We start from the raw sequence: 72,089 nt of genomic DNA, 5'->3' as shown, positions 1-72,089 counted from the left end.
AACTTCATAGTATTGAGTACCACCTCCATACTCCCCATGACCCGCTAACAAATCTCTCCATAAAAATCAAGGTTCGAAACTTCCTCCCGTAGAGAATCTCAATTAGAGGTCGATTAATGTTGGCGTGGTAGTTGTTGTTGTATGAGAACTCAGCCAATGGAAGGTATGTATCCTAGATCCCACCAAAATCTAGCATGCATGCCCGAAGCATATCCTCCAATGTCTAGATAGTCATCTTGCTTTGTCCATCAATCTCTAGGTGAAAAGCCATGTTGACGTGTAGATGATTAGCCAACTCCTCATTAAATCTTTTCTAGGATCTGGAAGTGAAGCTCACATCCCAGTCTGAAACCACTAATACATGGACTTCATGACATGCAACTATCTCACGGATATAGATGTCTGCTAACTTCTCTGTCGAGATGATCTTTTGAATAGGGATATAATGCACGCTCTTAGTCAATCAGTCCACGGTGACCCCAATCGAATCTACCCCTCACACTGTCCGTGGTAACTTTTTGATGAAATTCATCGTGATCTCTTCCTATTTCCAAATGGGAATACCCAACGGCTCCTTCTTGTCGTGAGGTCACTAATGCTCAACCTTGACTTTCCTACAAGTCAATCACCTCTCCACATACCTGGTCATATCCCGCTTCATGCGGGGCCACCAATAATCTTGTCTGAGATATATGTACATCTTTATTTCACCAGGGTGGATAGTGAACCTTGACTTTGGTGCTTCATCCATCAGTACTTGTACACCACACCACTATAGAACCCAAACCTTCCGATGTAAGGTCAACTGTCTTTTACTGTCATAGTCAAAGAGGACAGCTGCCCCTATAATGCGCTTAGTCTTGTGGTGCTCCTCTTTCATGGCTTCAACCTGAGCCTCTCGAATCTGCTCCAAGAGTGGGGTAATCATTTTCATCCTTAAACAAAAATCTCAGATAATAGCCCTAGTCTTCTTGAGGCTAAGAGTATTTGCCACCACATTTTCCTTTCTGGGGTCATAATGGATATCACAATCATAATCCTTCACCACGTCGAGCCACCAGCACTGTCTCATGTTCAGATTCGGCTGATCCATCAGATATCTCAAACTCTTGTGGTCGGTGTAAACGATACAATGAAACCCATACAAATATTGACACCAAATATTAATGGAAAAAACCATAGACCCAACTCCAAATCATGAGTAGGATAAATTGACTCATGATGCTCCAGCTGCTTCGAAGCCTAAGCAATCACATGTCCCCTCTACATAAGTACAACACCCAACCATGTGACCGAAGCATCATAATAAACCATATAATCCTCCATACCCTCAAGTAGGGCCAAAATCGTAGCCTCGTATAAATGTTGCCTCAAAGTCTCAAATGTCGCCTGCTACTCAGGTCCCCAATGAAAAGTGACAATCTTTTTCCTTAGTTTGGTCAACGGAACTACAATCTTAGAGAAGTTCTTGATGAACCTCCGATAATACCATGTTAACCCAAGGAAACTATGAATGTATGATGGAAACCTTGGAACCTCCCATTGCACCTCACGCAAACAAAAATCACACTTAGAGAATTTGGCAGAAAGATTCTCCCTCCTTAGAGTCTCCAGAACCTCTCCTAGATGATCCGTATGTTACTCCTTGGTCTTAGAATAGACCAAAATATTGTCAATAAATACAATGAAAGATCGATCCAACATCGGTCTCCACACGTAGTTCATGAGATCCATGAATGTGGCGGGAGCATTGGTGAGCCGGAAAGGCATCACTACGAACTCATAATGACTATACCGAGTTTTGAAAGAAGTTTTCTGCATGACCTCCTCTCTGACCCTCATCTGAACATATCCGACCGTAGATCTATCTTAGAGAACCAAGAGGTGCCTTAAAGTTGATTGAATAAATCGTTGATCCTCGGGAGTGGGTAATAATTCTTCACTGTTAAGTTTTTCAACTCCCAGTAAGTCAATCCACATCATGTGGTACCCATCCTTCTTCTCCACAAACAATATCAGTACTACCCATGGTGAAAAACTCGGCCTGATAAATCCTTTGTCTAACAACTCCTGTAGTTGTGTAATCAACTCCTTCATCTCAGGTGGTCCTAGTCGATAAGATGCCTTCGCTGTTAGAGCCGTACCTGGTACCAAATCAATTTGAAACTCAACTTGTCTCTCTAGAAGCAACCTTTATAGATCCCCAGGGAAAAAACTGGATACTCTTAGACGATCGGTGCATCCTCAAGCGCCTCTTCCCCTCCTCTCTAACATCCATCACATGGGCCATGAAACTAGAACAACCTTGTTGTAGGTATATCTAGCTCTCGTGGATAAATAGGGAACTGGTCCACACTAAGCAGCGACACCATGAATAATTAGTTCTTCTCCTCTTAGGGTTTAAACCAGCACCAACTGGTGTTCACAGTCAATTCTTTCCTCGCTGTTTCTCAACCAATCCATACCAACAATGACCTTGCTCTCATGCAATGGAATACGAACTAAATCGATCAGGTATCTCTCTCGAAACAGATGGAGAGTACAACCCCGATGAAACCTTGATACTCTCCCTGGACGATCGTTAGTGATCTCCACCTCCAATAGATAATAAAGATCCTAAATGGCATCACCAAACCTCTTGCTGAGAGAAAGAGATACAAACGATCGGGTGTTACCCGAATCAAAGAGAACCAAGGCCGAAACAGCGTTCGCTAAGAACTTCCCTATACAACCACAAATACATTAAGCAAAACAAATAAACAATAAAATATGATAGGGATAAGATGCATTCCAGGAACCACATCTGGCATTGCACGAGCCTCTTTGTCTGTCAACTGGAAAGCTCGACTCCTCACGAACGGTGCCTTCGCCTTTCCTTGGCGACCATCAGTGATCCTTAATGTTATTGGAGTGGGTGCTACAACTACTCCTACTACCAAACTCAAACAATTCATATTCTTATGGCCCCTTTGATTGCAATGAAAACAAATCAGACTCGATACATGGGTGGTGTTGGTGGTGGTGGTACAGTCTCTGCCGAAGTGACCAGTCTTTCCGCACTTATAGCAGCCTGAACCTCCCTCCCTACATATCCTATCGTGTATGTTGCCACACTTGCCACAACGACTCTAACCCTTCTACCCCTCGATCTATAATCAAAAGTCTCAGGGATCTTTGTTGAATACCCGTCATTCTGCACCTACTCTTTCATCCTCTTTCCAAGGTGCTCTAAATTGATCTCCCGTTCAAGCGATCTAGCTATCATATCCTCCAATATCCAGAAATTTGAAAAGATAAAAAACTCTCTGATGTCTGGTCTCAGCATGTCATGGTACCACGTCTTCTTCATCTCCTTGTTTGTGACATACTCTCTTTCGGAATATGGCGGTGATCTCTGCCACAGTCTCAGTCGTCTGGCGTTGGTCCTGGAATTCCCTCGTTAATTGTTTCACCTCTGCAACCGGTACAAACTCTTCTTGAAATTGGGTCACAAAGTCAAGCCATGTCATGGCCTCAATACATGGTGATCCTAGAGCATATCCAACCTCCTCCTACTAATCTCGGGTTCTCTCCCTCATACAGCCTACAACGAACCTCACATTAACCCCTCAATGTAGAAGCTAGTCATTTGGGGTACTCTCCATGTTTGTTATCCACCTCCTGGCTACAATGGGGCCATTCACCCCAAGAAATTTTGGTGCCCCACATCCCCTAAATCCTTGAAGGAAAACGGAAGACCCAGTACTACCTGACAACCAACTCGGCTCTAAAAGCCTAAAAGTGCTCTTTCGTTATCCCAATGATACCCTCCTTGATCGTCCAAAACATCACCGGGGTCACATCAAGGATATCTCGCATAATCTCAAATGCGATGAACTCGCATAGTCCCTTGTCAATTATTTTAGTGCCCGTGCCCTAACCAGATCTAGATCTTGAACCTCCTGCTTTACCGCATGTCATCACCATGCTAAAATGCAATACATAAACAATCAGTATAGATCATGTGCTTCTAGTAGTACGAGCCCAATACTACCTTCCGAACGTATCTATACCTTCCTCAAGGACTACCTAAAATCCTCCAAGTCACTTCCCTACTATTAATCACTTCACTTGGAACTATAAAGCTCTCTATGTGCTAAAACTTCTCCTAGGCTTTCCTAGGGTTCCCTTCCCCACCACTCTCTATCATTAGTTGCAGAAGAGACCCCCTCCAATACCTTCTAGAAACCTCACGAATACAATTACATGTCATCGACACCAGATAATTATTAGACTACTAGATTCCACCCCATAACGGTTGAACTCAAACAAGAGCTACGTAATAGGTTTGAACCTAACCTTCAAAAACTATCTAATCCCCACCCACAAAATGTAATTTAACATAGTCTCTTAATAGTTAGCTGACACTAGTGAAGTACTTAAAAGCACAAAGCAAGCAACATTCAAGCATTCAATAGTCCAATCCACTACATCACCTAATCAATGCATTCTATCTAATATCCAAAATCCATGCTAGCATGCAGTTCTACAAACTAAAAAATCATAGATATAAAGGCATCTCACCTTGCATTCTATCATGAAGTTCTCATATAGTCATATTAAAACAATATCATAACACATGCCGTTCTTATATACTCATATCAAAATAATATCATAACACATGTATGGGTATTTTAGGAAATACTTACTTGAGCTTGGAGATTACACACATCACACCCCTTTTCTTTTCAGATATAATTTTACAAAAGTTGTTTTCTTTCAAAATTTTACCAATTCCTTAGTTTGAGTCAGACACACCCGAGAGTGTATACGAATCCCTCAAACCAAGGCTCTGATACCAACTTGTAATGTCCCAAAAACACGAAGTGAAAAAAAATTATTTGAAGTCAACCAAAATATTCATTCATTCATTTCAAATACCAATATCATGTGTAAGGAAATTGTATCAAATTTATCAGAGTACAAAACAAAATCATAGAATGCAGAACACTGGTGGATGTTATTGTTGGGTTTTGAGCAATCTAACACTTCCTAAGTGTGCATGCAACCCTAATAAACCTTGGATCTATGTTTGTCTAAATACACGCAAAATAATAATTTTCCAAGGTTTATAACCTAGAAGAGATTACATACCTTTTGGTGAGTTTGGTTCTAAGGAGTTTGAGGGCCAAGCACCAATAGTGTGAATGCCTCAAATGGAATCACAAACACCACAAACTCTTGGAAAACTTTGAGAGAATATACACCTTGTATAAAATCGGCCACACACATGCACACACACACTAGGTCACTAGTTTTCTCTTAGGCTCCATTTCATGCTCCATAAGCATGCTTATATAGTGTGCATGGTTAGGGTGAAACCCTAATAACCCATGTCTTTTCCTTTTCCAAGGATCCATGGGTTAAAAGCTCCATGGATCATCCATGGACTTCCACATAAGCCTAGCCCATTAACAAATGAGTATTAGCCCACACTATATAAAACAAATAGCCCATAATTTAATTAGTATTCCTTTTAATCTCTAAATTAATTCATAATTAATTTAAGACTAAAACTAATTAAATAATGTAACTTCATATTAATATATTATAACTCATAATATATTAATAAACATATGTGTATAACTCTCATAAAATTATCCATAATAGTTTGGATGAGATGCAACCCAAATGGACCATGCCGGTCGGGTCAAGTATATACCAAATAAGTTATGGACTTAGACACCTTATCCAACAGACTACCACTTGGATAAGTCTAATAACTATATTTGCCTATAACTTCAGGAACCAACCAACAATCGTAGCTCTCGAAAACTCCCTCGAACAATGAAGACTCTGTCGAACTACGAAGCGCCATTTTAGATAAGTGATCACATAATCCTCTGTTCTCATGATATCAGCCGGACAAACACATGGAACTATGTCTTGCTTATTGTCTAGCAGTTGTTTCTCGATTTTCCGATTTGTTTGACGAAGAACTTCACTGAACACATCGGTTTAGTTCTGACCAGGTCTGGTACATGGGTCAACACAAAATCATCGAGGGGCCTAGATATCGCTTCTATTTCTAGAAGGAACAGATAAACTTCGACTGATATGCTTGTTCTACTACTTATTGAATTGTACACAAAGGCACGTTTTATAACATCATGTTACTGATGCGTTTACGTGCAATCAATGCACAACCAACTCATAGGTAACAACTCATATCTCTAGGTTTAAAGATTTATATGATGTTATCGTCTCACGATCACTCGAGATAAATTCCATGAAGTGATACAAGTGAGCGTGGGTTTATACCAATACTCATAACTTATGAGTACTCATGAATGTTGCAGCAACCATTGCCATGTCTAAACACCTTTAAGGCATCTACAAACCCAATTCATGACAATCTTGATTCATACCTACTTCCGACGTATGATCGATTGTGGAGGTTTGAATAAATTAATTATTCTGGATGTCAAAACATGCAAAACTGAAACAATAGTAAATAATTGACAATGATAGTAACACTTTACTCATAAATAAATCACAAATTTTATTCATCATCAAACGTCGATTACATTTTACAAGTTTCAGGAAAACTATCTAATCTGTAAAACTAATATCCTCCCTCAGCCCGATGCGTCTCGCATGCTGAAAATGCTTAACCCTCGTCAGTCCCTTCGTAAGGGGATCTGCAGGATTCTCATCCGACGATATCCTCCTTCTCACAAGGAGTCCTTCTTCAATCTTGTGTCTTATGAAGTGATATTTTCTGTCAATGTGTCGGGATCTGCCATGATCTCTTGGTTCCTTGGCTAAGGTAACCGCACTATTGTTGTCACAGAAAATCTCTATAGGTTCCTTAATAGCTGGTACAACTCCAAGGTCTCCGATGAAGTTCTTTAGCCATATCGCCTCCTTCGCTGCTTCACTCGCTGCTATATACTCTGATTCACAAGTCGAATCAGCCACCGTCTCCTGCTTGGAACTCTTCCAAGAAATTGCCCCTCCATTTAAGGTAAAGATCCAGCCCGACTGAGAGCGGAAATTATCCCTATCAGTCTGAAAACCAGCATCACTATACCCTAATATTCTCAAGTCATCACTGCCACCAAGGGTAAGGATCCAATCCTTAGTCCTCCGCAGGTACTTGAGAATGTTCTTTACCGCGGTCCAATGAGCCTTGCCAGGGTTCCCTTGATACCTACTGACCATGCTCAAAGCAAATGCCACATCAGGATGGGTACAAGTCATAGCATACATGATCGAGCCAACTGCGGAAGCATATGGTAATTGGCTCATCTCAACTATCTCTGCCTCTGTACTCGGACTCTGAGTCTTACTCAGTTTGGTATTGCTTTGGATCGGTAAATCTCCTTTCTTGGAATTCTCCATGTTGAACCTTTTCAACACCTTATCCAAGTAGATACTCTGACTAAGTCCAATTAGTCTTCCACTCCTTTCTCTTAATATCCTTATCCCTAGGATATAGGTAGCCTCCCCTAGGTCCTTCATAGCAAAGCATTTCCCAAGCCAGGACTTAACCTCCTGCAAGGTTGGGATGTCATTTCCTATGAGTAGTATGTCATCCACATACAGTACCAAGAAGCTAACTATACTCCCACTAGCTCTGACATACACGCAAGACTCATCTTCGCTTATCAAAAAGCCAAACTCTTTTACCTTCTCATCAAAACAAAGATTCCAGCTACGAGATGCTTGTTTTAATCCATAAATGGATTTCTCAAGCTTTCATACTCTATTAGGGTACTCTGCACTGACAAAACCCTCTGGCTGATTCATGTACACATCCTCAGCCAACTTTCCATTAAGGAAAGCGGTTTTGACATCCATTTGCCATATTTCATAATCATGAAATGCTGCAATGGCTAACATAACCCTAATAGACTTAATCTTTGCTACCGGCGAAAAGGTTTCATCATAATCAACACCTTGAGTTTGAGTAAAACCCTTCGCAACCAGTCGAGCCTTATAAGTATGCACTTTCCCTCCCATGTCTGTCTTCTTCTTGAAGATCCATTTGCACCCGACTGTTTTACGGCCTGGTACATTGTCAACCAAGTTCCAAACTTGATTGTCATACATGGACTGTATCTCGCTGTCCATAGCCTCCTTCCATTTAGCAGACTCCGGGCCTGCCATGGCTTCCTTAACACTGCTAGGTTCATCCAAATTTACTAGTGTACTATCACTAATAAACGTATCACCTTCCGTAGTAATATGAAAACCATAATAAAACGAAGGTGTGTTCCTAACCCGTGTGGAACGCCTCGGAGGTACAGACTCGTCAGCTGGATCAACAGGAGTTTCCTCCTCAGGTTGATTGCTAGTGTCTGAGGTTCCTTCACCAATTGATTCTTGAATTTCTTCAAGATCAATCTGCCTCCCACTGTCTCCTTGGCTTATAAATTCTTTCTCACGAAAGATCCCTCTTCGTGCTACAAAGACCACATTCTCACTGGGTCTGCAGAAGAGGTAACCGAAGGATTTCTGTGGGTAGCTGATGAAAATACACCTTTCACTTCGGGGTTCAAGCTTATCATGAGTTTCGCGCCTCACGAAGACTTCGCAACCCCAAATTTTGATGTGGTCCAAATTGGGAACCTTCCCAGTCCACATCTCATGAGGTGTTTTGGTAACCTTCTTTGTAGGGACTAGATTAAGGATATGGGCGACAGTCTCTAAGGCATACCCCCAAAAAGAGATTCGTAACGAAACTCGACTCATCATAGAGCGAACCATGTCCAACAAGGTTCGATTACGCCTCTCAGCTACACCATTCAGCTGTGGTGTCCTGGGAGGAGTCAATTGTGAGACAATCCCACACTCCTTAAGGTAGTCAAGGAACTCGGTACTAAGATACTCACCACCTCGATCGGATCGAAGCATCTTAATGTTCATGCCCAATTGATTTTCTACTTCCTGCTTGAATTCCTTAAACCTTTCAAAGGTTTCGGACTTATTTTTGATTAAGTAGACATACCCATATCTACTAAAATCATCAATAAAAGTCACATAATACCGATTAGCATCCCTTGTGGCGGTTTTGAATGGCCCACATACATCAGTATGTATTAGGTCCAACAAACCTTCACCCCTCTCACAAGTTCCAGTGAAGGGTGATTTTGTTATTTTTCCAAGTAGACAAGATTCACAACTATCATCTGATTTGAGGTCAAATGATTCCAAGACTCCACTCTTTTGGAGTTGGCCTATGCGTTTCTTGTTTACATGTCCAAGAAGACAATGCCACAATGATGCTTTATCTAGGTTAGTAGAAGAATCAATATACAACACATTATTTCCTAAGTTGTCCACAATCGACACAGTTTCATACACACCATCACAAGGTAATGCTTTAAAATAAAACACATTATTAAAGAAAGCATTAATACCACCACATTAATTATCAAACGAAAAGGTAAAACCTTGTTTGTACAAAGCATGAAAAGAAATAATATTCCTCGCCATTTCAGACGAGTACACACATTTATTCAAATCTAATTTTAACCCATTATTAAGCAACAAAGTATAAACTCCAATCTTGGAAACAGGTGAAGCCTTCCTATTCCCCATGATTAAGTTTATCTTCCCGTGCTCCACATCCTCACTTCTTCTTAGGCCCTGCAAATCAGAACATATGTGAATACCACATCCTGTATCAAGCACCCAAGAGTTAGAATATGTTGAGTAATTAGACAATATAGTGTAAATACCTGCATAGGTGGGTTTCACTTTCCCATCCTTTAGATCCTGCAAGTACTTAGGGCAGTTTCGCTTCCAGTGTGCCTTTTCATGGCAATAAAAGCATTCAGCATCCTTGGGAATGGCAGAAGGAGTGACAGAACCGTTCTTAGTCTTTGATGAGGAGCATTCAAGAGACTTTCCCTTGGTACCCTTCGAAGGGTGCTTCCTCTTTTTCCCTTTGCCTTGCCCAATAGCTAAAACAGGGGTAGAAGTTGGAGTAGGAGTAGTAGAGGTAACAACCGCTTTACCCTTAAGACCGGTTTCAGCGGTCTTCAAGAGTCCTTGAAGCTTGCTGAGGGTAACTTCCTCCTTGTTCATATGATATGTCATTCGAAAATGATCATAACAAGAAGGCAAGGAGTGCAAAATGATGTCAATTGCCAACTCCTCAGGGATGTTAACATTCAGCTTCAGCAAACGGTCCACATACCTTTGCATCTTTTGCATATGGCCCGTGACGGATTCACCATCCTTCATGCGGGTAGTTATTATGGAGGAGATTATTTCATACCGCTCCTGACGAACACTCTGATGGAACCTTTCCATCAGGTCTTGGTGCATCTCAAAAGGGTAGAAATCTTCATACGACTTTTGGAGCTCGGCTGTCATCGTGGCCATCATGATACATGCCACCTTAGTAGCATCTCTCTCATGAGTCCTGAATTCAGCGATCTCCTCAGGAGTAGCAGTAGACTCATCAAGTTCTTTTAACTCCTTATCGAGGACATATTCCTTGTCCTCGTAACGAGTAACCATCCTGATGTTCCTAATCCAATCCATGAAGTTGGAACCATCAAAGATGACCCTCCCACAAAGATTCATGAGAGAGAAAGAACCAGTTGGGTTAGAGCCTGAAGCATTAGTGTTGGAAGACATCTAAAAGAAGAAAGTAAGTTTAGATTAGATATTTAGGATCCTTAATAAGACACCCAAATGTAATATTAAGGCTAGGATCCAATCACAATATATTACACTTAGAAGAGGGATGTCGTAATCTAAGTAATAATATATTTGAAAGGTAGGTGAATGACGATTCACCAATTTCCACCATGAAAACGAAATGATTTATTAGGTTTAATTGGATTTGAAATTCCTAGATTCTTTTGAGATTCATTGAACTTTTCAATGGCATGTTTCAATCTCGATTGTGCCCTTCAAGTTTTGTGACTGGGATGCCGAGGATCACAAAACAAGGTGTGAATAACCATGCTAATTCACTTGGTACTCTTAATATTATCACCTAATCAATGTGCCGGTTAACCACACACGCTCCATTGATCTATGACAAACATTAAGTCACCCTTCGTGATCCTTACTAGTCCTAGTTAGTGTGCCGGTTAACCACACACGCTCCACCAACGACTTGGTAAGGTACAAAGTGTGAATTCCATGGACTAGCACCATGTTCACATTTTCCTAAAATAACTAAGATTGGGAATTAAAAGAGTTTAGTTATTTTATAATATTCATTATACTTTTAATGAGGATTTAAAGTCATTGTTCTACCCGTTCGGCTAACGACCCTCCACCGATCAAGCAAGCGGTGGGTGAGAGTATACACCCATTAAGTCGCCATTTTATAGGCAACAACCTTATACCCACCTTATAGACCGGCTTCGTGAATGAGGCCTACTAACGGTAAAACGACTTATTCTTATACATATATATAATAATTAACCATTAATGTTATAAATAGTATAAGGGTTGAATTTTAACTATTAAAACTCTAAGGTTTGGAATTAAAGTTTATTAAAGTGTGTGAAACTTTACAAATTCCAAAACTTGAGGGCAAGTTTTGTAACTTTGCAAAACTCTTCATTTCATAACTTATGAATTAAAGGTTCATAAAAATGAAGACTCTTCATTTTCATGTAACTTATGTGTTTTAAGTGTGTGTTAAATGAAAGTGACCTTTGGTAATCCATAACTTGAGGACAAATTATGGACTCCATTAAAACACATAAATGATAAAGAATTAATCCTAAACAATTCAGCAAATAATTCCTATCATTTTCTAAATTCATAAGAACATGAACATGATCATCAAAAATTCAAGAATTATATGAACACATAAAATCATGGAATTTTGATATATGCTATTGCAAATGGATTAGAACAACCATTACACCAACTAAAATAAGTTTTATAACACCAAAACAGTTTAGGGTAATGTTTCTAGTCCATTTCCAGCAGCAAAAGTCGAGAATCTGCACTCTTTCGATCCTACTCGTCGAGTGCATGAACTTACTCGCCGAGTAGGTTGAAGTTTGCCTTGGACTCGTCGAGTCCCCCTAATGGACTCGGCGAGTCCACCATGCTGACAGCAACGATTTCGACTTTTTTCACTATTTTGCATCAAGTATCAAACAAGCAAGCCTAGGCTCTGATACCACTGTTGGGTTTTGAGCAATCTAACACTTCCTAAGTGTGCATGCAACCCTAATAAACCTTGGATCTATGTTTGTCTAAATACATGCAAAATAATAATTTTCCAAGGTTTATAACCTATCTAACATGGCATGGGGAACATTTCAACATAAAAGAGTTAGAAGAGATTACATACCTTTTGGTGAGTTTGGTTCTAAGGAGTTTGAGGGCCAAGCACCAATAGTGTGAATGCCTCAAATGGAATCACAAACACCACAAACTCTTGGAAAACTTTGAGAGAGTATACACCTTGTATAAAATCGGCCACACACATGCACACACACACACTAGTTCACTAGTTTTCTCTTAGGCTCCATTTCATGCTCCATAAGCATGCTTATATAGTGTGCATGGTTAGGGTGAAACCCTAATAACCCATGTCTTTTCCTTTTCCAAGGATCCATGGGTTAAAAGCTCCATGGATCATCCATGGACTTCCATATAAGTCTAGCCCATTAACAAATGAGTATTAGCCCACACTATATAAAACAAATAGCCCATAATTTAATTAGTATTCCTTTTAATCTCTAAATTAATTCATAATTAATTTAAGACTAAAACTAATTAAATAACGTAACTTCATATTAATATATTATAACTCATAATATATTAATAAACATATGTGTATAACTCTCATAAAATTATCCATAATAGTTTGGATGAGATGCAACCCAAATGGACCATGCCGGTCGGGTCAAGTATATACCAAATAAGTTATGGACTTAGACACCTTATCCAACAGTTATGTGATCATCTCGGGCCCTTCCCTTTCGAACCAGAGGTACCTGAAATCAAAACATAAACTGTAACCACAAAGCTTAGTGAGTTTCCCCTAAAATATTCCATAACAAACATACATAACAACATGAAGCTAAACAAATCCTATTTCACCCCTGAGTCTATTCCCTCTTATTTGGTATCTTTCAACCGGTATGGGTTTGTTTCACCTCCAAGTCTATTTCATTGCCTTAGGTGTCTTTCAACTGATACGAGTCTATTCCCCCCATATCTAAGCATACATTCATATCAATAAGATTCACAAAGAAAACAAGCACATACATACATATCATCAAGTGTCAAAAAGACAACTATCATCCTATGAACAAAATCCAGTGGGCCGAAATTGGTGCCTTCAACCCCTGAGTACAGTAAAGAGACTCACCTCTCAGTTGATACTCATCTATTTCTTCTCTCGCTACCATATATATATATATATATATATATATATATATATATATATATCGATGCAATGCACCACCTATACCATTACACTAGGTAATCCTTAACTCTTGTTACAAAACTAGACGTTTGACCAAAAGTCAACTCAATTCAAAAATCAACGATCAACATTAACTTTATCCAACCACACTACTATGTCCTTCATACGATCGAACAGACAAGCATTTTCCTATCATCACGTCGTGGCAACCTAGGCCCACGACATAGGAACTTGGTTTCCAACAACTTAATGGGTTAAACTTTTTCCTTGATTCCAAGAGCTCAAAATCTAATATTTGGTCTGAACCACGGTCTAGAAGTATAAAGTTTGCAACTTTATCCATTAGGACCACAAAAAATGTCAAAATCCCAAACTCTAGTTCCAAAGAATGCTAAATACCACAATGTCTTAACCATTAATCCATTAATTTGAAAATTCCTTGACCCAACCACTCTAGAAGGGTATCTAATACTAGATCCAACATAAAGGTGGGTGCTTTATAAACATGCATGTCCAATGCATGTCTTGAGGCTATAATAGGTCCAACATATGGGTTTTTGATAAAAATATCATCCATGGCTCAAAATCTTAAATATACTTCAGATCCCAACCAACAACCATTCCAAATGTCTAAAAGATTCATAAAGTTTGCATGCTTTATTAAGTCTGACCACTCCAACTAATAAGAACAGGTAGATCATGGGCTAAAATGCATGATATAGCAACCTATCATGATAAAAATCGAGTATTGGACACTTACAAAGGTCCAAAAGAGTGCTAGTGTTAAGAATGGAGGCTTGCTTGCTAGATCTTAACTCCTTTTTCTTCATTCTCTCTTCAAAACATCCACAAACACCAACAAGGGCATAAAAATGAAGGAAAGAGGTTATGGTTTGATTTAGAGTTTTAGGAGGCTGAGGGTGAGCAAACGCTATCCTCTTCATTCCTTTAAACAGGGGTCCAACCCAAAATTCTAGGGTTTCATTGAAACCACCTACCACGCCGTGGCACTTATGGCCACATCGTGGCGGGTCATTAAACCCTGCAACCATGAAATCAATTGCCACATCATTGTGAAGATCCAACACATCGTTTCCATCTATGAATAAGACTTAAAGAGTGTTTATTGGTGGTTTGTGAAGGAGAAGGAGAAGAAGACCATTTGGAGTGATGTCTTGATCTTGAAGATTCGGGGATAACTCATCATTTGCAAGCTTTTTGAGGTAAAAATCTCACATCTTGATGATCCATGATGCTACATCTAGTTATGATGTTATTTTATTCTTTTTCAGTCCTTGGAGTGATTGATGAGCTTCTTGACTCACTACAGAAGTATTGGTGTTAGATCTAGGCTTCCTTTGGTCCCCTTGTTCATAAAAATGCAAGCTTTATGGTGTATCTTGAACATGGATGTGTCAAGACCTTTTTAAGTCCTTTTTGAGCTCTTGAGCCCCATTAAGACATTCATGTATGTAAAGTTTCCAATTTTACGTGAAAAGTCACCCTAAGGAATCAGATCTGAGAGTTTGGCTTGAAGTCTCAATGGATTAAGTGCTTAATGAAGATTAGGGTCTTGTTAGGACATCAAATTTATAATTTTGGGATGATGCTATTATTTTGTACTTTTTTAGATGAAGGCCCACTAATGTATTTGGGCCCAATTTGGAATATTGGGCCATTGGGTGACAATTTTGGAATTGGGCATTTTGAGTAGTTGGTTGGGCCCTTGGCCTTGAGCCAAGTTAAGTAAAGGGTAAAATGGTCTTTTACCCTAGCGTAGACTCTTATTTATAGGCCGAGATCCAATTATTAATTGGATGTTATGTTATAGCCAAAGATTTATCTGTAAGATTCAGCAGTCTGAGGTTAGTTTCCTCATTGTGATTAGCGGGTCGAGGGCACCTATTTCGGCCATGGTTTATTATGTTAGGTTGCTAGATGTCTATGTGACTCTTTCATGTAATATGAGTTGATATGTATACCGAGCGAGGCTCGATGTCGGGTGAGGCCCAATGATTGTATTGTATGCTATTGTGTTTGTGATTATCGCATGTGTTAGTATGATTATATGTTTATACGTTTATATATGTACTAGGTGGGACCCAATGTCAGGCGGGGCCTGATGATTGACAAATCTATAAACCGAGCGGGGATCAATGTCGGGAGGGTGAGGCCCGATGAAGGGAGGGGGGCCAGTATGTGTTTATTATGTATGGTATGTGGTGTCTTGGTGAACTCACTAAGCTTTGTGCTTACATTTTTCAGTTTATGTTCAGGTACTTCTGATTCAAAAGGGAAGATCCTGAAATGATTGAAGAGCACAAACCACCTCATTCCGCATTTTGTGATTTACTCTGATATTTTATGATGTAGTGATACACTTTTATCCATCTTAGTTATATAACAACGTTTTGGATTACCGTTTTCTAAATTTAAAAATGAAATTTTTGGGTCTTATTTTTTAGGACGTTATAATGTGTTCTAGCCTAATGTTTTTTTATTTTCATAAGTTAGTTTTTGATTCATAAAGTATGCTGATATAACTAGAGAAAATTCCATAGAGTTCTAGGTTGCATGTATCCATAAGTGTTTATGTAAAAAAATCCACAGCGTAAATAATTTTGTAACCTAGAAAATCCATCAATGATATGTACTCGATCGGATGTATCGTGTCTAGGGATGAGCATCGGAACCGGCCTGGGAACCGAACTTGGTGGAAAATAGGAACCGAACTAGATCGCCGGTTCTATCGGTCCCAGTTCCGGTTCTGGTTCATGTCGAGTCTTCAATGTTGGAACCGATCCTCGAGAAATAGCAACGTATTTTGAGAAATATTTTGAGAAGTGCCTTTCTAAAACTCGGTTTCAAATTTACTTCATTGCTTGGGGTTGTGGCCCAGTCATTCATTTTCATGAGGATTAGGGTTTTGGGGAAGGAAGGATTTCGCCCATTTAGGGTGTAGTTATCATGGTATAAGTGATCCAAGTATTTGATTATGTCTTCGGAAGCCAAGGATATAATCGTAATTTAATATCTCATTCTTTTATGGATTTCAGGTTTTGTTCGGGGGTATTAAGGATTGGGTGTGTTGTTAGGAGTGTAGGTCTTCTCACCACCTTTTTGTGGATATAAGGTCTGTTGGAAATGAACCTAGGATGAAGAAGTGGTATTTGGAAGTTATTGGCAGTTTTGGTCCCTCATGGAAATAATTGGCAAGGTCGTCCCCTGCATGCAAGGATGCATGCATGTGTTTGGCTGGGTACGCCCAACATAAGTTGGCAGTACGCCCAGCTTAATGATGGATAAGTGAAACATGAGACGTATAGTTGTACGCCCAACATACAAAAACTACGCCCAACGTAGTGTGCTGAGTTCCAAAACCCTAATTTTTAGGGTTGGATCAATATTTAAGCACCTTAAGTTTCAAGTGTGAGCCTCACTTTCATCCTCCATTGTCTTAAACTCTAATTCTCGAGCTATAGATTCATCCAAGAGTGTGGTGAGCCTTGTGTGTGCATTTTTGGTGGATTCTAGTGTATTTCAAGACGTGGTGGCTTGGTACAAGGTGGTGGTTCAAGGAAAGGATTTTAGATCTAGACTCCTTGCTACATCTTCATCTCATTGAAGGTAAAAAGTTCTTAGCTTGATCATTAGAAGTTGAGATCTAATATTATGTTGGTTTTGGTTCCATTTTACCTCATGAGCAAGATCTAGTGGTTGGAGACCACTCCAGAAGCTTTGAGTTGCCACTCTTAGTAGATCTAAGGTTGTAGGTTTATAAAAATGCTTGCTTGATGATTAGATAAGGTCCATGCATGTTGGTTTTAATGGATTAAAATGGTTATTGGGTCCCATTAGGTCATGGAAATGCATAAACGTGTCGAATTTATGCATTAAGAGCTTTAGTTGGAGGTTCCCTGAAGTTTAGACGCAAAGTGCTTAATCGGTTATGTCATAAATTGAGTTTGGAGGATCTGCGGTTACACCCCCGCATAACTAGAGGTATGCCCAACGTACCTCCTCTTTGGTCGCGATCCAAGTTCCTCGAGTACGCCCAACATAGGCTAAGCATACGCCCCGTGTTTGTGCTTCTGTGGGCATTTGGGCTTGTTTCATGTTTGGATTTTGGTTTTGGGTTGGGTTTTTGTGTGGGGTTTTTGGTTAGAATAATTTAAGAGTTTTGGGACTTTTGGACATGTCTACTTGGGCCAAGATTTTATATTAGGCCTTGGTGGGCTCAATGGTTTTGGATTTTAGTGGGCCTAATGGGCTTGGACCTTTAGGCCATCGGAGGATTATTATTGGACCAGGAATCATTAGAATTTTGGGTAAGGACCATATGGGGTTGGACCTAATTTGGAAAATTGTCCATTAGTGGGCTATTGTGGATTTTGCGGTTTTGGGCTTGATTGGTTTTGGGGCTTGGGCCTTGGTTGTGAGTCTTGTTGGATCGAAGGTAAAATGGTAGATTTACCCCAAGTTTGGATTATGGATCATGGTTAGAACTCAATTGTTAATTAGGTGATATTTTGGTATTAATAGCTTGGGAAGTCGTCAGGGCGGTAGCTAAGGATTTCTTTTAGTGAGCTTTTGCATTCGTGGTGAGTCTCCCTTCATAGAATCTATGGGTCACAGGCACCAAGGTCGGCCCACTAGTAATTATATAGCTTAATGATTGTCTTTGTGATCATTATTAAGGTGGTATGTCCAGTTTGATATTTATGTGAGATATGCATGATTTTATATGGTAGTGGTAGGGGTGGGATAGACCTTGTAATCTGTTGGAATAAGACCAAAGGGTAGGCCGGGCACCGAGATATGCCTGATAAGGGTAGGTCGGGCATCCATATATGTCTGAAAATGGAAGGTCGAGCACCCAGATATGCCTGGCAAGGGTAGGTCAAGCACACAGATATGTCTGACAGTAGGTTTGCGTTATATGTAGTATTTGGGGAAATCACTAAGCTTCGTGCTTGCAATTTGTTGTTTTGGTTTCAGGTACTTCCAGTTCGGAAGTGAAGGGCCTGACTTGATCGCAACGTATACACTCATGTTTTCCGCAATATGTGATTTTGGGATTCAACTCTGATAATTGTGTTAATTATAAATGTTTTTAAATTTTGGATCAAGTTACATCTATGTTTTGATAGTAATAAAAATGAAATTTTATCCCTGAGTTTTGGAAAGTTACAAGTTGGTATCGGTGCCTTGGTTTGAGGGATTCGGGCATACTCTTGGGTGTGCCTAAACTCAAAAACTGAGGGTTGGTGAATTTTTTTTATAAAATAACATTTAATTAAAAAGGAATTTTTAAGCAAGAAAGGGGTGTGATGCATGCAGTCGGCTGAGCTCAAGTAAGTGGTTCCCAAAATACTAATACATGTTTATTATGATATATGTTATGATTATGAGAATTGCATGTTAGATTAGGGCTAAGGATCTGCTCAGTATTATGTGATAGGAGAGATGCCTTTTTATACCTGATTGTATGAGATTTAGAATTGCATGCTACTACAGATTCCTGATTAGAGGATAGAATTGCTTGATTAGAATATGTTGATTAGTTTTGCATTGTCCGCATGCTACTTGCTTTGTGCTTTGTGGGACTCTTAGCAATGTGAATTAGCTACTAAGTGAATGTGTTAAGTCACATGTGGCACAAGCTGGATAATCTCATAGTGATGGACTTGGCCCTATTGCGCAGCTCTTGTTTGAGTCCAACCATTCTAGGATTAAGTCTTTTACTCGAAGGACTATCTGATCTCTGTTGCATGTGACTATATTCATGAGGTAGTTTGTTGACATTAACGGTAATCCTTCAGCAATTGAGGGATGGATGATTTCGGGAACCTAGGAGGGCCTAGGATATGCTTCAATGGGTTTAGAAGTGCGGTTTAGTGAGTTTTGGGTGTATTAGTTTGAGGAAGTGACTTAGAGTATTTGAGAGGATTGTTGAGGAAAGTATGGATAGGTCTATAAGGTAATATTAGTCCCGTACTACTGAAAGCACAAGATCCATACTCGAATCGGTGAGAGTCTTGGAGAATCTAAGAAGCTTATAGGGGAGGATTCTTGGGGCATGTTTTGATTGTTGGCTTGTCGTATTCCGGTTTGGAGATGAGCACTCAAGGAGGTGGTTCTGGTTCCGGTTCCGGTTCAGGTGCAGGTGCTGAGCCGATTAGTGAGCAGTTGCGGGAGTTCATTGTGACATCCCCAAAATCACGGCCAGAAAAGACCGATTTCGTTTATGAATTGTTTGAAAATTAGAGTAACATTTTAAATAAAAGTGTTGCGGAATTTCTCCCAAAACAAAATATGATAAAGATTTATCAAAAGCATTTCCAAGGAAATGTATTTCATTAAAAGACTTGAGATGTTATGTTCGGTACAGATCAAAATCATAAGCAATACAATATAAGCCTTACTACATTATTCCGTATCTACAGGCCTATATCTGTAATCCCTCATCCAAAACATCACATCTATGCTCATGCGCCACTATCTGTAATGCAAGAAACTGAGTGGGTCAGGCTTGGGAGCCGGGTGAGCACATAGAGTTTTCAACCCACAATAAATAAGTTTATTAATTTCATCAATCAACAATAACCCGATTACCCGTTCTCGTTATCCTCACTTTACGTCCCTAAACACCTATCATAAGGGACCTAGCCTAAGGATCATCATCAGGATGTACACCACTGCTAAGGGGGTTCCTTAGCACTAAATGTCCTAAATTCAACCATGTGGGGGATGGAGTACACCAGTGAACATATCGTTCAAAAACACCTACAGGTTGTGAGCCTGTCAGCGTTCCACTGGACTGTCTAGAAGAGTCCGTGGTCGTCATCTATACTCCGCTAGATGACTGGATCAAAAACAACAACATCGAGGCCTCTCATCATTTTATCACACATCACCTATTACATCTACCCATGTTTTACCCCAATATTTTCGTAGATATAAAATACATATACAGTTTAAATCATTGAAAACATGTATAAAAACGTTCATCCAACATAGATAGCAAGTATTCAGATAATATGCACACATAGCACGTAATATATAAAATACTTCATATCTATGTGTAAGATGAAAGTAACTATGCACTCACTTGAAAAGTTGGTAATTCCGAACTCAGACAGCGCTTCGCTTCTTAAAAATAATTTCCTTCGACGAAACCTAGTATTATTACCGCTAGAGTTTAGTCTATTATTCATCGAGACTAATTAATAGTCTAGCTATTATTACTATTATATAAGCTTTAAAAAATACTTATATAACCCATAATAATAGCCCAAGTATTTATTATAAGTTGCTAATAATGTTACTATAATTAAATAAAAGATATATTAAAAATAGTGTAGACGTAGCTCACTTACAGTGGGTTTTATAGAAAACCAGACTTTGCTTAGAGCAGCGTTTCCGAGCCAAAAAGCTCTTCTTCTCGGAGCCGTCGAGCACTCCGGGGCTTCCGCCTCGTGCTAGGGAGGTTCCCTAGGCTTTTTGGGGGGTTTCGGGGCTAGAGAGAGGTTTTAGAGAGAGAGAGAGAGAGAGAGTAAAGAGAAGAAACAACGAGAAAGGTGTGAAGAAAATGAGGGTGGGAGAGGTGGTATTTATAGGGTGAAATGTGGCTGAACTTGGTGCCACATGTCACCATCTGGTGGCAAGCCTTGGGGAGAAAGCAATGGCCAAGATTGTGCCACATCACCCATTTTCGTAGAGCACACTTCCGACTTCTAAAATCCGTAACTTTCACATACCACCTCTGTTTTTGACGTTCTTTATATCCACGCATAGGTAATAATAAGATCTACAACTTTCATTTTGACTCCGTCAGCTAATTCTCGATCGATCTTAAATTTAACAGTACAATGAGATTATACTGTTAAACATCCGCCTAAAATTCATAACTTCTACATACGGACTCTGTTTTCGTCTGTATTTTTACAGTTGATTTCCTATTAATGAGATATTCAACTCTCATTTAGGTCGTGTAAGCCAAAAACCGCTCAAACTAAAATTCGAGTTTCGGGTCGTGCACTGCTAAGCCGAATCTTAGAAAAATCATAACTTCCTCATACGAAGTCAGATTTGGGCGTTCTTTTTTATGGATGTTCTTGGTTTAACATATAATACAACATTGTTTTAGATCACTAAGGCTAAAAAGTCCTTCATCGTAAATTCACTATTTACGTCTCCCGGTGTCGTGCTGGTTTTGTCGTAAAACTTCGGCGAGCCATAACTTCTTCGTTATAACTCGGATTTTGGCGTTCTCTATATCCCCGGAATCCTTGTTTCGACCACTACAACTTTATATAAAGATATCGGGCTTATCTCATACTTTAATTTTGACGCTTATTTTTATTCTTTATTAATTATACATTTATAATTAAATAATAAGCACATAAATACACATAATACTCAAATATTTCATCTTTATTACTTCAAAAAGAGTTACAATAGTTGATCTAGACTATTAAATTGTCAAAAATGCTTAGCCCTGAAACCTGGGCGTTACATTCATCCCATCAAAGATTTCTTGCAGTATTTCAGAGATATTGGATGAGCGCTTAGGCGTGTTCTGTGTGGAGGGTATGACTATCATTGGAGCTTTCACTCTTTATTTTTGGGAGTTAAGTGCTTGTTGAGCTCCTACGTTCCATGGGGAGAGGGATCCCATTGTCAGTAGGAGGTGGTAGCGGATATAGCTAACGCATTCAGGAAGAATTTCTGCCTCGAGGGGGAAAAGGTCAGATATGCTTCCTGCCTATTGAAAGACAGGGCACAAGATTGATGGGAGGAGATTGGTAGTGAGTTGGGTGCTGATGTGGTTGATTCTATGTCATGAGATGAATTTTCGACTAGGTTCTGAACTGAGTTTGCACCATCGAATTAGGTATCAAGTTCAGGGAGAGGGCTTTATTCATACCGCAGTATGCCACAGATGAGGAAATGAACAAGGTGAGGTATCACGATATGCTGCGGGATGACATCAGGAAGTTTGTGAGTATTTCAGGATGCGAGACCTTCAATGATATGGTTTCCAGGGCCCGAGAGTGGGAGTTCGATTTGGAGCACCTCGGGAAGAGGGGGTTAGATCGGGTGCATATAGTGGAGGGTCCTGAGAAGAGACCCGAGACTTCTTATCAGTATTTGAATGGACAGCAGGTTCGGGGTCAGTGCAGCACATGCGGAAAACTTCACGATGGAGTTTGTCGTTCCAGGGGTTAGGGTTGCTACAAGTGTGGAATGGTTGATCACGTCAGCAGAGATTATCCTCAGGGGGCAAGCCCGTTATGTTTTATCTGCAATAAGGTGGGCCATAAGAAGGCCGACTATCTGATGTTGAGAGGAGGAGCAGTGGGTGAGCCTGATCCGGCTACTTTGAGGATCACCAATGGATGAGAGGGTAGGGCAGGAGCCCCAGTGGAAAGGATTAAGGCCTTGCAGTGGCAGTCAGAGGAGGTCACGACTCCAGCAGGCAATGTTGCGGGTATGTATCTTTTGCTTCTTTTCGGTTCTATCTTTATTTTGTTGTTTGCATCGTTTGGGTAAAGCATATCCTCTGGGTTTGTTTTCTCTAATTATGTTTGGGTTATATCTTCAAGTTATGTCATATGCCATTTGCATGTCGTAAATTGTTAGTGATTAATGAAAGGTTGTTTTCCTTTTTGGCGGGTTTAGAGTGATCAATGTTATCTTGGGTTGTGGTCGAGATCAGTTCAGGGGCAATATGTAAAAGGTCTGTGGTCAGGATTCAGTGGGTTGATTGTCCAGTGTCGTTAGGAGTCGGTAATTTCAGCCATTACGCTTGGGATGGATTTTGGAAGCGCCAAGGGAAGCGGTCTGTTGAGTTTTTGGTTGGAACATCGGTTAGTTGAAATTCAAGATTCAAGCGTGGTATCATTTCAAGGCATCTGGGGTTATTAGTGTCGCTAGGATTTAGGAAGAATTCATTTGGTCTTTATAGATTGTGAGATCTTTTGGGTTTTTGGCTATTAATAGAGCGCCATTCTTGGTAAGCGCAGGCAATTTGATTATTAGAGGGTAAGAAGGATTGAGAATCCTTTAATTCTCACGAGCTGTAAGAACTTAGTCAAACCAAAGTGGGGGGTGAATCAACAAGGTATTCAGTATCAGAAGCATGTGTGGAACTAGGGTAAGTTACGCATACCCTTCATGGAGGAGGGTGGCCTAAGTAGCTGTCTGGATTGAGGATTGCTTGACTTGGGAGTTCAGGAAACTTCCGAACATTAGTTCACGTCTTCTTAGTTTCATCTAGCAGGTTTCAGGAGAGGAACCTAGGGTGGGGTTCTAGTCATGATTCAAGCTTGGTTGGGGAGTTTGGTTAAGTGTATGTTGAAATCTGGATGATATTCGGATAGATAGATTAGCGGTAAGGCATCGGGCGGCGGAAGTGGCAGTGTGGAAGTGTTGTAAGACTACAAGGTGACCCCTGTTCAGCGATGAGTCTATGGTAGATCGGTAGAATAGCTCGTTGATTTCTTTAGATGGTTTAGGCTAAAGCAGGTCTATTTGCAAGGCCGTGAGAGGGCCACGACGTGTTTGGAATTAAGGATTGGTAGGTCGTGGGAGACCGGGTATGAAGTAAGATGGTGGTTAATCATGTAGCGTTCAGCTTACCACTGGGTTCGGTGTTGAGATGGTTTAGGTAGCTTTTCCTGTGGAAGTTTTCTTTCAGAAGTCGCATGGGGAAACTGTGAAGGTATCCTTTGGCTCAACAACTGGGCAGGAATCCGGTATTCTAGATAGTTGGTAGATAAGATGGGACTAGGGAGGCCTCAGTTCATTTGGAAAGTATATAAAAGTCAGCTTGATGTTTCAGGCAAAAGTAGTGATTTGAGGATTCAAGTGTGTAGAGTAGCTTGTTTATCGAAAGTGCTAAGTCACTTGCATCTGGATTAAATATTCTCAGAGTAATTGATTTGACCCTATTACGTAGCTCTCGTTTGAGTCTAACCATTGCAAGGATGAATCTTCCACTCGATCGATTATCTGAGCCTTCTGCCAGGTATAAGTATTACGCAGTTGGTTATGGTTAGTGACTTTGTTTTCGTAGGTTGCATCAGGATAATCAGGGTTGGTCAGTTATTCGATGAGGTTTTGGCATGATAATATTTCAGCATGGGCGGTCTATCAGGGTGACAGACCACTGTAGATTTCAAATTTCGGATAGGCAGAAGTGGTTTCGTGGGAGCTTAAGGTTGTTTTTTTCGGGGTGGAATTTCAGTTTGGATTTCGGTTATCTCGGGAAGGTTGTGTTATGCGTTGAATCTTTGGTTGTGTTCCTCAGATTGTTTGTTATGATATGGGTGTTAGTAAGGCGCGATTTCGAGGATGAAATCTTCTTTAAGTGGGGGAGAGTTGTAACACTCGGTTTCAGATTTGCTTCGTTGCTTATAGCTACGGCCCAGTCATTTGTTGTCATGAGGCTTAGGGCTTCGGGGAAGGAAGGATTTGGGCCATTTTAGGTTTAGTTATCATAGTATAATTGATCCAAGTATTCGATTATGACTTCAGAAGCCAAAGGTATAATCGTAATTTAATATATCTTTCTATTGTGGATTTAAGGTTTGTTTGGGGGTTTTAAGGCTTGGGTGTGTTTTTAGGAGCGTAGCGCTTCTCACCACCTTTTCGTGGATATAAGGTCTGTTGGAAACAGACCTAGGATGAAGAAATTATGGTATTTTAAACTTATTGGCAGTTTTGGTCCCTAATGGAAATAATTTGCAAGGTTGTCCCATGCATGCAAGGATGCATGCATGTATTTGGTTGGGTACGCCCAACATAAGTTGGCAGTACGCCCAGCTTAATGATGGATAAGTGAAATGCAGGACTTAGAGTTGTTCGCCCAGCATACAAAAACTACACCCAACGTAGTGTGCTAAGTGCCAAAACCCTAATTTTTAAGTTTGGCTCACAATTTAAGCACCTTCGTTTTGTTATCTGATGTGTTGAATGATTGTGTGATTTGCTGCATGGTGACTTGGGAAACTGCGGGACAATACTTGGGACGAGTATGTGTAGGTGTGAATGGTAGTAGAGGCCTATACTACCGGAAGCACAGGACTCACACTTGGATAAGAGAAATTCACAAGGTTACCAAGAAGCTAGTAATTGATTTCGTTTTATTCAAGTATGTCGTTACCATTGTTTCAGTAATGACTAAGAAGATTGTTGTTATCCCGACCCTAGTGGTCATATCACATTAAGTCTGACTACGATAAGTAGGTTACGTGGTTCAGAGAACCAAGTTTGATGTAGCGGCCGACTTAAACCAAACGATTGAAATCAAAGCGATCAATAGAAGTATCGCGCTCGTTGTTAAAGAAGTTGGTAGCTAGAAATGCTACATGTTAAAATGTGATTATATCACATTAGACCATGAAGGAAGGCATATTCCATTCCGTAATTTGACTCTAAGAGACCTGAGTCTAAGCGTTGCTACATACGATGATAGGTCATTAGAATATGACACATCGGTCAATTATAGTAATCAAATTACCTTATCCTAAGTTTTTTAAGAAGAATAAGGAGTCTCTGATAAAGAATGAGGCTGTGACACGAAGGTCATGATTGAAAGTCTAAAGAACAGGTGCAAGACCGAGCACCGCCTGCAGTCAAGGAGTCCAAGAGTTAGACACTCATTCGAAGCAACATAGAAGTTACAGTTATTACATAGGATGAAGAGATAACGTATGGATTCATTATACAATGTTGTTTCGTTGATGATTCCTGGATGTAATCATCCTAAGGGGGAGATAATTGTAACGGTCGTAGATCCGGGCTAGTCAATTTAGAGGCAATAAGTGTCGAAAATGACTTTTTGGCAAAATATTATATATAATAAATAGTCTTAACCAAGTTGTATAATATGTCTTAAGGTTTCCGTACATATAAAGAACGCCAAAATCCGAGTTATAACGAGGAAGTTATGGCCCGTCGAAGTTTTACGGCAAAACCGGCACGACACCGGGAAGCGTAAATAGTAAATTTATGATGGATCAACTTTTAGCCTTAGAAATATAAAATAAAGTTGTAGTATATGTTAAACCGAGAACATACAAAAAAAGAACGCCCAAATCTGACTTCGTATGAGGAAGTTATGATTTTTCTAAGATTCGGCTTAGCTATGCGTGGCCCGAAACTCGAATTTTAGTTCGAGCGGTTTTTGGCTTACGCAACCTAAATGAGAGTTGAATATCTTATTAATAGGAACTCAACGGTAAAAAGATAGACGAAAACGGAGTCCGTATGAAGGAGTTACGAATTCTTCTCGGTCATTTAACAGTCTAAACGTCTCCTACTATTAAATTTGAGATCGGTTGAGAATTAGTCAAAGGAGTCTAAATGAAAGTTTTAGATCTTGATTTTACCTACGCGTTGAAAAAAAGAACGTCGAAAACGGAGCTCGTATGCGAGAGTTACGATTTTTATAAGTTTGAAGGCTGATACGCGATAGGGGGTGACGTGGCACCACCAGAAGGTTGCCACATGCCCCAACTCGGCGAGTAGATCCTCCTACTCGGCGAGTCCATCAGGAATTCAGCCTATAAATAGAGGTTTCAAGTTCCTCCATTTCCCACACCTTTCCCCACTTCTTTCTCTCTCTAAACTCTCTCTCTAAGCCTCCTTAACCCTCCAAAGCCTAGGGTAACTCCCTAGCACAAGGCGGAAGCCCCGGAGCACCTGATGGCTCCTAGAAAATAGCATTTCGGCTCAGGAACGCTGCTCCTATGAATCCCGGTTTTGCGAAAAACCTGCTGTAAGTGAGCTACGCCTACGCTATTTTTAATATAACTTCTAATTAATTATAGTAACATTATTAGGACCTTAAAATAATTATTTGGGATATTATTATGAGCTATATTGAGTGTTATTATAATAATAATAATATCTAGACTATTAATTAGTTGCGGTTAACGTCAGACTAAACCCTAGTCATATTGATACTAGGTTTTGTCGAGGAAAATTGTGTTAAGAGTAACGAAGTGTTGTCCAAGCGCCGAGTCACCATCTTCTCTAGTGAGTGCATGGTCCCTTTCATCTTACACATAGATATGAAGTATTTTAATATAAATTACGTGCTATGTGTGCATATTATCTGAATACTTGTTGTCTATGCTGATGAAAGATTTTTATACATGTTTTAAATGATGTAAGTTGTATAAAGTATTTTATATCTACAAAATATGTTGGGTAAAACATGGGTAGATGAACGATGAGGGATAAAAGTTGAAATAGAGGAACATTAGTAGTACGGACCTAGTGCCCTATAGGTATACAATATGTAACAACGTAATTTTTCAAAACAAATTTTCATTTCTTTAAAACATAATTTCATTCAGAACAAACCATAAAAATCCAATGTAACGTAGTCATAATACAAAACATGTCAAATCCCAAGATCAACTATGTCCAAATCCACTTGTGGGTGTGTGTACGAGTCATGTCGGCGCCTTCCGACGGTCCTCCCTAGTACCTGAAACACATAACACAACAACTGTAAGCATAAATGCTAAGTGAGTTCCCCAATATATCACTTACACACATACGCCCTTCCAGGCCAGGACCTTCCGGTCCTACCCGTGTCGACCTTCCGGTCCATAACTCCCTGACCTTTCGGTCTACATCAAAATGCCTTCCATCCCATATCAAGCATAACATACATAACGCATACAAAACAGGCAACTAATAACATACAATGCGTATATCTTATAGCATACTAGACCTTCCGGTCACACATAGGTACCATTCCAGGTACGGTATAGTGAGAAGACTCACCTCGTATGATGTCTAGTGTCTCACGTGCTCGATATATCTGAATCTCGCAACAATGACCTAGCCTCGCCTAATCACGTCAAGTAATTATTATAATCATTAACGGCTCTCAAGGCTATACTATATTCCTTTCTAAAATTCCACAGAAGGGTAAAAGACCATTTTACCCCTCCCTGATTTAAAAGTCCACATGTTGACTAAAACCCTAAAAGTCAACAGCAAGCAGTACGCGGGGCGTACCCTTGCACTCCAGAAACGGGGAACGTGACCCCCTACGCGGCGCGTACTGGGATTACGCCCAACGTAATGCCTAGTTTCTTTATCCAACACATTCAGGTCTTAATCGGTTTAGACTTGCATCCAAACTTCAAATCTGACTCCTCTAATATGACTTAATCCATAAAGTTGAAACCTTTAAGCCTTTGCATGGCTGTAAAGGTCAATTTGTGCTCAAAACACCTTTCCTCTTTCCATAATGAGACTATACCTCACGTATGATACAAGATCCACGTCCAAGACTAGATTTTTATGAATCCTCAACACATTATACACTAGAAAAGGTCAGATCTAAGCTTATGGAGACTCTTTGCACACAAAGTCTCCAACTTTGGACCAAAAACCCTAAAAATGGTCCAAAAATCAAAACATGTGAAGAGCTTTGAGCTTTTTACCTCATAAAGGATCTCCAACCACTGTAGAACTCGGATCTACACTTGTTCTTCAACTTCTAGCTCCAACAATGGCTCCTTCTTCTCCTTCTTCACCTTGAAAAGATAAATTCAAGCTCAAAAACACGCACACAAGCTAAAGCACGAATCTCAGCTCTCCAAGGACTCACTCAAGGGGATATGGTGTCTAGGGAAAAGGACTACATGATCCTTTTATAGTGAAAAAGCTAGGTATTAGGGTTTTGCATCTGGTCTGGTTACGCCCGGCGTAACCTTGGGTACGCCCAGCGTACCCGGATGAACCCGCATACAACTTAAGCGCGCGAGTACGCGCGGCGTACACCCCAGTACGCCCAGCGTACTCACCAATACACCTTTCATCTTTAAGGGACTAATTTGCCAACTCTCCAAAATAGAAGGGTCATAAAGCTAACCTGGATTTCGGGTTATTACAATTCTCCCCCACTAGAACCAGACTTCGCTCTCGAAGTCTCATGCTGTGAACAACTTCGGATGCTGCTCCCGCATCTCCGACTCTAGCTCCCAGGTTAACTCGGACCCTCTTCGATGTTGCCACTGGACCTGAACCAGGGGCACTTCCTTGTTCCTCAGAACCTTGATCCTCCGATCCAAGATTGCGATTGGCTTTTCAGCATAATTCAGACTTACGTCCACCTAGATATCCTCTAATGGTACCACTACCGACTCATCGGCAATACACTTCCTCAGCTGCGACACGTGGAAGGTATCATGAATCTTGTCCAACTCCGCAGGTAGCTCGAAGCAATACGCTACCTTGCCGACCCTCACGATCACCCTAAACGACCCAATATATTGGGGTCCCAGCTTGCCCCTCTTCCTGAATCGGATCACTCTTTTCCAAGGAGATACCTTCAGGAGCACGAAATCATCGACCTGGAACTCGAGTTTGGATTGTCGCCTATCTGCATAACTTTTATGGCGACTCTGAGCGGTCAACAACCTCTATCCAACCTGTTGCATCTGCTCTGTTGTCTGAAGCACTATCTCTGTACTACCCATCACACGCTGCCCTACCTCTCCCCAAAAAATGGGGGTACGATACCTCCTTCCATACAACAGCTCAAAAGGTGGCATACCAATGCTCGAGTGATCGTTGTTATTATAGAAAAACTCAGCCAAGGGCAAATACGTGTCCCAACTCCCGCCGAAATCCAATACACATCCCCGAAGCATGTCCTCGAGCGTCTGAATCGTTCACTCGCTCTGCCCGTCGGTCAGTGGGTGGTACGCGGTACTAAAATGCAGTCTCACACCCAATTCCTCATGAAATTTCTTCCAAAATCTGGAAGTGAAATGCACATCTCGATCTGAGACAATCAAGATCGTTACTCTATGTCGCGATACCACCTCCTTCAGGTATAATTCTGTAAGCCTCTCCGCAGAAGAGCTCTCACTGATGGCAAGGAAATGAGTGATCTTCGTCAACCTGTCCACAATCACCCAAATTGCATCGACACCCCTAGCAGTCCTCGGCAATTTGGTGATAAAATCCATGGAAACCTGTTCCCACTTCCACTCGAGAATCTCTAATGGCTGTAACCTACCATGCGGGCGCTGGTGCTCGGCATTAACCTTGCGACAGGTCAAGCACCTCTCTACGAACCATGCAACATCCCTTTTCATACAGGGCCACCAATATTCCTTCTTCAGGTCCAAATACATCTTAGTGTCCCCGGGGTTGATCGAGAACTTCGATCTATGCGCCTCCTCCATCAAGACGGTACGCATCCCGCCCACAAACAGTACCCAAACCCGACCCTGGAAGGTCATAAGTCCTCGACTATCAGTAACAAACTCTGATACATGCCCTATCACTCGCTCTCTCTTGTGGTTCTCCAGTCTCACGGCCTCCGCTTGGGCCCCTTGAATGGTGCCCCATACCAGAGTCATCACTGTCAATCTCATGCAGATATCTCGAATCGAGGCGCCCTCTGCCCTACAGCTCAGAGCATCGGCTACCACATTAGCCTTGCCCGGTTGGTACAGGATCTCACAATCATAATCCTTTACTACATCCAACCATCTCCACTGGCACATATTCAGGTTGGGCTCATCCATCAGATACTTCAAGCTCTTGTGGTTCATGTATATCGTACACCGAACCCCATACAAATAGTGACGCTAAATCTTGAGGGCGAACACTACAGCCCCCAATTCCATATCATGAGTGGGATACCTCGACTCATGAGGCTTAATCTGCCTCGATGCATATGCTATCACATGCCCCCTCTGCATAAGCACCGCTCCCAATCCGGATATCGATGCATCACAATATACCACGAAATCCTTCATCCCTTCCGGAAGGGCTAACACCGGGGCATCGCATAATCTCTGGCGAAGTGTCTCGAACGAGGTCTGCTGCTCCGGAACCCAAGAAAATGCAACACCCTTCCGGGTCAACTTGGTGAGCAGCACGACGATCTTGGAGAAATCCTTGATAAATCTCCGATAATAGCCTGCCAATCCTAAGAAACTCCTGATCTCAGTAGGTGACATTGGCACTTCCCAACTCATCACAGCCTCAATCTTGGCTGGATTGACCAATATCCCCTGCTGGTTAACGAGATGCCATGGGAACTGGACCTCCCGTAACCAAAAATCACACTTGGAGAATTTGGCGTAAAGCCTCTCCGATCTCAGAACTCCGAGGATTTCCCTCAAATGCTCCTCATGCTGCTCTCTGGATTTCGAAAATACCAATATATCATCGATGAAAACAATCACCGATCGATCCAACATCGGTCTGCACACCCTGTTTATGAGATCCATGAACACGGCTGGTGCATTGGTGAGCCCAAAAGGCATCACCACGAACTCGTAATGCCCATAACGAGTTCTGAACGTTGTCTTCTAGATATCTTCATCCCGAACCCTCATCTGATGATAACCCGACCTTAAGTCTATCTTGGAGAACCAAGACGCTCCCTGCAACTGATCAAAAAAATCTTGATCCTCGGTAACGGATAACGGTTCTTGACCGTCATCTTGTTCAACTTCCGGTAATCAATACACATTCGGTGTGAACCATCCTTCTTCTTGAAAAAAAGGATCGGCGCTCCCCAAGGTGAGCTACTCGGTCTAACAAACCCCTTTCCCAACAGCTCCTGAAGTTGCGAGGTAACTCCTGCATCTCGGACGGTGCAAGGCGATAGAGTGGCTTGGAAATAGGTTCTGCCCCTAGCACCAAGTCGATACGAAACTCCACCTGCCTCTCGGGAGGCACACCCGGCAACTCCTCGTGGAAAACGTTAGGGAACTCCCACATAATTTGGACCTCGTCGATTGAACTTGGCCTCCAAGCGGCCACTCGTGTCTCCATTATATAGGCCACAAACCCTCTGCAGCCTTGTTGTAAACTTTGTCTCGCCCTAGCAGCCGAACAAAATGTTGACTCATGATAGGTACCCTCACCGTACACCGTAAGTACTCCCCCACTAGGGTCCCGTATCATCACTAACTGACGCTCGCAGTATATAACAACTTCAAATCGGCTCAACCAATCCATGCCCACTATAACACACACATCCCCCATCACAATCGGGACCAGATCTATTGGGAACTCCACACCGAAGATCTCAAGGACACATCCTCAAATCACATCCGTGGCATACACTGCTCGCTCGTTAGCTATAGAAACTCGCAGAGGTCGACTCAAGGCCTCTCGAAAAATACTGATATGATGACTGAAGGCTAACGACACAAAAGATCGACTCGCTCCCGAGTCAAATAACACTAAGGCAGGTACAGAATTCACAAGAAAAGTACCTACGCATAACATAATATAAGCATAATATCTCAGACTTATATAAATAGAGAGAAGAATACATACCGGCCACAACGTCGGGTGTTGCGCGGACCTCCTCCGTTGTCAACTGGAAAGCTCTCCCACAAGCCTTCGGAGACTCGGCCTTCACTGATTAACCCTCGGTAACCCTAGCAGCAGGTGCAGATCCCTGTGCTGACCCCTGATACAACTGTGGACACTCGCCCTTCCGATGGCAATTCTGGTTGCAATGAAAGCAAACCATAAATCCCTTGGGGCAATCCTTGGCGATATGCCCCTCCTTGCCACATTTGTAGCAAGCACCCGATCGACAAGCTCCCCCATGACCCTTGCCGCACTTCCTACAAGTACGGCCCTTCTGGCCTCCAGTCCTCGAATCAGCGGGCTTGGCCCGCTTGGCTACCGACTGAGACTGAGATGGCCGCCGATCCATCCTCTGAGACTCCCTCCTCCCTGGCCTGAGTCTCCAACTCGATCTCCCGCCTCCGGGCATTTTCCTGATGCTCAGCAAATGTACGGTACGTCGAGTTCGAAACGAACTCTCGAATGTCCCTCCTCAAAATGCCCAAATACCGGCTCATCCGTGCCTGCTCCGTAGACACCTGCTCAGGGCAGAACATCGCCCTCTCATGAAACTTCCGGGTAACCACAGTAACCGAATCATTACCCTGCTTGAGGTTCAAGAACTCCTGAACCAACCGTTCCCTCTCCACCGGGGGAACATACTCATCCCTGAACATGGCAGTGAACCTCTCCTAGGTCACCTCAGAAATCTCTTCCAGAGTGAAGCTCGCCGTCATGAACTTCCACCAATCCTTTGCTCCCAAGCGAAGCTGGTTCAAAGTGAAACGCACCCTCAAGTGTTCTGGACAAGAACACGTATAGAAACATCCCTCAATGTCAGAGATCCACCTCATCACCGCAATCGGCTCCTGCATCCCATCGAACTCTGGTGGTTTCGTGTTGTTGAACTCCCGAAACAGCAACGAGTCACCTCCCTGAGGTCTGGCAGCAGCAATAGTTGCAGTAGCTACAGCAGCTGCAGCCTCAGTCACCGATGCATATCGCTTGTCAAAGGTCTCAGTCAGTGTGGTCTTGATGTCCCCAAACATCTCTGGAATCTCAGCCCTGATGGCAGCAGCCACCTCATCATGAATCAATCGAAGGATCTCCTCGTCACTGACCCCACTGCTCTCAGGTGTGTGTCGTGTCCCAACCATGATGCCCCTGAAATACAACATAAAAATATCAAAGACTCGATCGAGCATACTCGCACTCGATAATGCAACCCTACTCGTCCTCCAGTACCCAAAGGATTCTTACTTGGGCTGCTCACTGATCCGGTGTCTTCAGTAGTACGGGCCCTATACTACTGACCACACCGTATCAGCATTCACCCCAAGTCCTCCTCCTTGGATCCCGGATTGCAAGTACTCTTTTCTCGCTATGCATTGGCTACCTACTCGCTCTCAAGGCATCTCATAGCAGCAGAATTCTCCTAGGCTAAGGCATCACAAATCAGGCCACTCTAGTCCTAATATGAATACTTAGCCTACTCTAGCATGCATAACATAACATAGCATATCTCATAACACATAATGTAAGGGTATTTTTTGATTCACCGTTCAGGCGCTGGCTGACTGTACACACTGCTCTGCTCTGTTTGTTTCAAAACTCCTTTCTCTTTTAGAAAATTTAGTTTTTTATTGTTGAAAATTTCTCAAATCCTCAGTTTGAGTTCAGATACGCCCAAAGGTGCATGTGAGTCCCTCAAACCAAGGCTCTGATACCAACTTGTAACAACGTAATTTTCCAAAACAATTTTTCATTTCTTTAAAACATAATTTCATTCAGAACAAACCATAAAAATCCAATGTAACGTAGTCATAATACAAAACATGTCAAATCCCAAGATCAACTATATCTAAATCCGCCTGTGGGTGTGTGTACGAGTCATGCCGGCGCCTTCCCACGGTCCTCGCTAGTACCGGAAACACATAACACAACAATTGTAAGCATAAATGCTTAGTGAGTTCCCCAATATACCACTTACACACATACGCCCTTCCAGGCTATGACCTTCCGGTCCATGTGTCTCAGGGGACTTCCTTCCCAACCCGGTAAACCTTCCGGTCCTAGCCGTGTCGACCTTCCAGTCTACATCATAATGCCTTCCAGCCCATAACACAATGCCTTCCGGCCCATATCAAGCATAGCATATTTAATGCATACAAAACAGGCAACTAATAACATACAATGCGTATATCTTATAGCATACCAGACCTTCCGGTCACACATAGGTACCATTCCAGGTACAGTATAGTGAGAAGACTCACCTCATATGATGTCTAGTGTCTCACGTGCTCGATATCTCTTAATCTCGCAACAACGACCTAGCCTCGCCTAATCACATCAAGTAATTATTCCATTCACTAACGGCTCTCAAGGCTATACTATATTCCTTTCTAAAATTCCACAGAAGGGTAAAAGATCATTTTACCCCTCCCTGACTTAAAAGTCCACATGTTGACTAAAACCCTAAAATTCAACAAAAGTCAACAGCAAGCAGTACGCGGGGCGTACCCTTGCACTCCAGAAATGGGGAACGCGACCCCCTACGCAGCGCGTACTGGGATTACGCCCAGGGTAATGCCCAGTTTCTTTATCTAAAACATTCAGGTCTTAATCGGTTAAGACTTGCAACCAAACTTCAAATCTGACTCCTCTAATATGACTTAATCCATAAAGGTGAAACCTTTAAGCCTTTGCATGGCTGTAAAGGTCACTTTGTGCTCAAAACACCTTTCCTCTTTCCATAATGAGACTATAACTCATGCATGACACAAGATCCATGTCCAAGACTAGGTTTTTATGACTCCTCAACACATTATACACTAGAAAATGTCATGTCTAAGCTTATGGAGACTCTTTTCAAATAAAATCTCCAACTTTGGACCAAAAACCCTAAAAATGGTCCAAAAAGCAAAACTTATGAAGAACAAGGAAAGCTTTGAGCTTTTTACCTCAAAAAGGATCTCCAACCACTGTAGAACTCGGATCTACACTTGTTCTTCAACTTCTAGCTCCAACAATGGCTCCTTCTTCTCCTTCTTCACCTTGAAAAGATAACTTCAAGCTCAAAAACACACACACAAGCTAAAGCACGAATCTCAGTTCTCCAAGGACTCACTCAAGGTGATATGGTGGCTAGGGCAAAGGACTACATGATCGTTTTATAGTGCAAAAGCTAGGAATTACGGTTTTGCATCTGGGTCGTTACGCCCAGCGTACCCGGATGAACCCGCGCACAACTTAAGCGCGCGAGTACGTGCGGCATACACCCCAGTACGCCCAGCGTACTCACCAATCCACATTTCAACTTTAAGGGACTAATTTGCCAACTCTCCAAAATTGAAGGGTCATAAAAGCTAACCTGGATTTCGGGCTATTACACAATGGCAACAGTAGACCTAGTACCCTATAGATGAGCACTGGCAGCTGCGCCACAACCCGTAGATGATTTAGATCTATGGTAAACATCCTAGCAGCTACATTCTAAGGACGGTATCGATAGTTGCACCTAATAGGGAGCCTTATGACCATGACAATAGCGTTTAAAGGTCAATACCGGCAAAAGCGCCTCATAGAAAATATCCCAACTCTGGCAGCTGCGCCTAAGTGACAATATTAGCAGTTGCGCTTGACCAATGTGTCATAGGAAACAATGGACTTCATGTTGCTTCCTTAGGATGATCCTTAGGAATGAATGAATGAGAAATAGCTTATTCTTAGGATAGATCCTTAAGAATAAAGAAGATAATAGGGATGGGTAATTGTGTTGATTGTTTGATTGTTTAAACATAATAATTATATTATTGTGGGTTGAAAACCCTATGTACTCACCAGGTTTCCCAACCTGACCCACTCAGTTTATTTATATCACAGGTGTTGATATGAAGTCACATTACACTGAGAGATTTAAAAGAGATGTAGATCACTAGAGTAAATGAATGTAAGTTCTGTTTATGCTTATGTTTATGTATTGACGATGACATCCCAAATGCTTTAAAAGTAAATAAAAATATATTTCTCTAGAAATGCTTTGATAACGCGATTATGATGTTTTTCTGGGAACAAATTTCGCAAAATTTTTATTAAAAGGTATACTCTAATTTGTATAAAGCATAAACAAAATCGGTCTTTTCTGGCCGTAAAAATGGGGATGTCACAGTTGGTATCAGAGCATTAGTTTAAGCGAACTAGGAATATGGATTTGTTTCTAGACTTAAACTTAGAATGCTAAGCGATGATTGTGAGGTGTGAGCGCTAGATTATTTTAGGGATTGTGCCTAAAATGCTTTTATGTGCTAAAGACTTGCGCCTGATATGTTGTTATTTGTTCGGATCTATGGTCTATTGCCGACCGGATCTGGAAAACCTTATGTGTTTAGGATTCTAAGTGTTTAACTACGATATTAGAACTAACATATAAACATTTCAGGGTGATAAGGATGACTTAAACGTCAATCCTAAATAAAGATCTAGATTCACCTTATTCAGTGTATAGATCAAGATGGTAAGGACCCATAGTGGAAACGTGAATGAAAATGGGAACCAAGATCAGCCCCCAGTGATTGAGCAAATACCGGTTGTGGTGGTCGTTGCTGAGCCAATAACGATGGCCGGAGTGCAAGCAATGATCCAGGCGATGTTGGATCGTTAAATGGAGGAAACCAGATGTTTGCTCCAACAAAATCAAGAGGAAGCAACCATATAGATCGAACAACCCGAGTTTAACGAAGGACAAACTGAGGAGGGGAATTACAATGGAACCGTTGGTCAAGTCAACCCACCAATAGTTCAACAAAACAACCAAGATGACGGAGTCAAGAGGAATGGATGCAAGTACAAGGATTTTCTAACTTGCAAGCCATCGACTTTCACTGGAAAGGAAGATCCGATCGGGGTCATGGATTGGATCTCGGAGATGGAGTTAGCTTTCATGACGTGTGGTTGCAGAGGCAAACTACAAACCACGTTTGTGGTACGCCATTTCAGAAGAGGCGCGGTTCTTTGGTGGAACACTCTGGGGAAGCCTCTAAGCCTTAATGAGCCCCTACAACTGACGTGGGCAGAGTTTTTGGTGCAGTTCAAACGTAGGTACTACTCAGCCTAAAATCTGCTCGAGCTAGAAAACCAATTCCTTACCTTGAAGAAAGGAAGCATGTCTATTGATGAATACACCAACAACTTCATAGAGAAGATGGAGTTCGCCTTACGTCTTGTTCCGGATGAGCTGACGAAAATCGACAAGTATGCAAAAGGACTTCCATGGGAGTATGCGGTGCCAGTGCGCCAGGAACCTACTTTGGAGATAGCTATCTGGGCTGCCAAGTCGGTTGAGGACATGATCAAGTGAAAAGCCACCAACAAGACCAAGGTTGGCGAAAAGAGGAAGTTTGAGTGGTCTGTGAAGCCCGATGAGAGAAGCAAGTCCAGTACAAGGAAGTTTAGAGGAGGAGGTAGCGAAGAAAGATGGTGCGAAAAGTGCAAAAAGAAACACTCTGGAAAATGTGGTGAGGAGGTGACTTATTTCAAGTGTGGGAAGCATGGGCATTATGCCAACAAGTGTAAATTCAACAAAAGGGTGTGTTACGAATGTAATGAGGAATGGCACTTCAAGCAAGATTTCCCAAAGAGAGAAGGGGCAACAAAGCCAAATGTGCCGCCAAAACAAAAGGCAAGAGCATTCCATATGATCCTAGACGAAGCAGCTAACGATACAAGGAATCAGGAATGAGGATCTATGAAGTAGTCGTGTAAATAGTATCATGTGGTGTAGCCTATTAGAGGCATAGTATAGGTTGAACTTGAACACCTATGTAATCGTTTCGAGAAATAATATAAAACCTTTGTTTTGTTATCTGATGTGTTGAATGATTGTGTGATTTGTTGCATGGTGACTTGGGAAACTGCGGGACAATACTTGGGACGAGTATGTGTAGGTGTGAATGGTAGTAGAGGCCTATACTACCGGAAGCACAGGACTCACACTTGGATAAGAGAAATTCACAAGGTTACCAAGAAGCTAGTAATTGATTTCGTTTTATTCAAGTATGTTGTTACCATTGTTTCAGTAATGACTAAGAAGATTGTTGTTATCCCGACCCTAGTGGTCATATCACATTAAGTCTGACTACGATAAGTAGGTTACGTGGTTCAGAGAACCAAGTTTGATGTAGCGACCGACTTAAACCAAACGATTGAAATCAAAGCGATCAATAGAAGTATCGCGCTCGTTGTTAAAGAAGTTGGTAGCTAGAAATGCTACATGTTAAAATGTGATTATATCACATTAGACCATGAAGGAAGGCATATTCCATTCCGTAATTTGACTCTAAGAGACCTGAGTCTAAGCGTTGCTACATACGATGATAGGTCATTAGAATATGACACATCGGTCAATTATAGTAATCAAATTACCTTATCCTAAGTTTTTTAAGAAGAAGAAGGAGTCTCTAATAAAGAATGAGGCTGTGACACGAAGGTCATGATTGAAAGTCTAAAGAACAGGTGCAAGACCGAGCACCGCCTGCAGTCAAGGAGTCCAAGAGTTAGACACTCATTCGAAGCAACATAGAAGTTACAGTTATTACATAGGATGAAGAGATAACGTATGGATTCATTATACAATGTTGTTTCGTTGATGATTCCTGGACGTAATCATCCTAAGGGGGAGATAATTGTAACGGCCGTAGATCCGGGCTAGTCAATTTAGAGGCAATAAGTGTCGAAAATGACTTTTTGGCAAAATATTATATATAATAAATAGTCTTAACCAAGTTGTATAATATGTCTTAAGGTTTCCGTACATATAAAGAACGCCAAAATCCGAGTTATAACGAGGAAGTTATGGCCCGTCGAAGTTTTACGGCAAAACCGGCACGACACCGGGAAGCGTAAATAGTAAATTTATGATGGATCAACTTTTAGCCTTAGAAATATAAAATAAAGTTGTAGTATATGTTAAACCGAGAACATACAAAAAAAGAACGCCCAAATCTGACTTCGTATGAGGAAGTTATGATTTTTCTAAGATTCGGCTTAGCTATGCGTGGCCCGAAACTCGAATTTTAGTTCGAGCGGTTTTTGGCTTACGCAACCTAAATGAGAGTTGAATATCTCATTAATAGGAACTCAACGGTAAAAAGATAGACGAAAACGGAGTCCGTATGAAGGAGTTACGAATTCTTCTCGGTCATTTAATAGTCTAAAAGCCTCCTACTATTAAATTTGAGATCGGTCGAGAATTAGTCGAAGGAGTCTAAATGAAAATTGTAGATCTTGATTTTACCTACGCGTTGAAAAAAAGAACGTCGAAAACGGAGCTCGTATGCGAGAGTTACGATTTTTATAAGTTTGAAGGCCGATACGCGATAGGGGGTGACGTGGCACCACCAGAAGGCTGCCACATGCCCCAACTCGGCGAGTAGGTCCTCCTACTCGGCGAGTCCATCAGGAATTCAGCCTATAAATAGAGGTGTCGAGTTCCTCCATTTCCCACACCTTTCCCCACTTCTTTCTCTCTCTAAACTCTCTCTCTAAGCCTCCTTAACCCTCCAAAGCCTAGGGTAACTCCCTAGCACAAGGCGGAAGCCCCGGAGCGCCTGATGGCTCCTAGAAAATAGCATTTCGGCTCAGGAACGCTGCTCCAATGAATCCCGGTTTTGCGAAAAACCCGCTGTAAGTGAGCTACGCCTACGCTATTTTTAATATAACTTCTAATTAATTATAGTAACATTATTAGGACCTTAAAATAATTAGTTGGGATATTATTATGAGCTATATTGAGTGTTATTATAATAATAATAATATCTAGACTATTAATTAGTTGCGGTTAACGTCAGACTAAACCCTAGTCATATTGATACTAGGTTTTGTCGAGGAAAATTGTGTTAAGAGTAACGAAGTGTTGTCCAAGCGCCGAGTCACCATCTTCTCTGGTGAGTGCATGGTCCCTTTCATCTTACACATAGATATGAAGTATTTTAATATAACTTACGTGCTATGTGTGCATATTGTCTGAATACTTGTTGTCTATGCTGATGAAAGATTTTTATACATGTTTTAAATGATGTAAGTTGTATAAAGTATTTTATATCTACAAAATATGTTGGGTGAAACATGGGTAGATGAATGATGAGGGATAAAAGCTGAAATAGAGGAACATTAGTAGTACGGACCTAGTTCCCTATAGGTATACAATGGCAGCAGTGGACCTATTACCTTATAGATGAGCACTGGTAGTTGCACCACAACCCGTAGATGATTTAGATCCACGGTAAACATCCTAGCAGCTGCGCTCTAAGGACAGTATCGACAGTTGTGCCTAATAGGGAGTCTTATGACCATGACAGTAGCGTTTAAAGGTCAATACCAGCAGAAGCGCCTCATAGAAAATGTCCCAACTCTGGCAGTTGCGCCTAAGTGACAATATTAGCAGTTGCGCTTGACCAATGTGTCATTGGCAACAATGGACTTCATGTTGTTTCCTTAGGATGATCCTTAGGAATGAATGAATGAGAAATAGCTAATTCTTAGGGTAGATCCTTAAGAATAAAGAAGATAATGGCGATGGGTAATTAGGTTGATTGTTTGATTGTTTAAACATAATAATTATATTATTGTGGGTTAAAAACCCTATGTACTCACCAGGTTTCCCAACCTAACCCACTCAGTTTATTTATATCGCAGGTGTTGATATGAAGTCACATTACACTGAGAGATTTAAAAGAGATGTAGATCACTAGAGTAAATGAATGTAAGTTATGTTTATGCTTATGTTTCTGTATTGACGATGACATCCCAATTGTTTCAAAAGTGAATAAAAATATATGTTGTTAGAAATGCTTTGATAACGCGATTATCATGTTTTTCTGGGAACAATTTCCGCAACATTTTTAGTAAAAGAGATACTCTGATTTTTATAAAGCATAAACAAAATCGGTCTTTTCTGGCCGTAAAAATGGGGATGTCACATGGAGACCACTCCAGAAGCTTTAAGTTGCCATTCTTAGCAGATCTAAGGTTGTAGATTTATAAAAATGCTTGCTTGATGCTTAGATAAGGTCCATGCATGTTCTTGATTAGGTTTTAATGGATTAAAATGGTTATTGGGTCCCTTTGGGTCATGAAAATGCATAAAGGTGCCGATTTTATGCATTAAGAGTTTTAGTTGGAGGTTCCCTGATGTTTATACATAAAGTGCTTAATCGATTAAGTCATAAATTGAGTTTGGAGGATCTGCGGTTACGCCCCGCATAACTAGAGGTACGCCCAGCATTCCTTGAGTACACTCCACGTTCGAGGTTCTGTGGGCCTTTGGGCTTGTTTCATATTTGGGTTTTGGTTTTGGGTTGAATTTTTGTGTGGGGTTTTTGGTCAGAATAATTTAAGAGTTTTGGGACATTTGGATATGTCTAGTTGGGCCATGATTTTGTATTGGGCCTTGGTGGGCCCAATGGTTTTGGACTTTAGTGGGTGCAATGGGCTTGGACCATTGGGATATCAGCGGATTATTATTGGACCAGGAATCGTTGGGATTTGGGTAAGGCCCATATGGGGTTGGGCCCAATTTGGAAAATTGGGCTATTAGTGGGCTTTTGTGGATCTTGCGGTCTTGGGCTTGATTGGTTTTGGGGTTTGGCCATTGGTTGTGAGTCTTATTGGACCGAGGGAAAATGCTCAATTTACCTCAAGTTTGGATTATGGATCATGGTTTAGAACTCAATTGCTAATTAGGTGATATTTTGGTATTGATTGCTTGGGAAGTCGTCAGAGCAGTAGCTTAGGATTTCTTTCAGTGAGCTTTTGCATTCATGGTGAGTCTCCCTTCGTAGAATTTGTGGGTCGAAGGCACCAAGGTCGGCCCACTAGTATTGTTATAGCTTAATGATTGTCTTTCTGATAATTATTAAGGTGATATATATTGTTTGATGTTTATGTGAGATATGCATGATTTCGTATGGTAGTGGTAGGGGTGGGATAGACCTCGTAATCGGTTGGAATAAGACCAAAGGGTAGGTTGGTCACCCAGATATGCCTGATAAGGGTAGGTCAGCCACCCAGATATGCCTGGCAAGGGTAGGTCGGGTACCCAGATATGCCAAACAAGGGTATGTCGGGCACCAAGATATCCCTGACAGTATGTTTGCGTTATTTGTGGTATTTGGGGAACTCACTAAGCTTTGTGCTTACAGTTTGTGGTTTTGATTTCAGGTACTTCCAGTTCGGAAGTGAAGGGCCTGACTTGATCGTAACGTATACACTCATGTTTTCCGCAATATGTGATTTTGGGATTCAACTCTGATAATTGTGTTAATTAGAAATGTTTTTAAATTTTGGATCAAGTTACATCTATGTTTTGATAATAATATAAATGAAATTTTTATCCTTGATTTTTGAGATGTTACAAGTTGGTATCAAAGCCTTGGTTTGAGGGATCCAGTCATACTCTCGGGTGTGCCCGAACCTAAACTGAGGGTTTGTGAATTTTTTTATAAAATAACATTTAATTAAAAAGGGATTTTTAAGCAAGAAATGGGTGGTGATGTGTGCAGTCGGCTGAGCTCAAGTAAGTGGTTTCCAGAATACTAATACATGTTTATTATGATATATGTTATGATTATGAGAATTGCATGCTAGATTAGGGCTAATGATATGCTCAGTATTATGTGATAGGAGAGGTGCCTTTTATGCCTGATTGTCATGTAGTATTACTAATTTGTTCATGGTGATGAACATAACATGGATATGTGAGTAATACTCATGAGTTCTTAAAAGGAGATTAAGTATTGAAGTAACCTACACTTAAATATTATTTCATGTAAATTGTCACAAACAATTCTAAGATGCATGAGACTTTAGTTCTGTAGGATTTTATGCATTGTTTTCTCCAATGTTTTTTGTAATTAGCAGCTATACATGGAATGTCCAGATATGACATGATGAGTGTGCAAAGTCTATATAGTTGAAGTTTATTTTTTTCATTCTTCCCTAACAACAGAAGCAATATTTATGGGCCCCTTGATGATTTGGTAATAACATCAAATGCATGGCCAAGATCTAACTGAGTTGATTAGATCAATTGTACAGTCTAATGTGGTCATCACAAATCTCTATCGAAAAAACATAACCTTGAACATTGAGATTGAATTGCTTCCATGCCTCATGTTCATCTAGATATCATGTAAAACAAAGGAATATTTGATCACTAATCTAAGGGTTGTTTCATAGCTACTTCATATAAGTACAACAATTGTATTGGATAGCAGACTCTCTATCTATATTAGAGTGTTGGAAATGGTGTCCACACTCACAACAGTTTGGTAATATGATTATTAATAGTAAAGTCATTTTGGGTTACACGCAATGACATATTTAAGCAATAATTAACAAGAGACAATAAATATGATCTGGTTTGATAACTAGGGTTCTAATATGAAGAAGATGAAAACAATGTGGATGAAATTTGAGTGACATTGATCAATTGAAATTCATATAGGGGTGTTTCGTAATGGCGTTGATAGAATATGAGAGATGAAAGGTGAAAAATACATACTTACCCTCATGTGAAGGCATGTGTTTAACAGAACAGATGGTTTTTAACGGGAGTTATAGGCATGGATCAAATCCATAATTAAACCTATATCGTTTGTCTTTAAATTTTATAATTTATATCAATAACAAAAGTATATACATCTCATGTTCAAACCTCGAGGGTTTCAATGTTCGAAACAGTTTCTAAAAGACTTGTTTAGTATTATTGCCTAAAACAACTAAACAAGCATTCTCCCTTAAACTTCGTAAATATCGGAGAGTCGCAATAGAAGAACATTTAGAAAAATATTACTTTACAATAAAAATATAATGACATTGGCTACTTACGAAAGCAAAGAAAGGAACATTTGAATATTAATATTACAAAGAAGATTCAAATCTTTCAAAAGACTCCTGCCGATCAAAGGTCAATAATGGTAGTTAAACATTAACGGGTATGGTGGTTTCTGGTCTCCCGTTCTTATCTCAAACATATTACTGTTATCAAACTGTTTTTCACGCAGACGTCAACTTTGAATAAATTTTACATTTATAGAAACGTTAAATTTATCAGACTCACCTCTCGAATTAAATGCCACCATGAAACTGGTGAAATTTTTTAATCGTTTTCACCTTTTTTCGCGGGAAACCTTTCAAGTCCGCCGACGCTTTCTTCAATTCTGTCCCCCCCATACGCCTCTCGTTTTCAAGCTCTTTGTATTTTAATCAGAAACCCCATTTGAATTGACCAATTTTTAGTTAAATTAATATATAGAAATAGAAACGTAATCGAGATAAATCGGATTTTAAATAATTTCTTTGATAGTTGGAGTAGGTGGGTTCGATTCGTTTTGGGGCAACTTCATCAAATTTCGATTAAAGATGGAGTTGCATCACAAATCGTTCATTGTTTTAGGTAATTAGTTTACTATTTCTTTTTATTTTTTGTTTTTTTCTTTTTGTTTGTTTCCCCCAATTCCACATTCTTTAATTTAATTTCTCCTTTTGTGGGTAGGTTTTTTCTTTGATTTTTAAATTTTTTACAGGTGGGGCTTCCTTGAGAATATTATATCTCTTGGAATTTAGCGAAAAACCCACGGATTTTGAGATCTTTATAGTTCGAATTTCGCAGATAAGAGGTTCCATTCTAGTGGGAGACTGCATTTTTTCTTCTTTTTCTTCTTGTTTTTAGTACATGGCTCTGCAAATTTAGTATCAAATTAGAAAATGTTTGAGGAAGAATTTGCAGGGTGTTGATTGAGAAAAAAAAAAAAAAAAAGGAAAATTGATCATCATAAAAAATGACATTTGAGGCTGTAGATCATAATCATAATCATCAAGGTGTTGAAACGAAGAATGTTTTGGTGGGAATTCGATTTGATGAATGTGGTAGAGAGCTTCTTGATTGGGCTATGGTGAAAGTTGCAGATGCAGGTGATCGTGTAATCGCCATTAACGTTTGTCATAATTCAGGTAACTTTTTTCTTTTTCCTTTTTTTTTTTCATTTTCTTGAATATGATATGGTTCTTGTTAAAGGATTTATTTATTTTTAATATTTAAATTACTTCAATGTTTTACAGACTCTGTATCAAAGTACAAGAGTTTGTTGGATGATTATTTGGCCGATTATGAAGGCCTTTGTGACCAAAAACAGGTATTGTTTTTCAATATGCTAAACTTTTTACAACGGTCTGGTGCAGTGCACCAAGGCCGCCATCATGTGCATCAAAGCAGCAGCATCTGGTTTCTACCAGATGTTGATATCTGATGCACAGGAAGATTAGAATTTTGAATTTTGAACATGTTTTTTTTTTCAGGTTGACCTTACAGGTCAAGTAGTGAGAGGGAATTCAATACGGAAAGTTTTGGTTAAAGAAGCGAAGTTTTATTCTGCAGCCGCTGTTATTGTTGGGGTTAGCAAGATCAGGGCTTTCGGGTAAGTAGATATTTTTAAACAAAATTATACCATGTTCCAAAAAAATGACTATTTCCGTGTGAAATTTTAAACGAAAATACTTACTTTTAAAAGTATCACCATATGGTATGCTTTGGAGATTGTGCGTGTTCAAAAAAAAGTTGTTCTTTTTTTTTCTATTGTTATAAAAGGACTTCATACTTTTGAAATTTGTGTAAAAAGTCCTGGTTACTAAAATCTTATTTCTCTTTTTTTTTTTACATTAAATAAAAATATACTTATATATATAGTTTACGAGATTAAATCATGTTTACTCATAAATGTAGCAAGTAAAAAAGAAATTTCATTTAGGGCTTTCTTAATGTGGTTTTTGTTTGTGAAGGTGTTGGCTTTCAATTGCTAAATATTGTGCAAAGAAACTACCTTTAGCAACTGAAGTTTTGGCTCTCCATAATGGGAAAGTTGTTTTCAAGAGGTTTTCCAATGGCCAACTTTCAGGTATTTTTATTGGGTACATCCCTTACATAACTTAAAATCAAGTCATGTTAGGCCATACGCATGCCATGATTAGGTTCATGTTACAATCTCATGATCCTAATTTATGTAATTTTAAAGAACATTTTTTTGTTTATGATCTTATACTCAAATTTTTTAACATTTTTACCCATCACAAAAAATGGTATCAAATCAAGAATTTCCAAAAAAAAAAAAAAGGCAAATAGATAATGATAGAGAAATCTATATGGTTCATTCACTTCATGACAAAAAAAATAGGGGTAAAAGCAAGAAACAACAACTTATTTTTATTTATTTGTTTATTATAACATCTTCCTTTTATTTTGTGTGATGACAACATCAACCAAATAAGCTAATACGAAGCAATTTAGTTGCTATAATTGCTATTTTTCAAATTTTAATGCTCTAAAGTGCTTTAATTTGGTAGATTTTTCCATTCTATCTTTTTTCCTCCATCGAACATTTACATAACCTTTACTGAGACGCATCTTTAATGACCATACTCATGTTACTATCATGTGATATGTTAGGATTATTATATCAATCTTTATCGTATCTCAAGACTATAACACATCAAACATTAAATACCAAATCTCAATATCTACCTCCTTTTAATTATATATTAATTATTTTTTAAAAAGGGTCAATGCGAGATCCGAGGCCAAGTTTCTACTTAATCGGCAACTCCAATTTGAAAGACACCCAGTCGGAGTTTTGCTACTCCGAGGCCTCTGAAATGGGAAGACACAGTTCCGAAGAGATCAAAAGCCTAAAAGATGAAGAATTAGACCCTTTCGAACTGCGGAAGAAAGCTCTGAGCTCTGTTTCTGTCGTGATCGAGGATTTTGCCCATCAAAGACCCGGATGGCCTCTTCTCCGAGCAAACACCGTGTTAACGCCGTCGGCAATGGAGGCTAGAAAAATGTCGGTGGTGAAGTGGGTGATGAACTTGCCGAACAGGTCGACGCCGGGGACTCCAAGAACGCCGTCGTCGAATAGTGAAATTAGCCCTAAAAGCATGGCGTCGGATTCTAGGTCGGAATCTAGTTTGTTCACAAACACGAGCAATGAGAGTGGAACTCCGATCGATAAAAGCCATGAGTTGCCGGAAATTTTGAATCTTTTACTCAAAACTAATCCGTCTCGATGCCAATGGTTTGGATTTGATCTACTTAGAGCCTCAACATCTAACTTTGCGTCAGGTAATTTTACTGAGTTTCGTGATTTTGAGTGTAGATTTTTAAGAGAATTAGCAAAACTGATTGAAAATCGTCTTTTTAATTACAGAGAATTTGATCGGGAAAGGTGGTTGTCATCGTGTATATAAAGGGATGTTTCCTGATGGAAAAATGGTGGCTGTGAAGATCAGAAGATCATCAAGAGAAGCATGGAAAGATTATATTCTGGAAATCGACATTATGACTTCGCTAAATCATGAAAACATCACACCTCTTTTAGGGGTATGCGTGGAAGAAGATAACTTGATTTCTGTTTATGATCTCGTGCCTAGAGGAAATTTAGAGGACAATATACATGGTAAGTTTCTTTCAAAAAAGATTTTTTTTTTTTTTTTTTTTAATTTTTTTAATTTACTACAATTTTCTTTTAGGGGTGAAAAAAGGTACATACTATTATTTGTACTTTGTACTTTAAACCATTGATTTATGGTTTTACCTATAGAACTATTCTTATTTATTGATTCGTCCATTAAAATATTATTTTTGTCATTTTAGCTAACTAAACTATTATTATAATTATAATATATTAATGAACAACTACTAGTCTTTTGGCTAAATCGATAGTTGCAAATTTTGTATACTTTACCCGTTTTCAAAACTGGATAACCAAGAAAAGTATTGTTTTTCAAACCGTAAAAAAACATGACGATTTAATTTAATTTTTTTTTTTTTAATTTGATGATTTAATTACAATAGAAAATAGCTAGAGGCTATATTGATAATAAATTGTGAAAATTCGTTGTGCTTTTTATTTTTGTACCATGCCATTAATTATTCGTTAGTGATTTTTTTAGCGTACCATGCCCTTAATTAGTTTATGATTTTCCACGACCATATTAACTACAACAATTTCATTAAAGTTGCTGAAGCTTTAAAAAAAGTAACAATTTTGCTCTTTCTTTTCTGTATCTAGGTGCCACGAAGGACAAATCGATTTTATCATGGGAAATAAGATTGAATATAGCCATTAAAGTTGCTGAAGCTTTAAACTATTTGCATAAAGAATGTCCTCGGCCTGTCATTCATCGTGACATCAAGTCTTCCAACATTCTTCTCTCAGAGGAATTCGAGCCTCAGGTTTGTACCATACCATCTATCCAGTACAGGTGCACAAATGGGCCGGGCCAGGTTAGGCCCAGCCCAGTATGCATCTGTATCTAGTAACTTTTTCAGGAATCTAACCGTGATTCGGTTTGTTGAATCTTGTTTGCAGTTATCGGATTTTGGGCTTGCGATATGGGGACCCACAAGTTTACCATTCCTAAGTCATAGTGATGTGGTTGGAACATTTGGATATCTTGCTCCCGAGTACTTTATGTATGGGAAAGTTAGTGAAAAAATTGATGTTTACTCTTTCGGTGTTGTTCTCTTGGAGCTTTTGACCAGAAAAAGACCGATCAATTCAGATCCCGTTAAAGGCGAAGATAGTTTGGTCATGTGGGTAAGAATCTTTCTTGAAACCTTGTAAATAGGCTATTTGTCGATAAGGGTATTTACGTCTTTTGCACATACAAGAGACTGTAAGTGAGTCCCTCTCCCACCTTTTTTCAAAAACGTTGGAATTTTTGTTCCAATGCATGCCAAAACCAGTATAACTTGTCGAGGGTAACAAACAGAGTCCTAGGCTTGTTTTTTGGGGTTTTTCTAATTATGTTATTTGTATAATGTAGGCAAAACCGAAGCTAGAAAAGGGAGATTTAGCAAGCATATTAGATGTCGATTTGGACAAAGAAGTCAACAAAAATCAAATAGTTCGAATGGCTCTAGCTGCAACACTTTGTCTCACAAGATCAGCTAGAAGGCGTCCCACAATGAACGAGGTTTGAGAAAACATCTCTATTCATGCTTATAATATCCACTACCTTTCATTTGTTACACCATACACGACTTGACAAGCTTTCTAGAGCTATTTTTAATAATGATAATAAATAGGGCATTCGCGTCTTTCGCACAGACAAGTCATCTCTACCTTATCTTTTTAGAAAGAAAAGTCATAAACTCTATTTTTTTAAGGAAATTTTAGGACATTTTCTGTTTTGTTTGTCTTTAGGTCTTAAACATTTTAAGAGGGGAGCATGATTTGGACAAGAAGTCAAATCAAAATGATTTGGAATTGTTGTGTACTAATGAAGATCATGACGATGATGATGATGATGATGAAGTTTATCCGGAATCAAATGCGGAGTCTCATTTGAGTCTTGCGTTTCTTGATGTTGATGATAAGTCAACATCATTTGGTAGTGTGGATGTAAATCAACACACGCGGCATACATTAGAAGGATACTTGAGGGGAAGGTGGAGCCCGTCTTCGAGCATGGATTAGGTTTGTTTTTGTGTGGTGTGGGGAAAATTCTTCGGGTTTTTTTGTGAAGAATGTAGATAGTTTTGTATAGCTTAAGAATGTATACGAAGGGGAAAAAAGAATGTGCACCCGATGATGAGGTGTTGTGTGTTTTAACGAATCGAGATGTAAACGTGAGAGATTTTCTAGTGAATTGAGATTTGTGGTTTTCATTCAAATTTGTCTCGATAGTGTGTTTTAACTTTTGTTACACAAGACAAAAGTCGCACAATATATATTACGCTTAGCATGCATTATATCAGCACCACAAACAACAAAAATTGTAATTATATCTTCAAATGAGGTGGAAGATGACTGTCTTCCTTATTTGATAATTATAAATAGATCTAGAAACTAAAAAGTCTAGTGTGTTGAGTTTAATAGGTAGCTGTTTTGAGTTTAATTGCTTATGCGAGTTTAAAGGGAGTTTTTTAGATCTCTTAGGAGCTTTTAGTCTTAAGGTAGGGTTTGGTACATAAAACGAAATAGAAGAGAACACATGTTTTTTTGGATAGTATCTCGCAATAATAGGACAGAAACAAAAATAGTTATTGACCAAGTCAAATGGGACTATTTGACTTCTATATATATATATATATATATATATATATATATATATATATATATATATATATATATATATATATATATATATATATATATTAGGTGTGAGACTCATATATTACATGGGTTTAATTAAAATAAATAAATATAAAATTTTAACAATTTGAATTTATAAGAAAAATAAAAAAAAAATTGAATTATTAAACTTGAAACTTTAATGTATTAAATACATTACATATATAAACTATTTCTAATAAATACCTTATATATATTACCTTACACATTAAATGTGGAATTTTAATACAATAAAATGAAAAGTGGAAAATAAAAAATTTAAAAATTTAAGAAATTGCCATGTGTCCAAATAAAGGAGAAAGGACATGTGGTAAAAAACCTTCATTTATTATTATTATTATTATTATTATTATTATTATTATTATATATAAAGGACAATTCAATCATTTTAATGTCATGTTCTCTCCCATCCTGGTGTCACCAAACGCTTAACACTTAATTTGACCGGTGTTGTCCAATCCAGTTCAACTCAATCCAATTCAGTCCAGTACTGTTCAGTCCAGTCCAATGCATCAAACACCTAATAAGATTCAAAAAAATAAATAAATAAATTTGCATTAGAGTTGCTTAGTTTTTCTTAAACGAAAAACTCTAAATTCAAAAGTGACACTCCTAAGTAGGATCATAGAAGTGCCGATGGTCAAGTTTTATAGTTTTTGATTGAATGTTTATGTTCATTTATATTTTATATGTACGTTCATTTATGTTTTATATACGTTCATTTATGATCATTCTTTTGTTTTGCACCTTAACAAACACGATCAAGAAAACTTGCACTTTTATCTCTTTGTGTTTACTTTTTTTTTTTAAGTTAATTAAACTAACAAACATAAACAAATCATTTTTTGTTCGAGTATAACTTGTATGGTATTTATAAAAATATAATAAGTAAACTCTTCGCGAGGCATTCTATAAAAATTGATGTTTACTCTTTCGACGTCATTCTCTCGGAACTTTTGAGCAGAAAAAGTCCATTGACTTCAGGCCCAATAAAGTCAAAGATAGTTTGGTCATGTGGGTAAGAATCTATATCTTAAACAATTTTCTTGAAACCTTTTTAAAATCACCTTGTTTAGGGCAATAACGTCTTTTACAAATATAAGAGATTGTGAACGAGTCCCTCTCCATTCCAAATGGGGCGTTATGATCATTGCTTTTTTAGTTTTCCTAATTATGTTATAAAATAAAACTCACCCTTTTTGTGTAGTTGCTTCAACTCAATTCACTAACAAAACAACACAATTCTACGCATACATAAATAACACTATGACACATTCATGTTTGTTGAAATCCACTACTATTAATTTTCATTTTCAAGCAAATAAATAGTAACAAAAACTTAAATTTAAATGCCATCATCTTCATGATAAATACTTTCAGCCATTTGCCAAACCTGCAACGCATTGTCTTCAGCCACACTAGAAATCACCCATGCCTCATTTTTGTTCCATGAAAAGTCTGATATTTTTGCCTTGTGTCCACCATGTGAGAACAAAAGCTCTGGTGGGCCATCTTCAGTTTCACCTTCCAGCTGTTCATCTCCAATCCTGAAATCACCCAAATTCAAAATATCTGTTTAGAAGAAATGGAAGGAGAAGGGCATTCATGTCTTTTGACATGAGTATCAGTTTAAGTACCTGTTTAGGTCCCACACCATCAGCCTTCTGTCATCAGCAGAGGATGCAATCACAGTTTCATGGTTTGGGTCCCACTCAACTTGGAACACCTCTTCCCTGTATATTAATTTTTTTATGAAAATATATAAAGAAAACATAAAAAAAGAAAAATAAAATTAAGATGCTTACGTATGACTACTCAAAACATGAAGTGGTGATGTTAGTTTCCTCATGTCAAAAAGCCCAACTGTTGTGTCTGAAGATGCTGTAGCCAAAACCCACTCATTGAATGGATTAAAAGATAAATAATTCACCTGGGAATTATTATAAATTTCATTAGAAACTTAAAAATAAAAGCTATTAATATAAAAAGTTACACCTCTTTCTCATGAACTACAACAGATTGTTCATGTTTATTTGTGCGTAAATCCCAAATCATTAGCTTGCAATCATCCCCAACAGATCCAAATAAGCTTTCATTCTTCAAATGCCATGATACATCTTCAACTAAACTCCCATGATCCTAAATTAACATTTATCATTTAATTTCAACTGCAATAACTATCAACACTCACTGATAAACAATGAATGATAAAAATTTAAGTAATGAAGGATGCAAAAAGTACCTCGTAAATGTATTTGGCATCAAGAACTTTATTTGAAGGCATTGCAGACACATCCCATAAGCAGATTTTACAATCGTTGGAGCCACTCAAGAGATACCCTTCTTTAAAAGGGCTCCATGAAAGCCCATAACCTTCTTTTTCATGACCCCTTAACTTTGCATCAGGTTCACAAGAGCCTCCTTCATCGTTTAAAAGTTGTTTTGTGGAATCGAATACATAGACTTCTGAAGAACTTGTCTTTGCTGCAATAATTGATGGGTTTTGTGGCATACATCGTGCCCGATTTACCTCTCCATCAACATGAATCTTTTGAATTATCTCTACCTATAAGGATTTGAGAAAAAAAAAATTAGGCTAAAGGCAAGAATCAGCAATGTAGTTTTGTTGATTTGTTTATTATAATGATGTCATATTAAACAAATGAATGCATAGTAAGTTGATGTTTCTTGCGTTTAGCCCTAAAATGTAATCAATGGATGAAAGTGCTCTAACAAAATTGACACATCCTTCGGATCCAAATTTCATTTGCAGGATTTTTATTATTTTGTATTGTAGTTTCTTATATTAGAGTGGTTTACATTTTTTTGAGGTACCACCCTGCATCATATCAACTACAAATCTACGGATCCTCAAAACGTTTGTAAGATTAGTACTTTTCTTAAATTGAAGTGTGGGATTCCAACAATTTACTTGTCCAGACAATTCAAAAATATAAATTTCGGTGTGGAACATAGATTATTGTACTGATTCGAGTAAAGAAATAGCATAAGAACTAGCGACCGACTGACCTTAGGGATATGAGGGTTTTCGTGATTGGTGTCGAGGGAAGATGAAGGATTAACCGGCAAGAGGACATCTGCGACGAGAAGGAAGTTAGGACTTTCATCGGAGGTATGCGTCCCGAGAATCAGCTTGTGAGTGGCGAAAGAGCCGTCTTTGTACGGAGACGGTGGCGAAGGAAGCCACTGAACGGTTAGTGACGGCCACTCAAGGGAGTGAGAGACGATGAGATCGTATAAGAATGGAGAGTTCTTCTTCCATACACTGAACTCCTCCTCCACTTGGTGGTCTTCGCCGGCGCCGGCGCCGGCTCCGTCGTCTTCCTCCGACCTCATTCCTCTCTTTCTCTCTGACTATCTAGATTATTTTCCCGCGTAGGTTTGGAAGTAGAAATGAGGAGGCGGCAAACTAGAAGTGTTATATGCAAGCTGGAATAGGCTTCAGGCCCATTAAGTACTCATTGTGGGCTGGATCGATCCATATCTATTTTTATAAAAAGTAAATTACTGCATAGGTGCTTGTGTGGAGATTAATATATTTAATTTCTAACTTATTTTTTTAACTTCCATAATTTTTTGAATTTGAATTTGTTATGTATTTAGTCCCTACTATACATAAAAAACAATATTGCCATTATAATATTATGACAAAATTGCAAAAATGGTCCCTATGGTATGCATTTTTTTTGGGTTTTAGTCCAAATCATGACTTTTTTGGTTTTGTGATCCTTTTGGGTTACTTTCATTGTAGGATTGGTCCCCGATAAAGTTGAAAAGACTACTTTGCTCTTTTAATTTGTTTTTTCTATTTACTTAAATATTCTTTTTCTTTTATTTAATTATAAATGTTAAACAAATCAAGAATGGAACCCACCTGCTCTCTCTCTCTCTCTCTCTCTCTCTCTCTCTCTCTCTCTCTCTCATTTCTTACGGTTCTTTATTTCTTTCTTCTTGATTTCCGGCAAGACCACCCACCGGAAATGGTGTTTACCGGCCACCAAGGAAGACAAACAGCTCCCATCATCCTCTTCCCTTTTTCTATCAACAATCACCACCCAAACCCCCCTCATCTTCTGTTGCCAATTACTGATTCCCCTCTCCCTCTTTTTTTCTTCGACTCACCAGAACAATAAAACAAAAGAAGGAGGTTATTGCCTCCGTTCCAGCCACATGCGATGGTAGATATGTTAAGTGGGAAAGGAACCCGTTTTTACGGTGATCCTATTGGCTTAACTTCGTCGCCGACAACCATAGATCGAGGTGAAGGTAAGCAGCAAAGAGTAGCACCGAAAAATGGCAGACGGGGTTGTGTACGTCGATGAGGGGCAGTAGTCGGTGTCTCCGACGAGCAAAGGGGGCAAGGATCTTCAGGGGCGTTTCGTTGTGGAGTTGATGAGCAAATGGTAGAGGGGGATAGCTACTCTCCGGCGGGCCCTCGTGTGTTCCTTTCTTGTCGTCAATAGTAACGAAAATGAAGGAACAAAGTAGCGGTAGCAGAGCCGAATTGGGGACGGAGGCTGCTTTGGCGGCTTCCCTTGGCTTCTTTCATCCTGTCACCGACAGTTAAACACGAAGGGGCATGGGTGTTTGGGTGATGCTTTTCGAAAATTGCATAGGTGTTTGGCAGTTGGGATTGAAGAAGGAGAAAGGAAGGGTCTGTTGCCCATGGTGGTGGTCGGAAAACGCATCACCTCCGGTGGAGTTTCTTCGCAGCGAAACAAAGAGAGAAAGAGAGAGAGAGAGAGAGAGAGAGAGGGAAAGAGGTGTGGGTCCCATTCTTAATTTGTTTAACATTTATAATTAAATAAAAGAAAAATAATATTTAAGTAAATAGAAAAAACAATTTAAAAGGGCAAAGTAGTCTTTTCAATTTTATTGGGGACCAATTCTACAATGAAAGTAGCCTAAAAGGACCACAGAACCAAAAAAGTCATGGTTTGGACTAAAACCCCAAAAAAATGTATACTACAGAGACAATTTTTGCAATTTTGTCTAATATTATTTTAACATAATTTATTATTTTAAAAAATATATATTTTTTTATAAAATAATGCATATGGGTCCCACCACCCAAAATGCACTTGCTTCCCTACTCTTGCACCCTTCCATCTTCACCTGTTATCACCTCCGAGTGCCTCCTTCACCCACCTCACCATCGAATCTCATCCATCCCTTATCTTCACTGACAATCTGCATCTTTTTCCTCTCCCTCCCCACCTCTTACTTCATCAGTGGTAGAACCCTAAAATTACACTTTCTGATCTAAGTACCATTGAAATCTTACGACTCACGACAATCGTCACATGTTCCGCCTTCAACACTGACATCACCCCCTATGACTGCGACGACGACCCGATCAACCCGACCACCACATGTCCCATCGTCTCTACCATTACTCTCTATCATCAAGAAATTATCATATCTGGTCTTGGTCATCAAGCAATTGACTTCACATCAAGCAATCAACGGCGACCTCCATCGTATGTAGGCCTTGTCAATCTAATTGTTGCTAGTCTCAGTTAAGATTATTTCAGTTTCTATTCATACACCCTATGTATTTTGCATTTTCAAGTATCAAAGCATATGTGTAAACTTCTATCTAATTTCACATATTGTTGTATAAATCCTTGACAGTTAGAATTTAATTTCTATTTTGTTAGCTTGGTTTAAGTGTATCTACATAAATCAGATTTTAAGTTTCAAGTTTTGATTAATGTATGATCTTTGTTTTAATTTCGACTTTAGAATTGATAATTGGTATTTGTTTCAATGTTTGAATTTGATATCTTATCTCAAGTTATAGTTATAAATACGATATCTGATTTCAAGGCTTAACGATAAATCTAATTTTAGATCTAATTTCAACTCCGACCATTGGGTGGATGGTAGTGGTACAGGAAAGACGAACAATGGTGTTCTAGTTGGGAGGGGGAGTCGTATGAAACAAAAATAAAAGAAAGAATTGAGGAAAGGGGGAAGAAAAGGTGTGAGGTCTACGTAGGATAGTTAGAATAGGACGTGTTTATTTAAATAATAATATAAATTTTAAATATGCAATAAATAAATTAAGAAAAAAGTAATTATATTGGGTAAAATAGTATTTTTATTTTATGTCCGTCACAGATCGGAGACGTAATAAAAATATATAGTACGGACTATCCAAGCTAAAAAAAATTAATAAGTAAGGAATCAAACGTGCAAATTATCCAAACCATAGCGACCATTCATGTAATTTACTCTTTTATAAATAGGCATAACATAATCATAAAAATAAACTTTTAAATGTTTATTTTTTTTACTATCTAATTTTTAGATATTTTCAAATATATTTCGTAAGATATATTTTAGACCAAGTCACTTTTATTTTGAATTAATTTTATTTCATAACAAAAAAAAATACAAAATGTAGATTTTGAATTTTGGATTTCGGATTTTAGAATAGATTGTGCAGACATTAAAAGAACGTAAGTTGAAATTTCAAAAATATGTTTGAAATACGGATAAACAAATCCTAAATTTTGAGAAAAATACTTTAGTGTTTATTAAAATCTTACAAAATGATAGCATCTATTAAATCTTAGTAAATATGTTTTAAATATAGAAACTCTTTTATATAGATATATCCATTAGGCTATAAAGAGTATTGTCATTTTTCGTACATCTTTTTGCCATCACTTAGATGCTATATCTTTTTTACCGCCACGTATACGTCACATTATCTTTATCGCACTATGTAGAACTTTTATCATTTTGGAGGGTGGTTTGTAGAGTTTGAGAATTAAAAAAATCACAAAAAATAACAATTGATTAGTTGGTAGGCACGGTTAACTGATAATTAAACTCGGTAGATATATGTCAAGTAGGAGTACCGAGTAGCCTCTAACGAGGTTGTGGCATGGCGTGTTGAAGCCATGTCCGATATACCGAGCACATTTCTAAGCCACACCCTGTAGCCTTATTGATAACATCTATTTCTTCTAAAATTTGAAGATAATTAGTCATTTTTAGCGATATATATATATATATATATATATATATATATATATATATATATATATATATATATATATATGTATGTATGTATGTATGTATGTATGTATGTATGTGTGTGTGCGTACGTGTGTGTGTCATGTAATTTTATTCGCACACAATTTTTACATGACTCCCGACGCGGGGAATAGAAAAATGAGGCCCTTTTTCGATCTTCAAAGCGGATGGAATACATAAAAACAATTTAAAACAACCAGCAAATAATCTTAATTTTTATAGTATAATCTTAAACATTGTATAAAAATGATTATATTTATTCCACCTTCATTTGTATATGGTTTACATAAAAAATTATAATATATGACACCCAAAATCATAATATATGACACCCAAAATCGCAATATTTTGGTTTTTAGACTAATGTAATTAGCACCGAACCAACAATATGAAAAATTGCAAAGTGAAAGTGGGCATAATTAATCCTTGTTTACTAAATTGTGGGTTTAGTAGATCAAAACTGACCCCTTCTCCTATCTCCTTTTTTGCTTTTTCTTTTTCAATTTACCTACAACAAAAATAAGAAAAAAATAAAACTCATAGATCAAAAAAAATTACAAAACAACAAATGTAAAAAGGGATGATGCACTTAAGATTGGGGGAGTGGGCTGAGGCAGCAGCTACAATTGGGTGCCACATGGGATGAAACACCGCCCTTGGGTGCGGTACAGGTGCGACAGAGAGTGATGATATTCACTTGCAACAAGTATTGGAGTTCTATTTGAACCTCCAACACTGCTAGATACATTTAAAGAGTAAGTTTGTGTCATATTTCCTTAGATTTTGAAAAGAGATGAGCTAAGTGGTATAGAAGGCCTTTTAAATCAGACTTTTTTCTTTTGAAAGCGATTTATGCTTTTAAAGAAGATTAAAAAGCAAGCATTATGACTCTGATACCAATTGTTGAGAGAAAAACTTAAGCTGATATATTGATTTGTGGAAATGTAAGTTAATATCAATGGATCTTTTGATAAGCTCATCAATAAAGAAATATGTGGAATGATATGGAAGTATACAACAACAGGATTAATCAGTAAACATAAACAAGTAATAACATTTAGTTGAATCGTAACAAGGTTTGCATTCAAACACGAGTTGGTAAATAATGAGCAACATAAGCAGGAGATAATCAAGATAACGAAGACTTGTATTCAATAAGGATTATACAATAAAAGTCTGAGAAGTGGTGAATATATCGATCAACGTGATCATTTATTTATAATAAAACTGGGTACATGATAAATAATAGAATACTCCTAAGTCAGGTGGCCATGCTTGTCACGTCTGTTCTGACAAAGCTCATCTAACACACAGTATCAGAAAAGGTGAACATTTTTTTTTGACATTTCAGCATACAAAAGACAAAACGTAATCTTCTTCGGGTCAACATCCTTCACTACGGTATTCCAAGTCTTCAGTATTGATCTTCAAAATTCTTCGATACCAATCCAAGAACAAGAGCTCTACTGCAATTAACAAAAAAAGTCTTCGGTACTTCAATACACTCCATAGTTGTCGAGGGTTACTTCATGCATCAACAAATACCATTCTTAAATCTTATTTAAATGCAATATGTAACCCTTCAATGACAATAAGAAAAAAAAAAAAAACAACTAAAATGGATCACCTTATAATAACCCTCTTTGAAGAGGATATTTTTGACTCCTGTTCATTATCACTAAAACTAGAAAAGAACTTATACAGCTATCAAAGTATACTATGTAGGTGAACCAAAACAAATTGTAGACAATAAAAAACAAACATGTTTTTTTTTCGGGTGGGGGATTTGGTGAATGCCTCAAGTTACATATGTATAGATAATATATCATGGGGATTTGGTGTATACCTAAAGTTACATACATATAGATGATATATCATGGAGTTTAGATCCAATAAAAAACCGACATCCAAATTATATGGTCATCATCCTATAATTGTCGAAGTTAGACCGATTCCGTACACTTTATAACTTCTCTTCACAGCTATCATGCATCCAATGTTTCATATTTCTTATCTAAAAGAACACAATAAACCACTTCTTATATATAATGAGTTGTAGTGAGTTATCGGCCACTCATACTTACATTGATCCCTTCATTTTGGACAAATTAAAACATTTAGACAACTAAATATAATAATATTTTCAACAAGTTTAATGTTTTAAAAACTCAATTTGTTCAAGCTTAGATAAACTGCGAATAATCACAAGTCCCCAAAACATTCAAGTTGTTTCGTTCTTCAAAAGGCAAAGTGTTCATAGGTATCATAACAAAGTGTTAATTTCCCCATAGTCAGGGTCTTCTAAAAGTCCTCTACTCCATAAGCCTCAATCCTCATTCGACCACACATCAAAATAGGTTGGACAATGGAATCCTATAATGACTTATCCAAGGTTGATTCATTTAGAGTAAGGGATAACAATTCACATACTTGAATCCATCCTTCCAAAATAGTTTTATAACAGTTTAATGCTTTGTTTTCAAATCAATATACTAAGAGTTTATTCTATTTCCCAAATAGGATACACGGGAATCAAATCATATGTGAAATGAAAATCATGCAACTAACCAAAGCCATGTCAATCTCAATAAGTCCAAACTCACAACAATAAATAGGAAATGGATAATTGGGGGAACTCTCCTCAAGTTACTTCGGTCTCCTAACTTTATATTCTATAGGAAGAAGACATTATATTATTCTATGTTTGATTAAGTGGGTTTCCCACCAATAACTTGACCGCTCAATTCTCTCATATCATAGTATAAATGCATGTATGCAAAAGTAGGATGCCAAAACCACTTTTTAAACATTTATTAGCTTTTTTCTATCAAAAAAATTCCAAAAACTTGTTTGTATGAATGCAACGAGTATACACGTATGAACAATTAGCAAACAAGTCAAATAAAATAACTTTTAAAATATGGAAAGTAGTAAGCAGGGATGTGTGCTCCTGATAACTCACTTTAATTATTAGCTTCCTACAATCACGTCTTCTTCAATGGTGAACTTCTTTCAATCACTCCCTATAAGAATTAAAGGTCTATTACTATAATGCCCAAAATACCTTTAGTCTTAGAACCTTTATCAATTTCTTAGGTTATCATCTATTAGACATTAAAGAGACTCTAACAATCATAATTGAGCCAAAACAGGAAGTCAAACAACAACTAACATATATGTTGTGCATGGCAGACACACCGAAAGGGTTGTGGGAACGCACCATGCCCGTGTTGTAGGTTAACCATTCCTTCTTTTGTTTTAACTTATAAATCCCAAACCACATATTAAACCACTAAGATATTAAGTACAACAATTGATCTACTATAAAAGGACACCAAAACCATTATGTTAGTCATTAAACAATATCATTTATCTCGACTTAACTTAATAATAAAAATGAAACTTGGTTAATGGAATAAGTGCTAAATGTGCATAATGACTAAATGGTATAACCTTATACTTCATATACTCAATTCAACTCAATCTAACATAAATGAAATGAATAATATACTTCCTAAATATTTAATGATAATATTAAGCTCAATTTTTTCTCTTATTCCTTATTTAATTCCTACTTTGCCATTTTGTCCCAACAATCACTAGAATCACAAACTAATGAGGCGATTCCTAATGCTACATCAATCCATACTTATGGATGTCCTTTACATTTTTAAACTCACTAAATCAGTTGTAATCCCAAATGAGCATTCCAAAACAAGATTAATCCAAATAATACTTGATTCTACCATTTTCATAAGTTTGGGCATCCATGGATGATTTTTGCATCAAAACATCAATAATGGTAATAGAACCACCTAGAGAGTAATCCAATACCAACAACATCATAATAATAGGAAACTATGGTTTTAGGGGATTTCCAGTTCAAACCCAAATCCACCATGGGATGTTAGACTTGAGTTGTAAATGAAAATAATCAACATAAACTTTTTACAAATCAAAAACCCTAGCCTTAATACGAGATAAAAATCGGATATAACCTCATACTCATCTATGGATTTCAAATTTCTACAACAAAGAAAAGCAAATATACCTTGAAACCCTTAAGTTCCTTCGCAACTTGAACCAAATTAACCAAAAAAGCTTGAAACTGAATCATAGGGCTTGCTCAAGAAGAAATCATCATTCCACAACCCTTAAGTTCCTTCACAACTTGAACCAAATAAACCAAAAGAGCTTGAGACTGAATCATAAGGCTTGCTCAAGAAGAAATCGTCATTCCACAACCCTTTCCCTCTCTCAATAGATTTCCATTTGTTGAAATTAAGAGAGTGAAGCTCTTATTTTCGACCTTTTCAATTTCCACCCTAAATTTATGTTTTTAACAAAAATAACCCAAACCTCTAATATATGGGACATAACTTAGAGAGTTATCATTTTACCTCCTTTTCCACCCATAATGTGACTTATGAGGTCTAAAGCCATCCAAATGGATTAAATTTCGGTCAAGCTCAACTTTGTTGGTATTACACTTTTAAACCCTAAATTTTGAATTTATTGAATAATGACCCTATATCTTCAATTTTTTATTTCTATCAATCCAAAATGTTAGTTTTTATTGTTTTTAGATTATTTTATTTTATTTTATTTATTATTATTATTATTATATTTTTTTGAAAAAAAAATTTAACCACAAATTTAAGATGTTACATTACCTTCCCATCAGGACGATTTCGTCCTCGAAATCCCGACTTCCGAGAATAAATGGGGATATCTTTTCTTCATCTCCGATTCAGTCTCATAGGTAAGATTTGATCATGTTGTGTGCTTCCATTTGATAAGTACCAAGTTAAGCATCCTCCTTCTCAGCTTCTTGGTCTTCTTATCCATGATGGCTTCAGGTTCTTTACTTATCGTTTCTTCTCATCCACTCGAATTTCTTCAATAGAGAAGAGTTCCACCTTATCGCCAAGTCATTTCCTCAAATAGTACACATGGAACACATCATGTATTCATTTTACTTTGTTTGGCAACTCGAGGCGGTAAGCTTGCTTTCCAATACATTCCAACACATCCAACGGTCCAATATATCGTGGTACTACTAGATAATAGTTCCACCTTATTGTCATGCCATTTCTACGAGTACTATTAGGTATGAATGTAATGATTTACATTCGCCTTTCTAAACTAGGTCTATTTTTTAACTTGGTTTTAATCTTAATGTTTTAAGAGATATGACATATTCTAATCGTTGGGTTTATTTCACCATTGGAGAAAACCATTAAATGACGCCAAAGAATGCAAAGCAACACTACTAAAAGGAAACTTTAGGGAAAACTTTACACCAAGTTGTATTTGTATAGGGGAAAACATATAAACCGATGGATATTATTGGTGAACTTTGGGGTCGGGTTGTAAGTTTTAATATGCTGTTGTCTTTTATGTATTTTGCGATTTTAATCAAACGAAACGATAGTAAAGAGTGATTGTTTGGTTTATGTAGTATTTGTTTTCTCTTTTAATCTCCTCCACACAAGTTTGTCAAAAAAAAATCCTTAAACGCACCAAGTATGTGGGCCTACCATTATCCACCCATCTCTTCATGGTTAACTCGTACTATTTAACAAATAAAATTTTTAACCAATAATAGAGAGAGAGAGAAACTTAAAAATATATGGATAAGAGTACAATATTTATTTTATTTCTGTAAGGTATTAAACGCGAAACAAAATCAAATGATAGGGGTGGTCCATGTTAAAAAAAACTAATAAAAAAAACTAATGACAAAATATGTAAATTATCCAAACTATAGGGGACTATTTGTGTAATTTACTGTAATAATAATAAAAATAAAATAATAATAATAATGAATTTGTATGACACGTATTTTATTAATCCCCGGGTTTAATATTTTCGAGGATTAAACAAACATATAAAGTATGACTAGAAGTTTGTGTATAAAAAATTTATAAATTAATAATTTAAATACGAGAATTTATTGAGGCGTGCTCACACGTTACAAAATACAAATTAGTGTAATGAAAAGTTATATATTACAACTTAAAAGTATTTGCCAAAGATCTTTAGAGTATTTTAGCTTTAATGTTCTTTAGGAAAAAAAAAATTGAATTAAAGAAAAAAAAAATATTTTAAAGCTAATTCAATGAGTTTTTAATGTTTTTATCAGTTAATTTTATATAATTTTAATGAATTTAAAAGCTTTTATCTATTTTTGTCGAATATTTATGTACAAATCAACTATTCTTATTAAAGAAATCCATCAACTAATAAATTCGAAATTAAAAAGTTTATACATCTTCATAAGCTTTGAATCACAACGAACAGACTTTTCCTACAACATAATTCATAGTTTGAACTACTTCTAGCAAAAACAATAATAAACTTTAATAATAACAACCAAAATCATAAACATGATAGGCTCTAACCTTCAAACAAATCTTTCTTTTTTACTTAATAAACTTAATACATAAAGCACTTAATCCAAACACATGTATATATTACCACATCACATGATGGCACATGCACCCGTGTTTTCATCACTAAAAGCCGTAGTGTACCGAACTTCAGTCGAACTCGCACGTTCCAAATGACGGCCCCCTGGATCTTGATCATACCGCACGTACCCAGCTGGTGCCTTCCTGTCATACACACCCTGAGCATATGGGTGGGCCACCACGTCATATGGTACATAGGGCCACAACTCAACCTTTTTACCAGTTCGGTGAGCCACACGCGCCACAACCTTATGTGGCTCAACATAACCCGTGACTGTGAGCTTATGTTGTTTTGGTTCAATGTTTATTGATGTTACACCTTTCATTCCTTCAACGGACCTACGCACCTTCCTTTCACATCCTTCACAGTCAATCTTTACTTTAATCTCGACTGTCTGTATATCATAACATCGTACATTCATTTATTTGTATTACAGTGTATATATATATATATATATATATATATATATATATATATATATATATATATATATATATATATATATACCGAAAATAATGCATATTGTCGTAATTAATAATCTTTACGATAAAAAAAGTTTGAAAGTACAATGAATAAATAAATAAATAATGATATCGACTAAATATTTATTTATGCAACAATGTTTCTTATAATATCATTTTATCCTATTGACGTGAGTAAAAACTTTATACAACTCTTTTATTTGTATCGTATCAACTTTTATAACTTTTTTTTTTACATAAATATAAATACATATATATTCTAAAAATTGTCTCTACTCATATATCAATGATTGCTTTATGAACATGAGATATTTTGATTACTTTTTGAAATTAAAATTGGTGACAGATGTTATGTCATTTTTACTAGAGTTGAAGGGCCTACTTGATATCAAAATATCTAAGAGTTGTTGGGGCACTGTAGTACCCAAAACAAATAATTAAAATCTCTTCAATAATGCAACGACTTTCAAAAATTAACTTCATGTTAATCATTACTATACGTTAATAATTAAGCTACTTTAGATATTATTCAAAACCCATAAGATTGCATTTCCCAATTGCTTGAGTGGATATTCTTAAAAAAAGCAAGTGGGAAATCGCTCATAAGATCGATTTTTTAACAATAAGTTTGTGATAAAAAGTTTACCGATTTTATTGTACAAATGGATAAAAAAATATATGTAACTATAAAAATTGATATAATGATAATAAACTGAAACATTATTATATAAATTCATAGAAATATTCAGTTGTCAAATAAATTAATAAAGAAATTTGAGTTTCCCGTGTAAGGTATTTGCAAGTTGAACCATTCTCTGTCACTTTCCTCTGATTTTCATGAACCCTAATAAGCTCTGAAAACAGTCAGAGTATCTATTCGTACAACTCGCACTGCATTAGTTACAAATCAATAATAAACAACAGTTCTACTACTTTTGAACTCCAAATGCTACATACACTTGAGATTCGATTACTAACACGATAAAGCATATTGTAACATCGAAGTGTGCATTGGTGTGTTCATTTTTTTTATCAGATCCTTAAAATATCTCAAAAGGGGAACAACAACCGCATGATTTTTGTTCATAGAAACTTGAAGAATGACTGGATCGAAATCCGAAAAGGAAGTAGCAAATGAAGCTCGTAAGAATTTGTGAAAAAAAATTACCTGTAATTGTTTGCGATTTTTGTGGTTATGATGACTTCCACCTGAGCAATCGAACATGTTAGAGAGATGATCTAGAGCCCCCATTTTTTTTTTTTTTTTCTCTTTGTAGATTATGAGTTACAAGAAGATGATTCTGATAATTAACCCTTGTCTGAATTTTATAAAGGGTCATTAGTTTCTTATTGCCCCTTGTACTTCTTTCACTCTAGATGTTTAAGTACCTAAACTTTAAAGCATATGCACTAAAGTTCTTTTTTCTTAATGAATAATTTTTAGGCTATACGTTAATGATGCAAGTTATTTTGAGACGTGCGAACTTGAAGAATTTGAGAACTACTAATCAAAACATTATTTTTCAAAATAAAACCATATATATTAACAAAATACAGCGTCTAAGCCCTATGTAGGTTTAAAAAAAAAAGTTTTGATGTTTTTTTTTTTTTGAAAAATGTTCATATATATGCACTGTATATGCATGTATGCACATATGTGTCTGTAGTCAATATGACTCTTGATACATGCATGCATATATGCGTCCGCAATCCATATGACTGTTGATGCATGTGTCTGTAATCCATATGACTGTTGATTCATATGCGTTCGCACTCCATATAACTGCTGACACGTAGTTTTCAACTGTTGGTGCATAGTTCACAAGTTTTCATACATTTTTTAGTTCTCACAATAGCTCAACCCATACATTAATACATTATATTAGCACCACATCTCAGCGACGTCCAAAGTGTGCGTTAGTGCGCAGTAGGAATTGTTGGATTATGTGTCTAAGCCAATAATTAAACTAGTATAAGCTTAAATTATTAGCAAAGTCCTTTTAAGTTGCCTTCAAACCTAGTAATTGACTAGAATGTTTTTTGGAGAGAGAGACTAATTTATTTATTTATTATGTAACGTCTGGTTTCTGGTATGTCTTTATTTTATTATTTATTCAAATTATAAGAGCAACTCGATGAGTTGGAAGCCCTAAACTCGTCGAGTAGAGATTATAAGGGCCGCGTAAATAGGTGACTTACTCGACGAGTTGAGATGCATCAACTCAACGAGTAGACTGGTAGAGATGAAACCCTAATTTCCAGGGTTTTGCACCTTATTTAAAGGACTTAATCTTCCATCACCAACCCCTCATCAGCCTCCCTAAACCCTAAATCGTATTGTGAGCTCCTTGCTGAGAAACTAGAGGTTTTGAGTAGATTTTTGTGTGTTTTTGTGCTTGGTAAAGGACTTGGAAGAGCTAGAAGGTCATTGAGCCTGAGGGGAAGCATTAGATCTAGGATCTCATCCATCTTTGGCAACTTTCTCAAGTAAAAAGTCCCAAACTTGATGTTTAATAGCTTAGATCTCTCTTAGTTTTGTTTTATAGATATTTTTGACCCCATTGTTGGACTATGATAAACCTTTATAGTTGTGACGCTAAAAACTGTTGGGTTTTGAGCATTCTAACACTCCTAAGTGTACATGCAACCCTAAATACCTTGGATCTATGTTTTCTCTATTATACATACAAATATGAACTTTCCAAGGTATTCATCCTAACTAGCATAATAACATGATTCATATGAATATATCAAGTTAGAATTACATACCTCTTTGATGTAGAAAGTCTTCATGAAGCTTGAGTGCCTAGTGCCCCGAGTGTGACACCTCAAATGGTTCACACAACACCAAATACACTTGGAATAACTTGAGAGAAACTTGAACACTCCTTGAAATCGTTTAGCCCTCACACTCACACATAGTGCATGATTTCTTGAGCCATGGGATTCTTTTATATGGTGGCTATTAGGGTTACACCATGTAACTCATGACTTTACCCATTCCTTATGCTCCATGGATTTTAACCTCCATGGAGTATCCATGGGTCAGCCCATGGACTTAGTCCAACATAAGGAATCTTGGATCACAAGACCACATATATAAGAATGAATGATTTACACAATCAACCCATATATGTAATTAGTCTTCTTTTGATCACTTAATTAATTCCAATTAATTCTTGATCAATACTAATTAAATAACCTTATTAATATATTAGAACTTATAATATATTAACAAACCTTAAGTGTTATTTCTCTCATTTTAGTCTATTCAAATACATGATGCCATGCAACCCAAATGGACCATGCCGTGTCAGGTCAAATCTTACCAATTATAGTTATGGACTTAGACATTAATCCAACAAAAACTTCCATTCTCAGTGTTATTTAGTCCTTAGATTCATAAAAGAGGTCCTAAACCCATTCATGCTCAAGAAAAGACCATATCCATAGAAGTGGGTGTTGGATAAGGTGTCTAAGTCCATAACTATATTTGGTATGTACTTGACCTGATTTGGCATGGTCCATTTGGGTTGCATGGCATCGTAACAATTGGATAGACAAAATGAGAAAAAGGAAACTTATGATTTGTTAATATATTATAAGAACTAATATATTAATATGAAATCCTATTATTTAATTAGTATTGATCAAGAATTAATTTGGAATTAATTTTGTGATCAAAAGAGACTAATTAAATTTATGGGGATTGATTTGGTAAATCATTCATTCTTATATAGTAGGCTTATGATCCATGATTCATTAGATTGGGCTAGGACTCATAGGGTGGTCCATGCATGCTCCATGAAGTTTAAAACCCATGGATCATGGAGGAAATGAAAAGTCATGCACATTAGGGTTTGCATGGTGTAACTGTAACACCGTAAATTTCAAAACAAAATTTTCAAATTTATATAAAACATAATTCATTTAATATTCAGAAAACAACCATATTTAATCATTCAATCCAAGTAATACAAAATCCTAAGATCTCAAAATCATAAACCCCATGCGTGTGTACTGATCAAGTCGGCGCCTTCCTGCGGTCGTCACTAGTACCTGAAACAAATAACATCAAACACTGTAAGCACAAAGCTTAGTGAGTTCCCAAAAATACCACATATAACACATATTAGCCACTCGAGGCTATAACTTTGTGGGTCTGTGCACCCAAACTCTGTGAACCCTCAGGTTCTAACTCTGTGAACCTTCCGGTTCTAACTCTGTAAACATGCACATGATAAATCACATAGAAATAATGCAGTACAACACATAACATACATAGCATACAAATACTCTGTCACATAACTCTGGTTACCGACTCAAGGTAAAGTATAGTGAGAAGACTCACCTTGCTTATCTCGGTAATTCATAAATCCCTGAAATCACTAGTGCTCGATCTTCCGAGCTATAGTCCTCCTATAACACAATACATCTCTAATTAACACTTTCCCAACTAAGGTTGACTATCCCTTAACAAGTCAACATAGGTCAACACTGGTCAATGGTCAACGGTCAACTTTGACCGGACTCGGCGAGTGCACTATAGCGACTCGGCGAGTCTAAGCGCATACACTGATTTCCCTGGGATCCTCTCTTGACACATCGAGTATTCACCTAACTCAACAAGTTCCACCTGGCATGAGTTGTGGGGCCACCACGACTCAACTCGCCGAGTCTCAAGAACAACTCGGCGAGTCCCAGCTTGACTCAGTCCACCTGTCAACCCACTCTGACTCTCCCTGACTCACTGAGTCAAACCCTCAACTCGTCAAGACCACTCGTTGTGTGGTGCTGGGCAATATTCATGCTACTCGCCGAGTCTGCTCTTCGGACTCGGCGAGTCCATGCCATGCAATGACTCAAACTCACTCCTAAGGTCAGATCCGATCCACTAACTCATAGATCCAGTCCTTCCAAGCTTATTTAACACGTAAAGTCGCTATCTTGATGTACATACAACATCTATATGACCATATATGATGATTTAGTCCCAAATACCACAACTCAAGGTCATAATCTCCATTGTTCTTCATAAATCTTGATGAGTGAGGCTCTCTGGACCTCTATGGATCCAGATCCAAAGCCTCAACATTAGAAAGGGACTATTTGGCATCAAATCAACCCAACAAAGGCCACAAGAAACCCTAAATCCAAATATACTTCACAAAACAGAAGATGAGCTGAAATAATACCTCAATGTCGAAGATCCGAGCTTCAAATCCACAGTATAGCAATCTCCTATGCTTCCTCTTGGTTATGACCTCCTTCTCTTTGCTAAATAACACCACAAAGGTCAAGAATGGCTTCCTTTCTCTCTCAAAACGCTCAAGCACTCTAGGGTTTCTCTCTATGGATTGGTGAGCACAAATGACGGCCATAAGGCCCTTTAAATAGGTCTCAAACCCCGGGGATTAGGGTTTCATTACACAGCGTGGACTCTCCGAGTCCAGACGCAAACCCGCGTCCAAAACCGCGATCCTACTCGGCGAGTTTGAGCTCCAACTCGGCGAGTCCACTCACAATTTCCAAAAATAAGCCAATAATAAATACCTGGAAATTCCGGGCTGTTACAATTCTCCCCCACTAAAACTAGACTTCGCCCTCGAAGTCTCACTCTGCAAATAACTCCGGATGCTGCTCTCGCATCTCACGCTCCGGTTCCCACGTCATCTCGGACCCCTTCCGATGCTGCCACTGAACCAAAACCAAAGGTGCCTCCTTGTTCCTCAGAACTTTGATTTTTCGATCTCTGATGGCCACTGGTCTCTCAGCATAATTCAGGCTCGCATCCACCTGAATATTCTCTAATGGAACCACTGCCGACTCATCGGCTATACACTTCCGCAATTGCGACACATGGAAAGTGTCGTGAATCTGCCCCAATTCTGCTGGCAAATCCAAACGATAGGCTACCCTGCCTACCCTCGCGACTACCCGAAATGGTCCGATATATCAGGGCCCCAACTTGCCCCTCTTCCTGAATCGGATCAATCCCTTCCAGGGAGATAGCGTCAGGAGCACAAAATCACCGACCTAGAACTCAATTTCGGACCGGCGTCTGTCCGTATAACTCTTCTGTCGACTCTGTGCAGTCAGTAACCTCTGTCTGACCTGATGGATCTGCTCTATCGTCTGAAGCACTATCTTAGTGTTGCCCATAACGCGCTGCCCGACTTCTCCCTGGCAAATGGGGGTCCGACACTTCCTCCCGTACAACAGCTCAAAGGGTGGCATACTGATGCTCGAATGATGGCTGTTGTTGTAAGAAAACTCGACCAAAGGCAAATACGTATCCCAACTTCCCCCGAAATCCAATACACATGCTCGTAGCATGTCCTCGAGTGACTGAATCGTCCGCTCACTCTGTCCGTCAGTCTGGGGGTGATATGCGGTACTAAAATGCAGCCTAGTACCCAACTCCTCATGAAACTTCTTCCAGAATCTAGAAGTGAAACACACATCCCGGTCTGAGACAATCGAGATCGGCACCCCATGCCGAGATACCACTTCCCTCACATATATCTCTACCAACTTCTCTGCGGAAGAACTGTCGCTGATCGCAAGGAAGTGAGCGCTCTTTGTAAACCTGTCCACAATCACCCAAATTGCATCAACTCCCCGAGCAGTCCTTGGCAATTTGGTGATGAAATCCATGGTGATCTGTTCCCACTTCCATTCGGGAACCTCCAACGGCTGTAACTTACCATGCGTTTTCGGCCTTAACCTTACGGCAGGTTAATCACTTCTCAACGAGCCACGCAACATCCCTCTTCATACAGGGCCACCAATACTCCCTCCTCAAATCCAAATACATCTTAGTGGCCCCAGGGTGGATCGAGAATTTCGACCGATGAGCCTCTTCCATCAAAATCTCGCATGCGTACCTCCCACGAACGGTACCCAAATACGCCCCTGAAAAGTCATAAGCCCCCAACCATCAGTAACGAATTCCGATACCAACCCAACAACTCGCTCTATCTTCTGGTTTTCCGACCTCACTACCTCAGCATGTGCTCCTCGAATGGTGTCCAACACCGGAGTCATCACGGTCAATCGCAAACATACATCTCGCAACGGGGCGCTCTCCACCCAGCGACTCAGGGTGTCGGCTACCAC

At 38.5% G+C, this 72,089-nt stretch overlaps 3 protein-coding genes across 4 annotated transcripts; 1 reads left to right on the top strand and 2 right to left on the bottom strand.

Annotated features, from left to right (window-relative positions):
• The first annotated feature begins 45,089 nt into the window (after positions 1-45,089).
• Positions 45,090-50,486, top strand: LOC145042413 (protein kinase STUNTED-like). 2 transcript variants are annotated; one of them, XM_078990828.1, is made up of 11 exons: positions 45,090-45,212; positions 45,343-45,769; positions 45,878-45,951; positions 46,115-46,233; positions 46,595-46,710; positions 47,370-47,930; positions 48,016-48,264; positions 48,880-49,043; positions 49,180-49,407; positions 49,637-49,786; positions 50,017-50,486. In XM_078990828.1, exons 2-11 carry the CDS (start codon positions 45,598-45,600, stop codon positions 50,287-50,289), a joined length of 2,106 nt encoding a protein of 701 aa, XP_078846954.1. In that variant the 5' UTR covers positions 45,090-45,212; positions 45,343-45,597; the 3' UTR covers positions 50,290-50,486. The 2 variants fall into 2 exon arrangements, with proteins under 2 accessions (XP_078846954.1, XP_078846953.1); XM_078990827.1 differs by having other exon boundaries at positions 45,091-45,769.
• Positions 50,487-52,172: 1,686 nt separating this feature from the next.
• Positions 52,173-54,350, bottom strand: LOC145042412 (WD-40 repeat-containing protein MSI3-like). The gene is made up of 6 exons (XM_078990826.1): positions 53,977-54,350; positions 53,189-53,512; positions 52,942-53,085; positions 52,752-52,876; positions 52,584-52,679; positions 52,173-52,493 (listed from the first exon to the last, which is right to left on the bottom strand). Exons 1-6 carry the CDS (start codon positions 54,301-54,303, stop codon positions 52,292-52,294), a joined length of 1,218 nt encoding a protein of 405 aa, XP_078846952.1. The 5' UTR covers positions 54,304-54,350; the 3' UTR covers positions 52,173-52,291.
• A 10,069-nt stretch (positions 54,351-64,419) lies between these two features.
• Positions 64,420-66,281, bottom strand: LOC145042411 (heavy metal-associated isoprenylated plant protein 26-like). The gene is made up of 2 exons (XM_078990825.1): positions 66,139-66,281; positions 64,420-64,882 (listed from the first exon to the last, which is right to left on the bottom strand). The coding sequence occupies exons 1-2, from the start codon at positions 66,220-66,222 to the stop codon at positions 64,499-64,501; spliced, it is 468 nt and encodes a 155-aa protein (XP_078846951.1). The 5' UTR covers positions 66,223-66,281; the 3' UTR covers positions 64,420-64,498.
• Between the last annotated feature and the right edge of the window lie 5,808 nt (positions 66,282-72,089).

This window comes from Lactuca saligna, chromosome 4 (genome assembly GCF_052625555.1).
Source record: "Lactuca saligna cultivar CGN05327 chromosome 4, ASM5262555v1, whole genome shotgun sequence".
NCBI classification, from domain to species: Eukaryota; Viridiplantae; Streptophyta; class Magnoliopsida; order Asterales; family Asteraceae; genus Lactuca; species Lactuca saligna.
This window is presented reverse-complemented; position numbering and strand designations above follow the sequence as displayed.

Coding starts and splice junctions, on each gene's coding strand:
- LOC145042413 (XM_078990828.1), top strand. CDS start 45,598: ATGACATTTGAGGCTGTAGATCATAATCATAATCATCAAGGTGTTGAA. Junction 45,770..45,877: donor TAACGTTTGTCATAATTCAG/GTAACTTTTTTC, acceptor AATGTTTTACAG/ACTCTGTATCAAAGTACAAG. Junction 49,787..50,016: donor GGCGTCCCACAATGAACGAG/GTTTGAGAAAAC, acceptor GTTTGTCTTTAG/GTCTTAAACATTTTAAGAGG.
- LOC145042412 (XM_078990826.1), bottom strand. CDS start 54,303: ATGAGGTCGGAGGAAGACGACGGAGCCGGCGCCGGCGCCGGCGAAGAC. Junction 53,513..53,976: donor AAAACCCTCATATCCCTAAG/GTCAGTCGGTCG, acceptor AAATCCTTATAG/GTAGAGATAATTCAAAAGAT. Junction 52,494..52,583: donor ATGGTGTGGGACCTAAACAG/GTACTTAAACTG, acceptor GGGTGATTTCAG/GATTGGAGATGAACAGCTGG.
- LOC145042411 (XM_078990825.1), bottom strand. CDS start 66,222: ATGGGGGCTCTAGATCATCTCTCTAACATGTTCGATTGCTCAGGTGGA. Junction 64,883..66,138: donor AAAATCGCAAACAATTACAG/GTAATTTTTTTT, acceptor TATGATATACAG/ACAGTCGAGATTAAAGTAAA.